General features: G+C 39.6%; 2 protein-coding genes and 1 long non-coding RNA gene across 3 annotated transcripts in view; 1 reads left to right on the forward strand and 2 right to left on the reverse strand.

The window, feature by feature from the left end:
* Window positions 1-14,496: 14,496 nt before the first annotated feature.
* ESM1 (endothelial cell specific molecule 1) lies at window positions 14,497-22,587 on the reverse strand. The gene is made up of 3 exons (XM_054487936.2): window positions 21,825-22,587; window positions 18,612-18,761; window positions 14,497-16,056 (listed from the first exon to the last, which is right to left on the reverse strand). Exons 1-3 carry the CDS (start codon window positions 22,420-22,422, stop codon window positions 15,953-15,955), a joined length of 852 nt encoding a protein of 283 aa, XP_054343911.2. The 5' UTR covers window positions 22,423-22,587; the 3' UTR covers window positions 14,497-15,952.
* Window positions 22,588-59,867: 37,280 nt separating this feature from the next.
* LOC129036587 (uncharacterized) lies at window positions 59,868-62,757 on the reverse strand. The gene is made up of 3 exons (XR_008502604.1): window positions 62,517-62,757; window positions 61,199-61,287; window positions 59,868-60,091 (listed from the first exon to the last, which is right to left on the reverse strand). It is a non-coding gene; the product is annotated as an uncharacterized LOC129036587 (long non-coding RNA).
* A 54-nt stretch (window positions 62,758-62,811) lies between these two features.
* GZMK (granzyme K) overlaps window positions 62,812-72,089 on the forward strand; it is a 10,284-nt gene continuing 1,006 nt past the window's right edge. The window contains exons 1-4 of the mRNA XM_054487938.1: window positions 62,812-62,974; window positions 63,267-63,414; window positions 68,989-69,139; window positions 69,918-70,187. Of these exons, the coding sequence (XP_054343913.1) occupies window positions 62,911-62,974; window positions 63,267-63,414; window positions 68,989-69,139; window positions 69,918-70,187 (633 nt within the window). The 5' untranslated portion in view covers window positions 62,812-62,910. The remainder of the gene's footprint in view (window positions 62,975-63,266; window positions 63,415-68,988; window positions 69,140-69,917; window positions 70,188-72,089) is intronic.

Raw genomic sequence — 72,089 nt, forward strand, 5'->3', positions numbered from 1 at the left:
AGTCCAAGAGACCAGGGAACAGTTCCTTTAAAAATGAAGAATTGAACTGAAATTTAAAGAACAGCTAAGAGTGAACTCAGCAATGGATCAGGGTCAGGATAATATAAGCAAAAGAACAAGCTTCACTAAAGCCAGTGAGATCAGAGAGAGCTAGACAAGTGTAGTGGGAAATAACTTGGATCAGTGACTCAAAACCTAAAAATGTATCAATGCTAGGGCTTCAGGCACTGTGATAGACAGAGGGAGAAATTTTAAAGACAGGTGACAATTGTGTTGTCCTCAAATTGTGCTACATGTGAAGCCAACTACACAATATGCTCATGAGTCCACCCCACCTCGCACGTCCTCCCTGGACTCAGCCTTTCAATCAGAATAATGAGATGATCACTGTAGCTCAGAGGAACGAAGTATAATTCAAGACCTACATGATAGAATTATAGAGTTTTGGAACTGAAGGGGTCCTCTGAGGTCAATTAACCACATCCCTCATTTTACAGATAACCAAACTGAGGCCCAAAAAGATTGAGTTACTTGCCCAATGTCACACCCCTAGTTAGTTGTTCAACACAGACCAGATTTGTGCCTCTTGGTAACTATGTATTTCTTCATCCTAAGGTCAGGTGCCACAAGGTACTTCCCAGCACTCGCCTATTTGGATACATCCATGCCAGCTGTAATAGGCATGTTTTCACACATTTGCCCCACCCATACCCCCTTATCGTCGACTTTTCCTTCTGGCTATAGCCCTTCGTGTCCTAAATTTATTTGGTACCGTGTGAACTGTGCGCTACCTCATACCTGGGTACAGCTGATTGTGTCACAGTGGGAGCTCTGGAATTAACAGATATTGTCTCTGCCATGCTTCATTCTATCACTCTTTCCATGTTTCTTTGGAACCTAAACCCTTCTTTCCCATGGACAATTCTTCATCCCCACTCCCAGTCCTGGCCTAGTCACTCAGACTATCCCACCAGAGCAATTTCTAGGACTTTTCTGCTGTAGCTATTGAGAAAGTTCTACAGTCACCAGAGTAGACCCACTTTCTCCTGAGAGATGGGGAATCAGACAAGGTAAGTGAAGCCTGTGGATTCAGCCAAAGCTGAAGCCAGCTGTACCTATTTTAGTAATGTGAGCCAATACATTCCTTTTTTAAAACTTAAGTGGTGTATTAATTCATTCTCACACCGCTATAAAGAACTGCCCGAGACTGGGTAATTTATAAAGAATGGAGGTTTAATTGACTCATAGTTCCGCATGGCTGGGAAGGTCTCAGGAAACTTAAAATCACACCGGAAGGCACCTCTTCACGGGGTGGCAGGAAATAGAAGAAGCAATCAAGACAAGAACTACCAAACACTTATAAAACCATCAGCTCTCGTGGGAACTCACTCACTATCATGAGAAAAGCATGGGGGGAACTACCCCATGATCTAGTGGCCTCCCACCAGGTCTCTCCCTCAACACCTGGGAATTACAATTCAAGATGAGATTTTGGTGGGGACAGAGAACCTAACCATATCAAATGGTTTTTATACTGGGTTTCTGTCACCATAGCACCAAAAAATAGTTGGAACACACAGTGAAAGACCTGCAATAGACGAATTTTTTTGAGAGATGAATTAGTTGACCTGCTACCAAGTAGAATTTTTCTCTCAAAAATTTATAGTGATATACTCAGAGGTCACCCTTTAGTCAAACAATGTGTGGGAAGTCTGGAAATATAAAGGTTATATGGAGTTGAGAAAGAAATTACTGCTGAAACAAGACAACACCTGTCCAAGCTAAGATAATGGGAAACCAAAACAGAGCCAAATTGCCTGGTTCTGAGACCCAGCTCTGCCACACACTAACTACATGATCCTGGGTAAGCTTCTCTACCTCCACATGCTTCATTGTACTCACCTGAGAAATGGTTATAAAAATAGTACCTGCCTCATGGGGTTGTTGTGAGGACTAAACACATGAATACATGTGAAGCATTAGAACAGAGCTTGTGCAGATTAAATAGTAAGTGTTAGCTATTATTATAGGTATTATGTGATTACCGTTATTAATATTATGGTTAAGCAGAAAAGGGCAATGGAAAGAAAGGAGAGTGGGCCTGGCACTAAGAAGCTAACAGTCATATGGTCATTGGGCCACAGAGGGAGAGACAGGAGTTGTCACTTCTCCAGTTTCCATAGGACCAGCCATACTTCATAAGCTTTCTATATTCTCAAAAATACCCATCAACCCACTTTTCTTTTTTTAACTTTGGCCCCTCTGAGTGGCTTTCTGTTTCTTGCCATCACACAAGCCTAGACAAAAGCATGGCATTTGCACAGCACGATGAAGGACCAACCAGATGGCACTGCCCTGCTCCACACCATCAACTGTGCCCCAGCTTCTCTCTAATATGTATTCTCTCCATCAAAATCCATCTTAGTTCTGCAAAAACAGCTCAAAAGCAAATGCCTCTCAGCAAAGCCAACATCATCTCAGCCATGTGGAAGGCGTGTTATGCCAACCATAACACAGTGGTTGCCATGGGTTGTAAGAGGACGAGAGGGGATCCTCTACATTTCCACCTTCGAAGGGCAGGTAGATCATTTCCTCTCTAGGGATCAGGCATCCAGGATTGCTATGTGAATCCAAAGTCTTTCTAACACTCTCTTTGCTAAGTTCTATTCATAGAAAACCTTGGCCTGCCTCCAGGTCCATGTCACATTGTTTGTGACAATGAGGAATGAGGATGTACTCAGCTTTTTCAGAAAAACAAGCTCATGTTTTCGAGACATTAAGGGCAAAACTTTTCCCACAGCATAGAGTGAAGTCCTCTTCATCATACCCAAGGTGCATCATTCCAAAACTCACAAACAAAACACCCCCTACAAAGAAATCCCAAAGCCACACACATTCCCACTTCCTGGTCAGTAAACAATGTGTCTGAGAAGATTTACCCCGATGCCGGGCCCGATTCCTCCCCAGGAAATGGACTCCTTCTCGTACCTTTTCTCTCCTTACTTCAAAACACATAAAAGACTAAATGAGGGCAGCTGAGTCCACACTCAAGGACAAGAAAACAGCCTCTGGGAGAAGTGAAAACTCTGACCCAGTTTTTCCGTCTGAATTTTCACCCATCAAGCTGTCAAACTTCATTAAGGCAGGTCTAAACATTCTCACTCATCCTGAGATTCCAGAATTTCAGAATTACAACCTTGACATACCAGGACAGTCTCTGTAACTGCTACCAACCCACAAAGATGGAAACACAAATTCTCCTCTACATATGGTGGGGTTACACCTCAATAAACCTATTGTAAGTTGAAAATATCATAAGTTGAAAATGCATTTGGTGCATCTAACCTGCCGAACATCACAGCTTAGCCTGGCCTACCTTAAATATGCTCACAACACTTACATTAGAGTAAAATCATCTATCCAAAGCCCATTCCATAATAAAGTGTTGAATGTCTTATGCGATTTATTGGATACTGTACTGAAAGCGAGAAACAGAATGGCTGTATGGGTATTCAAAGTATGGTTTCTACTGTATGGGTATTGCTTTCACAAGTTTGTAAAGTCAAAAAATCATAAGTCGAACCATCATCAAAGAACCATCTGTATAGAAATGTAACAGTCTCCCTGTCAACTACAGTATTCCTCTGAAAATGGATTATTAATCTTGCTTTAATAGGAACAAAATAGATAAACATAGCTAATTCCTTCTTTTTACTGCCTGGAAAGTAATTGCACATAAAAGAAGACAACTGTTGACTAGATGTGGTACTTTACAAGTGACAATGATCATAGGGTTAAAAAGAGCCTTGCATCGACCCTGGGAACTCCTCCCCAGCATACCTGACATATTATCTCACTTGGGTATGGACACCTCTAATCATTGCCTTTACTTGCTGCAGGAGTCGGAGCCAGTCTTTTTTTTTTTTTTTTTAAATACTTTAAGTTGTAGGGTACATGTGCACAACATGCAGGTTTGTTACATATGTATACATGTGCCATGTTGGTGTGCTGCACCCATTAACTCGTCATTTAACATTAGATATATCTCCTAATGTTATCCCTCCCCCCCTCCCCACCCCACAACAGGCCCCAGTGTGTGATGTTCCCCTTCCTGTGTCCATTTGTTCTCATTGTTCAATTCCCACCTATGAGTGAGAACATGCAGTGTTTGGTTTTTTGTCCTTGCGATAGTTTGCTGAGAATGATGGTTTCCAGTCTTGACATGGTCCTCCTAGGTGCTGCTTCACTTCCACCTGCAAAAGCAGGTGTTCTGGCACCTTAATGAGGCAGACCTCGGCCTTTCCTGCCGCTTCTGGGTGTCACTGCTCCCACGCAGACTCAGGGATGGGGCATGGCGTATGTAGGGCCTCCTTCAAACTACAGGACATGGAGCAAGGGGGCAGCACCATTCCAAGCATATTTCCTAGGAGTAGCATCTTTTCAAAGTTTTTCACAGGTGTTATATCGACATACTTAATGTAAAGACAAGGAGGAAAAGGAAGCAGCATGGAATGGGTGAACAAAATATCAACAATCATTTTCTAACATTTAGTTTGACTTAATTTCAGAAAGAGAGAAAAACTTCAAAAATAGAAAGGAAAAAATGACCCATATACCGTTTGTACGGATTCTTTAAATCTTAATGTTTTATCACCTTTATTTTATCAATCTCTTTCTCAATATGTATATATTTATATGTTGTCTGTCCTGTTTGAGCATAAGTTGCAGCCATTTAGGTGGGTTTGACAGGAAGAGAGTTTTTAAAAATATACTTCAAGAGAAAGAAGAGAAAATCATAGATATTAAGTAAGTCTTTTAAAAGACAATTTTGTCTTAAGGCAATTGTGAATAACAATATTTTTGTCTTTGACACCAAATAAATCATTTCAGTTTTAAAAAATCACTGGTCAGATGCTGAGACAAGTAAAGGGGCAGCCGAAGGGTGACTGCTTCCCCCAACATCCCCTGATGGCCCAGCCCTTCCCCCGACACTGGTTCCATCTATGCCCCCGCTCCATCCATGGAAGAGCTTCATCCAACTCCAAAGACACTTGAGGAACACACTGGTGCTTCTTCCAAAACTGCCATTAACACAGGTGACTTCAGGCGGGCCCCTATTTCCTAACTCCGCAAAACCACAGGGCAAGTTTCTTGGTCCCCCAAGGCACTCCTTCCTGCCTAAATTCTACTCCTAATTATCATCTTATATATACATGATGGGGTTCAGGGCATGCCACCCCAAAAGATTACTGTAGAAGACCAGAATATATCACCCTAAATATGCCTCTTTGGCACAAGGATTATTTTGAGCTGGTTATTTTGGAAAACAGCCGACACAGGAGTAGCTCTGAAAATTTGCCCTATTTTTACAAGAGAAATTTACATCTACAAGGAAAGTCTGCATTTGTTAGGGTGTCTTTCTGTCTCTGTGCCAGGAAGAGAAATACAGCTAAATCACTAGAGACGCATAATCAACGGAGAAGGCATCAATTTACCTCTGCAAAACAAGCCCTCGTTTTACAGTGCCTTTCCTGGCCATCTCATCTTCACCGGGTCTTTCCCCACACTCTTCTTTCCTTGTTTAGCAAACGATGGTATTTCAGCCTGAAGTCTAAGACACCTCTTTGAGATCTACTCCAAAAATGTACTCACTTTTCTGGGTTATCTCCCATGTATACATGTTATTGAACTGCTGTTTGTTTTTCTGTTATTGATCTGTCTTTTGTCACAGAGAGTCCCAGCCAGGAACTATACAGGGTAGACAGAAAATTATTTTCCTCCCCTACATACATCTCGGTTTTCACCAAAACAGTACTGCCCAAGTTAATGAACATCTCATTGGCCAGACAGGACTCTAAGTGGTTTAGACTACATCCAAAAATGAAATCCATCTGCAAGGAAGAATATTTGTCACAGTTGAGCTATTCACTAAAATGGGCCACCAGGCCTGAGGTTAACCCAAAGAGGAGCTTCAAAGAGCCTTGGAGCAATGGAGCAGCACTGGAACACAAAGAAAGCAACTGTAGTTCTTTATCTCAGCGGCAACAATCTGGCAAAAATATCTATCAGCTCTGCTACCTGCACCTCTCATGCTGCCCTGTACTCACCAAACCAGTTGATTCAATGGGTGGTTTTTTTGTTTGTTTTTGTTTTTGTTTTTGTTACCATTTTGGGAGGCATTCTATACCTACCAATAAATTACATTGTTGTTGAAGTTAGTCAGAGTTTTTTCACTTTTTTGTTTTGTTTTACTTGCATCCAAAGAACCATAAACTACCACACATGATTAAACTATGCACCTTTGCCTTTCAGTATTCCTTGTTTCGTCTCTACAGCTATTCCAGTTTTCTATGTTCCATCTCCACAGCTTCTCTACAGGGCTTCTTAAAGATGGAACCATAACTTTTCATCTTCTTACTCTGCTTCCATTGACATAGTGCAGAATAAATGTTCCTCCACCAAGACTGTCTGACTAAGTGCTAACTGGTAAAAGATTAAATAGCCCTGAACTAGGCTTACTCGACTTTCTCCTAATTTTTAAAACTGGATATTGCTTTTATATCAATCTATTAAAAAGAGTCCATTTTCAAATTCTTCTAGTTTCTATAAGCCATAAAACAATTTCATGAAATGGTATTCAAAATCTACATCTCTCCAGTCTCAGATCTGTCAGCAGCTCTGATGCATTAAATAACTGGAAAGTCAACCACGATCCTGGATTTCCTAGGTTGTTTTCAAACCAAGAACTTTACTGGTGCCAAGACTAGCAGGAGTTCCTGAACTGGCCAACATTCCTTGAATTTCCTTTGAGAGGTGAAAAAAAAATAAAAGGGTAGCTTAAAATGCATTATATAAGAAAGAAAGGTATGAGCAAGTTAAGGCAAAACCACAAAGGAAGCGGGCCAAGTCCCAAAATAAAAGGCAGGAATAGAAGACTAAAAATAACACACAGGGAAGTGTGCCACATCTGTAGGGGTCCCTTGCATTCTCCTAAAGCATTGTGCCTTTTTTTTTTCTCAAGAGCATGCTAATAATTGTGTGGAGATTTAAATAGAACGCTATTATTTGTTCTTTAAAAATAGTCACTTCTTTTGTAGGATTGTGAGAGTTTCAGATGATATTAATTGAATTTCACTCATTGCAATTTTATTTTTATGGATATCTTCAAGTTTGCTAAGAAGTTAGTAGATTTTTTTCAATCCTTTTATCTAGTCTTCTTGAATAGAAAATGTAAAATATTTTAAATATTTCAGTCTTGTGGCAAATTATTGAACACTTAAAATACAAAAAAAATGAGGTTGGCTTTTATAATAACACAAATTATCTGCCATCTATTGGAAAGCTTAGGATATGGCAGACACAGTGTTAGAATTCACTGGCATACCTAGAACATGTGCAAAGATTCTTACAACTTTGCACATGAGCCATTACCCACACTTCACACACAACACACTGAGAGGCATCGTGGTTGAGTAACCCATCTGAGGCCAATAGCTACTGAGTAGTGTAGTGGGTGAATCCTGCCTCCCTCTGACTCAAAAATGCTAGAGTCCTTGTCCTTCCACAGTACTTTAAGATGATCAAAAATATTTTTTAAATAGGCTAATTATGTGTAGTTAGCTCAGAGCCATCAATAGGATATCTGTTGCTCTCTTAGTCGGTTTTGCTTACTTTGGAAAACTTACAATTGGATTTATATTTAAAGTCCACACGTCTCACAACTAACATAGGTACCATTCCTCCTGGGTATAAGGTTCATCTTCCACCACTCAATCAACTATTCGATTATTATGACAATTATTTTTCTCCCTTAGGAGAAATATGTTACGATAGATTTTAAGAAAATGGGAACCTCATATAGTGGGAACTGTCTAGGAGAGGTCATTCACGATGTGTGTTTAATAATTGCTTCCAAGTTGTTAATTCCTGTTTTCTCTAGACACAACAGAAACAGGAAATATTTACCAACTTCGCAGGTGTCAGGAAATACTTTTAAAACCCTGGTAGCCTGGGTCACCCACTGAAGCAGATAGCTTTTCTGCGCATAGGTGCGGAAGGTACATTGTAATTTAAAATGTGTACTTTGGTCCAGAGAATCTAAGGATTCACAGGCATTGCTTCTGTTGAACCAAGGATATTTTCCAGAAGAGAGTTGCAATGTATGCACATGTTCTTTGTAGCCTTTCTAGCATTTACTAGAAAACTAGAATTCTCTACATTTACTTAATTTGAAATTCTATTTCCATATCTAACAATGTGCCAAGATGAAAAAATACATCTCAAAACTACTGAAATATAGGCTTATGTTCTTAAGTCACGTTTTGTGTAGTAAGCCACTGGCTTGTTTTCACGTTGCAATCTACATTTTCAAAAACTGGACAGAGCTCCATTTTTTCCTAATTATAAAAGTAACTGCAAAAATTTCAGAAAACAGCTAAAAATATAAAGAATAAAATAAGTGTCACTGATAACACCTGGATTTATATCCATTTAAATATTTTTTCACAAAAATAAGACAATTCATATGGCATTGTAACTTACCTTTTTTTGTTTAATATACAGTAGAAGTGCTTTTAGGCAAACCTCACTTAATCATCTCACTGAAATCACCAACCGTGTCCATTCTCTCCCCGCAAAACACAAAAGCATCGACATGGAGTACACTGATGGACCAGGCTGGCACCACCCCCCAACCCCGCCCCACCCAGGATGTACCTGTTACTTGCACTACCACTGTTGAATTAAAAACATACCAAGAGATTAACTTTTTTTTAGCTCCCACATATGAATGAGAACATGTGATATTTGTCCTTCTGTTCCTGACTTATTTCACTTAACATAGTGCCCTCCAGTTCCATCCATGTCGATGTTAATGACAGAATTCATTCTTTGTATAGCTGAGTGGTATTCCATTATATATACACATTATATATATGTATATAATATACGCATATATATTATATATTACATATATCATGATATATATCATTATATACCATGATATATATCATTATATATACTACATATACACATTATATATCACATTTTATTTATCCATTCATTCGTTGATGGACACTTAGGTTAATTCCGTATCTTTGCTATTGTGAACAGTGCTGTAACAAACATTGGGATGCAGGTATCGCTTTGATATATTTTCCTTTGATTTCCTTTCCTTTGGATAAATAAATACCCAGTAGTGGAATTGCTGGATCATATGGTAGTTCTATTTTCAGTTTTTTGAGAAATGTCCATGCTGTTTTCTGTAATGGCCATACAAATTTATATTCTTACCAACAGCTTATAAATTATATTAAGTGAAATAAACCAGGCACATAAAGACAAATATTGCATGTTCTGACTCATAAGTGGGAGCAAAAAAAAAAAAGTTGATCTCATGGAAATAGAGAGTAGAATGAGAGGCTAGGAATGGTTGGGAGCAAGTGGTAGGGACAAAGAGTGAGGTCAGTTAATGGGTACAAACATAGAGTTAGACAGAAGAAATAAGCCCTAATGTTGGATAGCAGAGTAGGGTGACTGCAGTTAACAATCATGTATTGTATATTTCAAAATAGCTAGAAGAGAGGATTTGAAATGTTCCCAACATATAAGTATGATAAACACTCGGGATGATGAATACCCTAAATACTCTGACTCGGTCATTACACTTTCTACGCATGTAGCAAAATATCACATGCACCCAACACTCAAGATGATGAATACCCTAAATTCCCTGACTTGATTATTGCACTTCCTACTCATGTAGCAAAATATCACAAGCACCCCATAAAAATATACAAATACTATGTATCCATTAAAAAAATTTTAAAAGCATACTGTCTGCTGCATTTGTTCTCAAACCTGTTTGTGCCGTTATCACTGTTATATAACTTAATTAAATATTACATACATCAGTAAGCTAGCAATGCAAGAGAATTGTTATTTCCATGAATATTAAGGTGAACGTTTTAGGGAAATCTGATAAAAGCATTACTTTAAAAAAACAGCTGCTCTCAAATTAGGGAGAGGGGAGTCATGAAAATCTAGGAGTCCACACTCTGATTGTGGTGTAGTCAAGAAAGATGATGTGCACTCCTTCTGGCAGCCACACTACCTGACCAATGACCAGAATCCAGTATATGGTCTCTCTCTGCTTTGGAATTAACACATTGTACATCATCAATCATGATATATGTACCTCATCATTTTCAATATCTAAATTGTATTCAATTATTAGCTATACTGTCTTTTTTTTAACCAATGCTCTACCAATGACCTTCTCAGATTATTTGCCAATAGCAATTTTTCAATACTATAAAAATGTTGTAACTTTTATTGTATATACATTTATGCACACTTTAACAAAGTATTTCCTTAGAATAAAATCATGGAAGTGGAATTTCTACACAAAAGAATGTACACTTTTTGGGCTGAGTGTAGTGGCTCATGCCTGTAATCCCAGCCCTTTGAAAAACCGAGACGGGCAGATCACTGGAGGTCAGGAGTTCAAGACCAGCCTGACCAACATGGCAAAACCCCATCTCTACAAAAACACAAAAATTAGCCAGACATGGTGGCACGTTCCTGTATTCCCAGCTACTTGGGAGGCTGAGGCACGAGAATCGCTTGAACCCAGGAGACGGAGGTTGCAGTGAGCCAAGATCGTGCCACTGCACTCCAGCCTGGGTGATGGAGTGTGACTCTGTCTCAAAAAAAAAAAAAAAATAGAATGTATACTTTTTAAAGCCTACATATATATGTATATTTTAAGGTATAGAATACATAAACTAAAAATTTTTAATATTTTCATTTTTAAAAATTAAATGGCTAAATGTGGGACAATGTTAATTAGTAGAGTTTTCACCACCATGCACAAGAATTTATCACTGAATTTATTTGGATCTAGATGTTTCATCTGTAAAATAAAAGGTTTAGACTAGACTTCCTTGGGGCCTCCTTCTGGAGTCCAATAAGACATTGCCATGCATGCCTATATTCTCTCAGGGGCTGGGAAGTGTATAAATGCATCTATTTTGTGAGTGTTATGTCTCAAAAGTCGATATAAGTGGAATTTTATAAACCAATTCAAGTAAGCAAATCAAACTATATCATCACTTACAGAAAGTCTCTATCTTCATTTCTGACTGATGGTCCTGACCTTAGAATGGTGTCTCTCTAACCATGGGGGTGGGGCTTTGGGGTGAACAGAAAGAAACTCCCTTTGTAACTCCATTTTCTCTCTAATTGCAAACTAAACCTTTGTCCTTCCCAGACAACCTTCTGAAAAAGTGCTCACCTCCCATGCAGCATTCACACCCTTGTCTGGCTTTCACCCAATCTCCCCATGGACACTGCTCCACTGTGGTCACAAGGGACTACCTAAGGGCTCTGGTTCTGCCTTTTCTCTCCATGACACATGACACCATTCACTTTTCTTGAATGTCTTTTTTTCTACGAGACTATATTACTTCATTACTTCCCAAGTCTCTGGTTCTTCTACTTCCATCCCTCTTTTGTGTTCTTCCTCTATTTGTCCCCACAAAGTTCCCACAGTTTAGCTTAAAGTTTCTCTGACTTCTCAGCAGCTTAAACAGTTAAGAATCTTCAAACAGGCCAGACATAGTGGTTCATGCCTGCAATCCCAGTGATTTGGGAGATCGAGGCAAGAGGATCATTTGAAGCCAAGCATTCAAGACTAGCCTGGGCAACATAATAAGACCCCGTCTCTACAAAAAAAATTTTTTTTAATCAGCTAGATGTGGTGGTGTGTGCCTGTAGTCCGAGCTACTCAGGAGGCTGATGGCGAAGGATCACTTGAACTCAGGAGTTTGAAGTTAGCATGAGCTATTATTGTGCCACTGCACTCCAGCCTGGGCAACAGGGCAAGACCCTGCCTCCTCCTCTAAAATAAGAGTTTTCAAAAAAGTTAAGTATACCAGCTAGTTATGATATATTGCAATGCATTCTTTCATAAGGCCAACAATGATTAGTTTTGATCACCCCTTGGTTTATCTCCTTTCTAGACAAATCTAGATTTTCTCATATCTCAAAACATAAATCCCTAGATTAGCAGCATCTGCACCACCTGCACTTGTTAAAATGGGAAATCTTCGACCCCACCTCAAACCTACTGAATCAGCAATATGTATTTCAGCAGGGCTTTCAGGTGATTCTGATGCATGCTAAAGTTTGAGAACCACTACCCTATGTCAGGCACCCTTTTAATGCTAGCTCTCAGTTTAATGAGTAGGATAACTGATGGGAAATCAGAAATAATCACTTCTCCCTCTAAATTTCTGTATGGTGTTGAATGACATCTATAGATTCGTTAATCCTAGGGAGACCAGGATGAAAGAGGGAATAAAATGCAGGATGCAAAGGCAGTCCTCCCAAACTGCCTTTCACAGGAAATGACAACCTGGTCTGACTATGAGAATTACCTTACCCTTTTTGCTACCACTGGTGATATCCCCAATGGCTAAGGGAGAAGCACTTCCTGTCTTTGTTGCTTTGAACAGCCCTATTTGTCAGATTCACTAACTGTGTAGGCCCCCAACATTTTCAATCGCCTCACAACCCAACAGGAAGGATAAGTAGCTGGGCAGACGGGGATCTGACAGGTGAAAGAGAAGGAAAGGCTGTCTTCTTGAGCAGCTGCTGCTGTGGTGAAGACACAGGGCCTGTTACATGCTTTATTTATTAATTCCTTCACCCATCCATCCTTTTATTCATTCACTCACCCATCCATCCCTTTATTAGTTCATTCATCCATCCTTCCACCAACCATCCCTTCAGTCATCCATTCATCCAATAGCCATCCATCCCTCTTCCCGTCCATCTTTCCTACCTTCATCTATCTACCTATCCACCCATTCATTCATCCAATCATCCATTCATTCCAGAAATATTTATTATGCCTCAGCTTAGTTTCTCTCCAATATCAAATGAGATTGGACCCATTGATCTATGGAATTTTCTTGTTTCCCAAATGTTTTCTGGAATGGTCCATTGAAGTGTGGGAAGAAAATTTCAAAACTTCTATTTATATCTCTTATCTCTTCATTTTAAAAATGTCTAGTTTGAGTGTATGTTTTATAATGAACACAATATATTAATATGATAGTGTGTATATAGTTTGAAATTACATGCTCAAAAAAATTTTGCACTAGCAAAGTATGCAGTCAGGGGTGTACAGATCCAAGATTTTAGAGACCACTGCTATGAAGATTAGTTGTAAGACTACAGAGCAATTTGGGATAGACAGGTACTAGCTTTTGGGGTGAAAACCATGAAGAGCCCCCAGTACCAAAAAGCTAGGCAGCTAGAAAACATGCCTGCCACTCAGAGCAAATGGGCCCACTTTCATCTGATTTTATGGCCCGTGGTTGCACAGGTGGTTACTGCAGAGCCAGAAACAGAGGCCAGTCCTGCTCCAGTCTAGCTCTTTTTCCACACTTCCTCAAAGAAGCATTTGGACTGTGGCCCAGGCTTCAAACCAAGAGGGCAGATCTTTAAATAACCTCACTCCCTGCCAGAGTAGCCTCAAACTATTGCCCATAGATGAAAGTAGAGATTTTCAGTTAATAAAAATGTAAATATCTGACATTCATGTAACTTTGTATCTCATTCACACCAAATTTCTACCATCTTACAAAATATATTAATTCAAGCAAACAGGATTTTTTCTTATATAGACTTTTTTTAAGCATTTTTATCAATTCACCTAAAATGTTTCCATAATTTGCCCACAAGGCTGAATGAACATAGACTGTTCTTGAATACGATACTCAAGCTTCAAAGTTGTAAAATACTCTCTTCTTTCATAGGTCCTGAAAGGTTTGTCTTTGGCTATGTTTTCTAAAAAGCAACCACCTTCAAAAATATTTAAAAATATATGAAAATAAAATGCTAGTATTAATTATGAATGAGAAACCTAAACTGATAAAAGTAAAAATTGTTCCACATTTTTAGAGCTGTAATCTTCAGTAAAACAGCTAACAACTGATTGAGATTTAATTATAAGGGGTTTCCTCACAGAACATGGAAGAGTGCAAAGGAGCACTCAGTAGCTGTTTAACGGCAAAGTTTCTACCATTGAAAATGTCAAAATCCAGGAAGAGAACACAAAGAAGAAAAAATGCTCTAAGTCTAGGACCTCAAGAGCCATCCAGGTAGCAAAATAGAAATGGTTATTTCAAGCCTTAGCTCTGCATCTAACTAATGATGCCAACAGAAGTGTTTACCTTTTGTTGTTGTTTTGCAGAATGAGTTAATATATTGGGACCTACTTTTAGGAAGCTCTAAAAAATGAGTAGACCAAAAATGTGAGGCAGAGAGGCAAATATCCTGACCCCCTGTTTTGATAGAAGAGGCTTATCCAGAGCAGAAAATTCTGTTGAAGAGCTTGTCCTTTAACATGCATGAGAGTTCTTATTTATTGAATGAACTGTTAAAATAACATTTAGCAATTTAACAAAATCACAAATCAACACAGAGAAGCTGTATCTTGTTCTTTTTTATTGAACAATAATAAATTTGTCCTTTTAAAACAAAACCTAACAGCTTATGCAGCTTTACATTCAAAGGCCTTCCCACACACATTCACAACTCCGTTGGCCAACTTCAAGAATAAAATACAGGTAAATACTGAAATAATTCTTAAATAAGTTCTTCACTTCAAATAAAATACTTCTGAGATATTTCCTAACAACATCTAGTACAACAGTCCTGTTTGTGCTAAGATTCTTTCAAATATACTCCTAATTCCACTTACCAACCAAGTTTAAAAGAAAAAAATATGAAAATAAACTATATTTTAAAGTTGACATGTTTTCTGCTGAAAATTGACTCTTCTTTTCCAAACCTCCTAAAAACTGATTTTCTACTTTAAATTGAAAATTCACCTAAGTCACAGCACTTATGTTTAAATAAGGACCCTCTGTTGCTCATTTTTTGACATTTTTGAAATCCAGAGTGACTCTATTTTTCTTATGCTTATTAAGGTTATTATTACTCTAATTACTGATAATAAATTTATCATGCCTCAGATGTTTGAAAACCTTATAGAGTCATAGCTTTATTCTAACCATTTTAAACAAATAATACTAGACTTCTTTCCTCAAGAGGATGATAAATATGGGTAGGGAGGATGACTTGCACTAACACATTTATTTATAAAAATATATAAATATTTACCTTCATACACACACAAACCACCAGTGGGTAAAATACTTCTTAGATTTATCTCTGAGGTGGCATACGTTAAAGCCATTTATGGAAGTGTATGTGTTTCCTCTGCCCCAGAACCGTCCTTCAGATACAGGTAACCTGGGAAATACATCAGCAGCCTTTTGAAATTGCCCTCAGTTCAAAGTTGTTTGTTACTCAAATTTCCGTAAGCTTGAAACATCTTACTTCCTTCAGGGGTTTTCTGGTTATTCTATTTTGACTTTTCCCAAAGCCAAAAAAAAAAATGCACAATTAAATTCTAGAGAAGCTACCTACCAAGGAAGGGCTAAATATTATATTTCCCAACCCCCTCCCCATCTTCTCCTGCTCTTAACTCTTCATTCCATATCCCAACATTAATGTACATCAAAGTCAAAGAACTAATGGGCTCACTGTGGTCTTCAGCTTTGCCCAGCTCCCTCTTTGGTTGACCTGTCTCCATGTAAGATTACCTAAACTGCATTTTTAGTTCTTCAGTGTTACTATACACACACAATTAACAAATCTATATGCATTCAAATATTTAACAAATACATACAAGTGTTCAGTCATATGGATGTCATGGATTGTAAGTAGCCTACTTTTTGTTGTCTGGATCCACCATGCATCACATTTGGTCTTCGAAAATTACATGTCCTTATGCTATAATCGAGAAAGTTCCTAAAATTTTGGCTGTGTGTTGAACAATCACGAAAATAGAGCCTTCTCTCAGAAATCGCAGCCGGGATCAGCGTGGATTTAACCATTTCCTCATTACGGGAGACCCAGCAGCATTCTCTTTCACGACTTCTTCTCTCACAACATTGCCATCTCCAGATGCCATGTCATGCTCTGAAAGTAGATGCAATACAAATCATGTCCAAACATCTATAGCTCAAAGACAACATAGTTTTGCTTTATTTTTGTTTTACATGGAATTTACAATGAAATCTTTAATCAATTTAAGATTCCATGCTAACTGTATTCACTGCTCTATATCAGTGAGCACCTCTATATACAATAGCACCCCTTGAATTACTTATCTTTGTATACCTATCATCACCTGACATTATCTTCTACATGCATTTGTCTTTTTTTCCTGTGTATTATTTCACTCCACCACTAGAATTCCAGCTTCACAAAGGTAGGGACTTTATTTTGCTCATTGCTATATCTCCACCACTTAGGACAGTGCTTGCCACATAGTAGGCACTTAATAAATACTTATGGAATAGGCAAATGTTGTACAAACAGGTCTCAAGTTAGATTCTTACACTAACTGGTATGAAAGACAGATTAACTTTTGCTGCATCCAGAAGGCAAAAGGCAGACCAATGGGTAGAACGTTCATAAAGACACTTCTCACTCTACATATGAGAAAAGTTTGTAACATTTGAAATTTGCTAAAATGAAATTTTCTGCTTCAAGGAGTAGTGAGGTGTGCTTGCTTTGGCAGTGCACATTCTGATATGGAATGCTTTAAGAAGATTAGCGTGGCCCAGCAGACGAATGTGTGTAAGTCCATGAAACATTCCAGATCTTACTCCCCCAAGACCCTCCTACACAAAAACTTACTTGTGAATTCCCAACTTGGGAAGCTCACTGCCAAAAAAAAGAACAAGTGGAACACTGGGGACAGGAAGCACATTTGACAAGAGTGCTGTAGCCAGCAGGTGGAAAGGTGGAGAAGACAAGCTCGTGCTCTGGGGGTCCTAGTGCTGGTGAAGCTTGCAGCCATTTAGCCTGTTCTCAAAGGCTGGGCCCAAACAGGTTTGTGCAGAGGTGATGTGAAGCCTGTGTCAGGAGTGAAGCCCAAGCCTTCTCCTGTAAACTCCAGCGCATGAACCTGGAAGTCTCATGTAGTCTCAAAGACACATGTAGACTACAAAGGCCCCTAGGCAGCCTCTCCAAGAGGTCTTTAGGGTATCCTGCTCTCCATCCTGAACCTGACTAAGGTTTACCAAGATCACACTAAAAATCATCTTTTGCTGGTTGCATCTTTAGCTAATGAAAGGAAATACCCTAGGTCAGAAAAGAAAGAAACTGGCTGCTTTTTTCAAATATTTCTGATAAGAATCTCAATGCCTAACTTTGATGTGGAAATATTTTTGTGTAACCTATAATATAAGTATTGTTATGGGCATCACCATACTTAAAACTAATAATTCACTTAAAAGCATAATATTTCCGCTTCATTCTAATGTGTTTAGTTGACCCATATGTAAGAAGGAGGTAAAATTAGAAAACAAGAACTTTTGCCAAATAGTTTATATTTTATTAACTTGAAATGCAAAAGACCAAAAACAAAAACTAAATAAAATGGACTTGAATTGTTATTTATAGTTGTGGTGGGAAAAAAGCATATAGTTTGTTGATACTAGCCATCTCTGTGACTACATGTTGGGCTTATAATTTATTTATTTATTATAATTTTAAATATAGTTTTTAATTGATAAATAATAATTGTATATATTTAGGGTACAATATGATACTTTGATATATATCTCCACTGTGGAATGATGAAATCAAACTAAGTAGCATATCCATCACCTCACATACTTATTTTTTGTGATGGGAACATTTAAAATTTATTATTTTACCAATTTTGAAATATATAATAATTATTAATTACAGTCGCCATTCTGCGCAATGGAGGCCTAAGCTTTAGTGATGCATGTTGCTTTAAATGAGCTACTTTCAGTTTAATGGAACTCTCCTGTACTGGCCATCTATTCAACAAAATAAACAAATATGTACATAGCACCATTTCATAGGTTGTGTATTCCTCACATTCTAACACCTGCATAAGAAATACACACGGACTAACAAACAGCACGTATTACTACAGTTTCATTCATTTCCAAAATTTCAATCACAGATACTATTTCTTATCCTCTCCAAAATCCATAAAAACACACACTTGGAATTATTCCATTTAAATGCTTTCATTTGGTTAAAAAAAAGAAACGTTCTATATTTTCTATCTTGACTCTTAAAGCTTATCCAATAAATTCCTCACAGTACTTTTTCCATGTGAAGTTGGGAGATAAATAGTTTTGTCTAGTACATATATAAAACAGATCACTGAATAATTTAAAGAACTTTGTATATCTCAGTTGGTTATTTTTTATTACAGATTTTTGGTAATCAATCATATTTATCCTTCTATAAATCATATTTAAACCAGGTAAACTTTATGAGAAATTGTGTGTAAACCTCAAAATTGTTGATGGGCTCTTTTTAGAAAACAGCAACCAAACTCAGCTACCACCCACCGTTCCCCTGAGTAAAGCAAAGGAAATAAAATCATTCCAATCCACATCTTATTCTACTCACAGATATTTTCTAAGTTATTCACACTGAAATAAGACTGTTCTTCCAATGCTTATACCAGAATCAGTGCTTACCTGTGAGAGAGACAAATCTGTTGGAAGACTTGGTTACTGAATATTGGAAGAAGGGGAATTTCAGGCATTTTCCCGTCCCCCTGTCACAGATGCCCGACTGGCAGTTGCAGGTCTCTCTGCAATCCATCCCGAAGGTGCCGTAGGGACAGTCTGGGGACAAAGGAAAGGTTGGAGAGGAGGCTGCTTGTTGTAAATACGTCTCCATCCTAACAGCCCTGGGTGCATAGCCTTGCGATTTGAACCAACCTCATGAATCTTGACTGTAAAATAAAATCCAATTCTCCAAACCCAGGATTTGAAAGTTGAAACTTTGAGTCATAAATATGAAATCACACATTAAGAACAGATAATGGATGCCTCGGGCTTAGTGTCGTGATGTAAAGTTAAGTTGAAGACAGCTACACACAGCCAGTCTCCTTGGACCAGTCTTCATTCTGGTGATGTTCTGCTTAGATACCAATAAATTCTCACAAATGACCTCTGTAACAGCTCAGCAAAGGTGGGAAATTGAACAGACATATATGCATCAGCTCTTCAAAGAGTTTTTAAAATGTGATGCTATCTTTGAATCTCCTGTATTCACAGATAATTTACTATTTTAAGTGTATAGGAAAGGGCTTCAAACTAACCAGGGAGAGAGCTATCATCCTAGCTCACCATGAAGCAATCAATCTTCCATCTGCTCCAACACTTACCAAGTTCCTTATTTGTCGAAACGGCATGTCATACAACTTGCCTGACTCCCTCAGTAGTTAAGAGGGCTCCCTAGTAAAATCCTCTGCAAGGCTAACATGCAAGATGCTAAATGAGCAAGAAAGCTCAGGGCTTATACACCCTGAGGGTCTGTACACCTACCAAGAATTAGAAGCTTTTAGAGCTCCAGTGCTTACACTTATGCCAAAACATCCTACATTGAAATAAAGAGGACAAAGTCATTTATTTGAAATGCATAAAATTATTTAAAATGCTGTTTTTAGGATAAACAGCATCTCAGTAGACTAACCAACCTTTAAAGGCCAGCAGAATAGATACAGCATATTCTCTTGTTGTGAAAATACCTTGTAAATGTACAATCACAGGTGGGTAAAGAACAAATTGTGAGCCATCTGAGTCTCTAGCAGTCTAATACTCCACTGACTGACCAAGTAGATCATCAATGAGATATCTTTTTTTAAAGAGATCTATGAGTGCTCTTTTCAATATGGTTCAGATCACAGAGGAACCTGGTTTTGAACACTGTTCTTTTTGCTGGGAAGAAGAGATCTTAAAAAGGGATCCTGAAAAGGCCTCTTCCAGAAAAGCACACGGGATTAGGATTTGACTGTGCCTGCAGTGATATTGAAAACTAAAACTTTAGCCAAATTCCCAGAGATACTTCTAGTGTATCCCCTGATGTACTGAACAGTGCTGGGCAGATAGTAAGTGTTCATTAAATATGTGTTGGCTGCTGATTGTTAATCTGGGCAAGATGTTCACAGACATCTGAATATTTAGAAAACATTTGGATACGCAGCTGAAGTTTACAGTTTTCATGTGGATGTTCTTTTAAAAAGCTGAAGAAGGGAGATGATTGCAAAATGTATTATCTCTATATTGAGTTGCTAAGGCTCACAAAGTCTCCTATTTCCAGAGAGAAAAATGCTTAAAACTAGATTCATCAGCAACCTGAAGAAAGCCAAAAAGAGCAATCTTAAATATCTTTTTAGTATCTTGATCATTCAATAGAATACTACAGTGCTAAAGACTCCAGATGCCACACAGCTTGTTTCTTTGCCCATATGTAATGTACACTTACAATCACATGTACAAAGGCATATTATGCCAAGAGAAAAAGCAATCCACTGCATATACATGCTATATCATAAGTATGATTGTGTTAACCACTTCCTCCCTAATTTCCTTATGTGAAGTACTGTTTTCTTGGTCAATAAGCCCCATAATTTACAAAATATACAGATCCTATTCAGTTGAAAGAAACATGCATATGTGTTCACCAAACAAAATATTTTCTCAATATTCTATTTCTTATTGTATATAAACAAAAATAAACTAAGCAAAAAATAAAACTCTCCTAATACTTTAAGAATTTGTTTTTTTAATTTTGTATGTCTTGCAAATTAAAAGATGATTAATTTATACATTATATGTCTAAGAAGTAGGAGAATTAATGAGATTAGCACAATACTGGATAAACATCATTCATAAAAAATGTATTAAATACATAAAACAAATATTATTTAGAAATTTCTCAGTCCTTTTTATAATTTTGAAAGCTTCCTTGTATTATACAACTGATGGATGGGGTTATAGCATGTGTTGCTTCTTAATAATAGCTCTTCATAATAAGATCATGAGATATCTATACGTCGAGTATTTTTAAATCATCATTCTTTTTATTCTAAACATTTTTAAAATGTTAAATGTTTTAAACTAGTTGCTATGTTTAAAAATAAATTCTACAAATACTTAACTATATTATTTAGCTAAAATTTCAACCTGACGAAGTTTTTCTTTAAATGTGCAAGTGGTCAACCTCATTCTTTACAGACTTCCAGTTTATATTTTTCTCTGTTATTTTTCCTGTCTTAACACCATCTGCTATTTTTCCAGATGACCAAAACCTTTATAAAGTCAGATGAGGTTTGTTTTATGCTTCAGGGGTCCCTCTTTGAAGAATGAGTTATTTTGTTAGATGACTTAAGCTCACTCTATTCCATAAAGTGCATTTGTGTTTATCAGAAATATTTGATCTTGAGAGTGGCCCTCCATCCTCTGGACACTTTCAAGATCAAAGAATCACTAAATCAGGGGGCTAGAAACCATTCCAAGAGGTTATCTAGTGCAGACCTTTGTAATCGCTGCCTCGCAGAGGAGAGAGCACCTAAGCCATCCTTAACAGATTACCTGTCAAGTTTCTAAAGTTTTCCAGAAAAGGAGCCAACACAATCTTCCATTGTAACTTTCTTTTTGCGATCTCCTAAGGCAACGAGTAAAATGCCACACTTCTTTCTGTGCCTTCCTGCACACTGGTTTCAGTTGCTACTTGCAGCTATCCTTCTGTCTCTACATATGACAATACCTGTGTGGTGACTTGTCAAGAATCCACCTGCCTTTTCCCTCTTACTCTTGAGGAGCAAAGCCACCTCACCTCCCAAGCTGGCTAAAAGCTCTCAGCATGCCCCGGGAGGGGAGAGGTAAGGGGTCACTCTTTACCTTTGCAGATACCAAACTCTTCACCAAAAGGATCCTCCCCATTAGAAGGCTGACACCTCAGCCCCGGGCCACACTTCATGCCATCCATGCCTGAGACTGTGCGGTAGCAAGTTTCTCCCCGCCCTGCAGCGCACACCCGGCAGCAGCCACAGTCGTCGAGCACTGTCCTCTTGCAGCGCGGGCTGCTTTTGCACTCACTGCTGTCACACTGTTGAGGGCAATCCACCGCATAATTGTTGCTCCAGGCGGCCACCAGGTGTGCAGGCACGAGGAGCGTGGTCAGCAGCAAGACGCTCTTCATGTTTCCCAGCTGCCTCCGGCTCGGCTCCCCAGTCGTGGTCTTTGCTGGTGGGAAGCAGCCGTCCAAACTGGTAGCTGAGCCTCTGCCTACACGTTTATGAGTTTTATACACTGGGTTGCCCGCATGCTTTCCCGTCATCAATTTCCTCAACCCAGCAGCAGCGCTGTCCTCCTGCCAGGCTCTCTTGTTTTGGTTTATGAAATCCAGGATGAAGGCTGGATTAACACACTGCTGCCATCCAGGAATTGAAAAGCCCAAGCTGATGTCATCTGTTATGTTTAGATGGTTGTTTTGCATGAGGACTGAAAAACTCACTCACATCCGTCTCAAGGGCTCAAGGACGTCTGTGAAGGAGGGATAAAGAAGGTCGCACACCCTCCTTCAGGACGGGAATTGTTCTGACCCTGGCATATCACTTGAGGTGTAGCTTTGTCTCAGAGCCTCTGTAGTCAGGAGGAAAATGATATCAACATGAATCATCAGGACCGAAGAAGCTCCTTCAAAAAAAATAATAAACATTTGGTATTTCCCCTCAACAAATAGCTATGAGATCATTTGAAAGAAGAAAGGGTTATATTGTGTCTTTTCAATACTTAGAAGAAAGAAAATATTTTGATAGGGATATTTTTTAAGACCCTCTCTTCCTTCCTCTCACCCCGCTCCTCAAATGTTATTTCTAAAGCAATTCATGTCACATATATCTAAATCTATTGTGGATATAGCTGTGCTTCCAGTACAATGTGGAACTGCCTCTGAGAATTTCTTTTAAAATCAATACAAAAAGCAACAAGAGAGGTAAGATCCTTTCGGCACTGCTTCTGGGTTACTCAATTCTGGAAAAACTTATCAGTTGGACTTCTGATCCAAAACTTCCTCAGGGGAAGGCTCCTCCATCACTAAGTCTGCTTGTCCAATGATGGAGTCCACCCAGAGCCCTTCCCCTCACCTCCTGGCATCTATCAGAGCCCTCACTAAAATCTGCCAAGCACGGCAGCCAGCCCAAGGCAACAAGTGGCTCAGCAGGAAAATCAGAACACAGCCCCCAAGGGACAAGTCACAGGGAAGGGAAACATTACCCCTCAGGAAACAAGGTCTGCATGCTACAGAGGGTCACCGTCCCTAGCTCCCTCTGGGAAAACAGAGTAGCCCTCTTAAAATATCAACTGTGCCAGGGTCTTATTAAGTAAGGTTAAAGAGGAGAGAGGGGAGTTCTTACACCAACCACATGCCGAATTCCATGCCCCCACCTCACTTGTCAAAAGAGATATAGACTCACTGTCACTTAGTAAATAACCCAGTAAAGTGGGTAATTCTTGGTCTGTCAAAAATGAGCTGTGAGAAATTCACAGGACTTCTCTTGGCCTCAGCTTCCTCTTTTGAGAATTGATAGTGTTAGGCTACCTGACCTCTAAAATTCTTGTTTCCCATAGAAGATGAGGCAGAGCGGGCATTGGATGTAACTTGAAGATCGGCTTTTGCAAATGCAATTTTAGGGGGATACAGGGAGCAAATTCAGAATACAGAGAATTGAGGCAGTAGGAAATGAAAGCAAGAGTTTTAGCTTTCAAATTTTCCAAATTTTTCATGACAATCCAATTTGAAATACTCTAACTTTATCTCGCCAGAAGCACTTACTTAGCAGGTGGCACACTCTGATGTTTTCAGTAATGGGTAATATTTGTTGAGTTAATAGCTTAAACACTTTACATGCATTAACTCATTTTCTCCTCATCACAATATTATGAAGTGGCTGCTATTATCATGCTTATTTTTTAAAAGAAGAAACTGAGTCAGAAAGAGGTTAATTTGCCCAAGGTCCCTATATAGAAGGGATGTTAGTCTAATGTCAGAGCCACATATTCTATTGCTTATTACAATACACTGTTGTGCTTTCGTGGCCAATAGTTCCAATGGCCTAGGTTGCAATTTAGGCTGACCCTAGAAAATGTTCCTTGTTACTGAACACCACTTTCTGAGGAGTAGTTAAGTGGAATAGTGGTTAATAATAATATCTAACCTTTACAGAGATCTGACTGTGTGTCAGATGCCATGCTAAGCAGTTTATGTAGATTACCACATTTAACTTTCAAAACAACCTCAAGAGCTAGGTGCTATTCTTATCCTCATCTTAGATATGAGAAAACTGAGGCCTAGAGAGGGTAAGTAACTTGTCCATCATCACACAGGTAGCAAATGGTGAAGCCAGGACTCCAGCCCTGAGACCAACAAGCTCTGGAGACTGGATTAAGGATTGTAAAATCAAATACATACAGGTGCAAAACAGGTGCCCAAGGTGGGTGACATGGTTAGCTATACTAGATGTAATACAGAAGGAAAGGAGTGGATTTTGTCCTCCTGAATAGCACATAAAGACATGAAACTCTTCCACTCTGGAAGATAAAGAGAAACCAAATTGATAATACCTTCGGTAAATGACAACTAAATGAATGTAAGTTGAGAGTACCAAATCCAAATAGTAAACCAAACTACAATGCACAGGAAAGTGCAGAAAATATGCCCAATAGAGTTCACCAATGATGGAACTATCTCAATACACAGTGCCTAACAACTCATTTTAGGTGAACCTTCAATCCCTCCAAGACCCAACAAAAACCATTTGTCCCAGCACAATCCCTGTAAGATTTTTATCTAGTGATTTCTGTCTTCCCCAGCCTTGAGCCCAGATCAATGAATTCCATCAGGAAAGTTAGCAATGACCACAAAGGGTTAGGAAATGGGAGCATGAGCAACCAAGGAGCCAACTCTAAGCTGCATTAAAAAGCAATAAAATGATGGCAGAGCTGTTGATAGTGAGTGCATGAGGCCCACCCATTTCACTTGCTTTGTGCTAGGGACTGGAACATCTCTCATCTTGCTTTGCCTGTATATCAGTTGTCAAGTCAAAGAGTGAGAAAAGGCAAGAGGAATCGCACAAGATTTTCACAACTCCTAAAATGTAAGTTCAAACTAAGGTGGGTCAAACCATACTGTCTGTGGATCCAAATGTTACAGCATATGGTGTTTTGCAATGGGGGCAGAGAAATGATAAAACCAAATATCTATTTAACCCAGTATGCCCTGTATACTTAAAATGCCACTTTGATTTTTTTTTCTTAAAGCTGGTACTGTGTTAGGAAAATAAGCTTTGGTAAGGTGCATTAATATTTTGTGTTTATTTTATACATTATGATTGCTTCTAACCAAATAACAAGGATTTTTTTCTGGATAGGTAAAAGTAGTCCAATGGAAAGGCCCTGGGCAGGTCCCAGACTCTCAGAAGGTGGTTTATGGTAAAGTGAATTATACCGTACTTACTGTGCCTTCCTAACAAACCAGCTCTACCAGAGAAGTCTGGTTTAAATTGAATTACAAAGGCAGACTTGAGGGCATAAAGTTTGGAGGAGCAAGTGGAGACATTTACATGTAGATTTTAGGTGACTTGGTTTTTAGGTTAGTTTTGGTTGTGGTTTTTGATACCATCTGAAAGTCTTCCTGCTTTGACACTAGCTGATAGCAATTTTGCATGTGCCTACTGCAAGGTCTAGCCCACAGTAGGAGCTTAATACTTAATAAACACATAAAAGGAACCAACTGTTTCCCAGAATCATCTTCAGATGGTAGTAAGTTAAATGGGCATCAATGTGTTCCCTTTCTTTCTCTTTCCACCAGGAGAAGCAAAGTGAGGCCCAGATTCTAGGGCAGGCTGGGTTAAGCTGCAGAATGTGTTTACTTGTGGGAATGAGGTAGAGGTGCCCAGAAACAGCAGAAGACATTGAGGACTGGATGGAGCCTGAGCAAAGACTGTAGTCCCATTGTGGCAGTTCCTTCACAGCTAACCAACTTTGTCCTGTTGACCTTGGGCTTGGCAATATCACATCCACCCTGGGAAGTTCATGGGAGCCCCTCATAACCAGTTGAACTTGATGAAATACTTCTGCCAAACTGGCTGGGATTCACAGCAGTCACAGGTCAGCTGTCAAAGCCCAGGGCCTGAGGAATCTTCCCAGAGCCTCCAGCCCTGAGTACAGTTTGCCTAGAAACACTTTACCACTGCCAAGGTATGTGATCTTAGGCAAGTCACATGCCACATATCTTAGGCCTCTCTTTTCTCCTCAGTACCTCAATAATAAGAGGGCCAAACAGTGCAACAGATATGAAACCATCATGACTATTATTATCAAGAGTCTGATTTCTGAAGATTGGCTTCATTCTTTAAATGTGATCTTATGTCTTGGAGCAAATATTTTCCCAAAAGAAATCTCTCTAATTCTTTAAGTTTCTATTTTTAATAAAGACAATTTTAATAGCAAAGTGGAATTCAATATACCAATATATGATTTACAGGCAATTTTCAAAAACTACACGTGCTTAGAAGAGCAAAGTGAAATGCATCTGCTTTAATTAGGCTTCTTGCCTATATTGGGGCTCTCTGATTTGTCTTGATGAGCAGGTCAACCTCGTAGGCAGCTGGGGTGCCATCACACACAGCTCTGCAGGAGCCCTGAGTGTGAGGGTGTGTGAGTGACTGCAAGAAGATAAGGACAGGACACCCGCAGTGTCTGCTACAAACCCAGAATGTCTGGGCACCCCTCAGAGAACTTGGCACTATATCCAGATTTTTCACTCCAATGGAGCCTCTGAAGAAGCAGCCACAGAGTTGGGTTGTTTTTTAACCCTGTTCAAATCTAGAAACTTCAACTTTGGGTTCACGCTGCTAGGAAGTTTTTTAGAGCCAGGAAGTCTGGCTTGGAAACATGAGGAACTCTTACTCACTGAGGTGCCTTCTTCTCCTCTTTGCCCCCAGTTCTGGCAGGTTCTAATGTGGGGCATCAAGGCAAGCTTTTCTTTCTAACAGCTAGCTCCTTCTCAAATCAGGTTCTAAATCTCGGGCTCCATCAGCAAGAGATTCCTGTTTCACACAGCGTCCCTCTAGCTGCAAATATGAACCGACATCCAGAAGCACCATGTGCCACCCTGACATGAGAAGCAATGTGAGTAGCAAAAGTAGCTCTGAACTCAGGACCAGAAGACGTAGGTTGGTGTCCCAGTTTCATAATCAGCCATGGGTAAGGCACCAACCAGCCTCCTCATTAACATTAAGTCATTTTCTTTTAATAAAATATAAGGGAGAGAAATGCCTTCCCTTTCTCAAAGAGATGCTGAGATCAGAGGAGAATATGGATTAAAAACATGGTGCCAGCTAAATTACTGTACAGGTGTAAAACATTATTACTTACTCTATAAGACAAATTAAACCATGAGAGAAAATAAGCCAGTGGCTCTCTCAGGTCTCACCCATTCCTCCATCCTCTCACATTCTGCAAGATGGTCTAGTTTTTCATTCACTTAATTCACAGCAAACCATGATGACTGAGTTTCAACATTCTTCCTTAGGAAAGCTACACCACCCCTCCTAGCAGCCTGCCTCGCCCCATCCAAGCATGGGATGACTAAACAGCTCACTAAACTCTGCTAAAAGAGTTTTTAAAAGTGTCACCAGTTTCCTACATGACTAAAGAATTACTGTAGGCATTGGAAGTCATTTAGACACTAGAACTAGAGAACATAGATTTTTAAAGTCATGTTAGAAGTTATTGCTAAGATATTTGGAATTTCCACTAGGAATTTTAGAAAGATAGAATTTCTGATTAACACAAGAATCATAGGAAATGATTCTGCTACTTTGCTTCTCTAATAACATGAAATTTCCTTTGCCTAACCTTAAACTGACCCCTTTTATAATGTAATAAAATGTTAATCAGGACCACCCTCACCAAACTCATCAGTTTGTCCGGTGATAAATGGCCTTAGCCTTTTATATGACCTGTGAGTTGAATAAATGATTGAATGTTCAGAAAAAAGTTAACCACTAGATGAAGAGAAATAAGAAACATAACTTCCAAGCCCCTTATTTAGGACATTTTGAGGATTTGGCAGTTTCAGACTCACTCTAATTTGGCGTCAAAATATTCTGGCTTCTTTCTTCCCAGGCAGTTCCTGATGAAGCCTTTTTTTTTTTTTTTTTTTTGGCTGCCATGGACTTTATGAAGTCTCCAAGCCTGTGATCTGAGAGCTTAGTGCAGCACAGCTGAGGGTGCCTGTGATGGGTCTCAGCAAGTGTGTCTCAAAACAATTCTCCACACCACCTGCATGAGAGTGTCCTGGGAAGTTTGTCAGAAATGCCACAGCCAGGGATTCCAATCTGATGGGTTGGGGTAGGCCTGGGAGTTAACATCCTTAACAAATAAGCCAGTTGATTCTGACAAACTCAAAAATTTGAGGAACCTCTAAACTAACGGTTTTTCCCAGTCACATCTCTTCAGGTTAGTGAATTAGTACTTAATGTTACTCTGAAGACTTCTGACAGAAAAAGTCTGTCTCTGAGGGATTGACCTAGGATTTTTATTTATATTACGCTCATGAATTTTTAGCTTATTTCACTAATACACATCTTCACATGTTAACATCAATGAAGATGAGATATAATCATCGTGATGTAATTGTCACTGACTACATGTGCGCATTAAAATTTGCAGGATGGGTGCCAGTCTCTGGGAAGAGAATCTTAAAGCCAATCGTGGAGCTCTCTTTTAAAAAATGTTGTATTATCCATAATTTTGATGACCCAGAAGACAATACTATGTGAAAAAAACATGGATGGCATTTACATGTGATTTAGGAGGATCAGATACGAATGTGGAGACATTTTAGGAATTTTTTTTTTTTTTGAACAGAAACAAACATTTTTTTTATTATTATTATTAATATTATTATTATTGTTATACTTTAGGCTCTATGGTACATGTGCGCAACATGCAGGTAAGTTACATATGTATACATGTGCCATGCTGGTGCACTGCACCCACCAACTCGTCATCTAGCATTAGGTATATCTCCCAATGCTATCCCTCCCCCCTCCCCCCACCACACAACAGTCCCCGAAGTGTGATGTTCCCCTTCCTGTGTCCATGTGTTCTCATTGTTCAATTCCCACCTATGAGTGAGAATATGCGGTGTTTGGTTTTTTGTTCTTGCGATAGTTTACTGAGAATGATGATTTCCAATTTCATCCATGTCCCTACAAAGGACATGAACTCATCATTTTTTATGGCTGCATAGTATTCCATGGTGTACATGTGCCACATTTTCTTAATCCAGTCTATCATTGTTGGACATTTGGGTTGGTTCCAAGTCTAACCTGACAAAAACAAGAAATGGGGAAAGGATTCCCTATTTAATAAATGGTGCTGGGAAAACTGGCTAGCCATATGTAGAAAGCTGAAACTGGATCCCTTCCTTACACCTTATACAAAAATCAATTCAAGATGGATTAAAGACTTAAATGTTAGACCTAAAACCATAAAAACCCTAGAAGAAAACCTAGGCATTACCATTCAGGACATAGGCATGGACAAGGACTTCATGTCTAAAACACCAAAAGCAATGGCAACAAAAGCCAAAATTGACAAATGGGATCTAATTAAACTCAAGAGCTTCTGCACAGCAAAGGAAACTACCATCAGAGTGAACAGGCAACCTACAAAATGGGAGAAAATTTTCGCAACCTACTCATCTGACAAAGGGCTAATATCCAGAATCTACAATGCACTCCAACAAATTTACAAGAAAAAAACAAACAACCCTATCAAAAAGTGGGCAAAGGACATGAACAGACACTTCTCAAAAGAAGACATTTATGCAGCCAAAAAACACATGAAAAAATGCTCACCATCACTGGCCATCAGAGAAATGCAAATCAAAACCACAATGAGATAGCATCTCACACCAGTTAGAATGGCAATCATTAAAAAGTCAGGAAACAACAGGTGCTGGAGAGGATGTGGAAAAATAGGAACACTTTTACACTGTTGGTGGGACTGTAAACTAGTTCAACCATTGTGGAAGTCAGTGTGGCGATTCCTCAGGGATCTAGAACTAGAAATTCCATTTGACTCAGCCATCCCATTACTGGGTATATACCCAAAGGACTATAAATCATGCTGCTATAAAGACACATGCACACATATGTTTATTTTAGGAATATTTTAACCAATTTGTTGAGTTTATATTTTTCTTTCTTTTGAAGGTACAAAAGTTCTAAATGACAAAAATCTATGTCCAAATAAGCCCTAAAAGGGTCCTTTCAATAAGTATGAGTAAAAATTCTAGTGCTACATGCATGTTTACAGCTGCACGTTTTGCAATTGCAAAAATATGGAATCAGCCCAAATGCCCATCAATCAATGAGTGGATAAAGAAACTATGGTAGATAGATAGATATAGATAGATAGATAGATAGATAGATAGATAGATAGATAGATAGACAGACGATGGAATACTACTCAGCCATAAAAAGGAATGAATTAACAGTATTTGCAGCAACCTGGATGGGATTGAAGACTATTATTCTAAGTGGAGTAATTCAGGAATGGAAAACCAAATATCGTAGGTTCTCACTCATAAGTGAGAGCTAAGCTATGAGGATGCAAAGTCATAAAAATGATACAATGGACTTTGGGGACTCAGGGGAAAGGATGGGAAGGGGGTGAGGGATAAAAAGCTACAAAGTGGATACAATGTATACTGCTCGGGTGATGGGTGCACCAAAATCTCACAAATCACTGCTAAAGAACTTACTCATGTAACCAAACACCACCTGTTCCCCAAAAACCCATGGAAATAAAAAATTAAAATAAAAAAATTCTAGTGCTACAAAAGCATTATATCAGAGATTAATTGGAAGAATTTTTTTCCTTAATGATACACTCAGAATAATGGTACATATCACACTGATGCCATCTTAGATGCAATGAAATATGATAGTTGCCTAAATAAATAGATGTTTTTATTTTTGTTGACCCATTATCAATTTACCTAGTAGTAGAATGTATTCTGTTTTATCAATCTTTAATCTCCTACTAGGACTTTACATGATGAAATCTAAGACCTTACTCTTAGAAGCTGCCTAACAAACATCATCCTAACTTGATCTGACTAGAGGTATTTTGGGGTAAGATATATGTGCTGTAAAAACCCAAGTTTAATACTACTCTCAGTTTCAAATTGCACAAACACATACCCCCTTCAGCTAACATTTCTAACAGCATATCATGAGTCTGAGCGTACACCACCACTTACAGATAACATGCTGAGCCTGTCTTCCTCTGTAAACATATTTAGGAAGTACTCATTGAATAAAACACCAAACAATGACCTGAAGAATGAAAGGAATCCAAGGTGCTTTGAGCTTTCTCTATTCAAAGTGTTCTCCAGACAGCAAATCAAAATTTCAACCTTCATATGGCCTAGTCTAGAAAGCTGGTCTATGAGAGATCAATAGTTATTACAAATGGATAATTTGATGACCCAGGCTATTTTTTAAAGTATTAATATCTTCATTTTACTAATTTAAAATAACAAAACTTTAAATGAGGCCATAAACTTTCAAGTATCCCATATTTGGACAAGAACCTATGCTAAAAACAAGAAAATGCAGGGCATCTGATCCTACCAGGGAATATTGAAGGACACTTTGAAGGGGCCTGAGAAAAAAAATCACTGAGTAATGCTATTTGGAAGAGGAGGTAACATGTGTGGCATGCTTCCCATGGTAACCTCTTCCTAATTGCTTGAAATACATACATATACATACACACACACACACACACACACATGAACACACACCCATAGAAACAACAGCAGCAACAACAACAACAATAACAGAACTTTGAGGGATTCGCTTGATCAAATAATCCTATATGGAGAGCCTTCAAAACCATTCACTTGCAATTTGAAAGCCACACAAGCCTGCTGAAGGAGAGCGCCTTTCCCCTTTGAGGGACAGGATATATACCAGAGCATTTCACATTCAATTAGGAGAGTTCAAGACTTCAAAACACAAAATAATGCTTCCTTCCACATACAGTCCCACTGCTAGAACAATTATAACATGCAGCTGATCAGAAACCTTCAATACCTGAAAAGAAGAGGTAGAAAGGAGAAGCAGGCCCAATAAATGTAGCCCCAGAAAACTCCCCAAGCCCTAAATACACCAGAACTCTGAGCTTAGAGCTAGAAAACGTCTAATTTAAGAAGTGGTTCAGGGAGAATTGTTTATTCAACTGCCAAAAAAAAACCAGAGTTTTAAAATATTTGATTACTTAGAACTTTATAATTTATTTTCAAGTAAATATTTTTTAAACTTTTTTGTTCTTTTAAAATCTCTCTACAGTAGTATACTGTATTATATTAACATTAGTATTTACAGTCTAATAACTTGCTAAGGATTTCTTTTTGTAGGAAAGAAAATGGACCAGAATGTAGGCAAATGTATCCATTCCTTGGTCAGTTTGGACAGCTATACTAAAGTACCACAAACTGGCTGGCTTATAAACAACAGAAACTTACGTTTCAGTTTCAGAGGCTCCAAGTGTGAGATAAGGGTGTCAACATGGTCAGGGTCTAGTAAGAAACCTCTTCTGGGCTACAGATTGCCAACTTATCCTTGTATCCTCAACATGGTAGAAAGGGAGCAAGAGAGGTCTCTGGGGCCCCTTTTATAAGGACACTAACTCCATTCATAAGGGTTCCAACTTCATGCCCCGATTACCTCCCAAAGACCCCATCTTGTAATACGATCATTTTGGGGATTACAATTTCAACATATAGATTTGGGAGAGACACAAACATTCCATTCACTGTCATCCATAATTATGATAAATGTGGCCTGGGCCTGGGCCTGCTCCCCTTCATCCACCTGCTTAATCTTCTCCACCCATCAGAACACCTCACCCTTCAAGGGGCAAGGCTGGCATGCCAGTGTCTCTTTGATACCCTCACCAACTTCCTCCAGGCCCATATTAATCCCTTGCCCAACCCAAATTTTGCATTTCTGGAGTCCTTGCACAGTCTTCTCCATGCAGGGGCCCTCTAGTTCTCAACGACAAGAACTGTTTTATGATCATTGTGTGGTTTTCACAATGCCTGGTTTAGGTCTTACACATATTAGATGCTCAATAAATGACATAGTCTCTAGAAAAAATATAAGCAAACTTCAAAGACCAGCCTCACAGAGCCCAGCCCTCCACGGGAAAGCAAATGGGATAGTCCTCACCCCCTTCCTTCAGCTTCCTCCCACCTGCCGAAGGTCTCAAGGAGTGGTGTTTAAGGAGGGCTCTCTCTCTTCAACCATTTTTTTTTTTTTTGAGACAGACTGTCACTATGTCACCCAGGCTGGAGGGCAGTGGCGCAATCTCAGCTCACTGCAACCTCCACCTCCCGGGTTCAAGCGATTCTCCTGCCTCAGCCTCCCTAGTTGCTGGAATTACAGGCGCTCACCACCACAACTGGCTAATTTTTTTGTATTTCTAGTAGAGGCAGGATTTCACCATGTTATCCAGGCTGGTCTTGAACTCCTGGCCTCAGGCAATCTGCCCGCCTTGGCCTCCCAAAATGCTGGGATTACAGGCATGAGCCACCAGGCCTGACCTCTTCAACCTCTTTTAAAATTAAAATGCCAGAGGTCACTGTAACATTGCATCACTAACACATTAGTGGGTGGGAGTTTATCAAGTCACCTTCCTGTCTACCCTTGTCCTCCCTCTCTACCACCCTCTCTTGTACCAAGCGCACCACTCCCTGTGACCCCTGCCTCCTCCATCAGGAATTAAAGGGAGGTGGAAGCAGCAAATTGATTTCACAATATAGAGCATACACTCTGAAGGCAGACCATCCGAGTGTGAATCCTGAGTACACAACTTACTAACAATACAAACTGAGCACAATGTTTAAATCTCTGGGCTTCTATTTCCCAAGAGGCAAAAAGAGACATACGAGAATACTTACTTCAATGCCTGGTAAGTAGTGAGCACTCAAAATATGTTGATGACAACATGGCCTTTGGCAGGGCCTCCAAGAGACATCCCTGCTGCCCCAGCTCCCCATGACCCCGTGATTCCTGGTCTCCTTAGAGCACCCAAGCGGATACACAATGGTCCCCTGGAAGTGACAGAAGTTCAAGCTGTCTTTCCACCCACCAAACCCTTTGATTCAATTTACTTGGGAGCAAGGGAGGGAATGAAGCTTGATTCATTCCATTAAAAAATCAATTTAATACCAAACAAAGTGGTTTGTTTTTAGAGACACAGCCTTACATATTTGGAAAGAGTCCTCAGCATTCGTCCAGGGTTCTAGGGGCTTTGAGGTCTGCAGAATCCAGTTGAGAGGCTGAAGTTCAAGACAGCTAGGAGTGGGCTTTATTTATAACAGTCCAACAGTTTCCAAGGGAGTGAAACAACAAAACCTTGTATGAGATGAGTCACACGGACTTGCAGGATCAGAGAAGTCATGGAGGATCAAAGAACGGATGAGCCTTCCAGCTCACTGCCCCTCTGAAACCAAAAGACGCATTTCACAGAGCCCTCTCTAATCTGTTCCAACTAATTTTCAGGGATTGAGTCTAGAGGAAGATTCAACAGGAGATTTAGTTGCTATAGCCACTTGGATCCCTGACAAAGTGGGCTTCAGTGCAATAGAAAAGCCACATTTTCCCCACAATACCTTCCCCCCCAAACAAAATGAATGGAAGTCAAAGCCTTATTTCCAACGGAGGGATGAAAGACAAAATTGAGCCACTTGCAAAACAGAAATAAATACGGACATCATTGAGCAACTTGCAGTGCACCACAAATAAATATTACTAATTTATTCAAGGGCAATTATGTAACTGTGTTTTTCATGGGCACATCTAATTTGCTTTTCCTTTTTAATTTGTCAGCCCATTGTGAAGTCTGCCCACTGAGCCACAGGTGAGGGATTCATGCCAAACATGCTGGGTCACAACATTCAGTATTCATCCCACTGATCATCTCACTTTGCAAAACATCATAGCTGAGTGGTGTGCAGTCGTCTTGGCTCCATGAGCTGGCATGCAGTTGATTAAAGGAGGTGCTGGCTAGAGGTCTGAGGAACAGGAGAACTGTCCATGTCAGCTGTGGGAGCCCTGCTGCCACCTATGCTATCCTGAGCTTCAGCCCCAGCATCTTGCAAACAAGAGCAAATGGCAAAGTAGTCCACACTCACAAGATCTGACAAAGCAGTTCCCAGGGGAGACAGGATCAGTTTCCCTGTGACCCACGTAGAGCAGTGCACAGGGAGTCAAACAGAACTAGACTTTGGTCTGTACAGCTTTCCAGCTCCTTCCCTGGTGTGATCAGAAATGGGACACAAGATTAACATGACTTGTCAGTACCTAACTCCAGCCCTGTACCATCACTCAGCATGCATGCTTAGGAGAGGCTGCTCTTTCCCGGCACAGTGGGGGCTGAAACTGAGGCTTGTGGCTCCAGGATGTGTAAGCTAGCTGAAGAATACCCCAAGGCAGCATTGATGGTGGGAGAAGCACCAGCCCCTCTCCTGGCTTGATCATAGGCTGACCAGGATTGTTTGTCATAAGCACTGGCGCATCTAGGCTTCCATGGAGAGGCCCATCTTTTCTGGGGAGAACAGCCAATCACATTTAACAAGCGAACCATCACCTCTACCAGATGAGGGCTGCTCCATACGGTCACATACCTACCACCCACATTGCCCACTAGGCCCTGCCTATGGCCAGAGAAGGGATTTGGACTTTTCTATCTGAGCACAAATAACAAATTTCTAAAGTATCATGTGAGTTTTCTCCATTTGTCCCTACCCACCGCAAATCCAATCTCCACTCTTTCTTGCCCTGCCTTATGCCCTCTATGGACTATATCACCCAGGTACCCCTACCCTCAGCATCTGGCTGGGTTTGGCCTTTAGGAGACACACATAGAGGATCAGAGGAGGAGACCAGGGCCATAGTATCTCTTCCCTATGCTCTGGCCTTCGTTTCTGGCCGGGCCTGTATCCCTCAGTGCCTACAGATCCTGCTGAGCAGCCCATCCTCCACAGCTCAGCTCTTGCTGGGCTATCCAGAGCAGCTTCCTGCCTTTGCATGTTGCTGGGTGCCTCAAGTCCCTCAGCCCTGCCCAACCGTCTGTGAGTTGTCCCCTTATTAAATCTCTTATCTGAACCACCTGAGTGAGATTCAGTTTCCTGACAGGGGCCGGGCATGGTGGCGCATGCCTATAATCCCAGCACTTTGGGAGACTGAGGCAGAAAGATCACTTGAGCCCAGGAGTTTGAGACCAGACTGGGCAATATGGCAAAACTCTGTCTCTACCAGAAATACAAAAATTAATGGGGCATGGTGGTACATCCCTGTAGTCTCAGCTGCTCAGAAGGCTGATGTGGGAGGACTGCTTGAGCCCTGAAATTGGAGGTTGCAGTGAGCTGAGATCTCACCACTGTACTCCAGGCAACACAACGAGACCTTGCCTCAAAAAATAATAATAATAATTCTGATAGGATCTGATTGAAAGAGGAATCACAGTGGTTCTAACACTTGTGATCCATGCAGACATGTTTATGTGCTTTGTTAAAACAACATCCTGAAAGAAGTGTTGTAATGGACTTCCATGCTTAGGAAAAGAAGTGCTGTAATTTGCTTCCATACTCAGGTGGGTTTTGTTCTGCCTGGAAAGTCATCTTACATGAGCTATTTCTTTAAATCAAGATGTTAAACAGTAAAAGGACCTGTTAATAATAATTTAATCCATTTATATCAAGTTTGCTAAACAATTACCTTGAAAAACACATATATAAACATACCCATATGTGTATATATACATACTCCAAAATAGTATAATGGTGCAGGTTCAGATATATACTTTGTATTCATTAACGAATTCGAGAAAACAGAATTGATATGGGTTGGCTGTGTCCACATCCAAATCTCATCTTGCATTGTAGCTCCCATAATTCCCACATGTTGTGGGAGGGATTCAGTGGAAGATAACTGAATCATGGGGGCAGTTTCCCCCATACTGTTCTCATGGTAGAGAATAAGTCTCACAATGTCTGATGTTTTTCTAAGGGGTTTCGTCTTTCCCTTGGCTCTCATTCTATCTTGGCTGTCACCATGTAAGACGTGGCTTTCACCTTCCACCATGATTGTGAGGCCTCCCCAGCCACGTGGATCTGTGAGTCCACTACAACTCTTTTTCTTTGTAAATTACCCAGTCTTGTGTATGTCTTTATCAGCAGTATGAAAAAGAACTAATACAAGAATAATCCCTGTTCACTTGAACTCAGCTCTGCACCAAGCAGACCTAACAGACATCTACAGAACTCTCCACCCCAAATCAACAGAATATACATTCTTCTCAGCACCGCATCGCACTTATTCCAAAATTGACCACATAGTTGGAAGTAAAGAACTCCTCAGCAAATGTTAAAGAACAGAAATCACAACAAACTGTCTCTCAGACCACAGTGCAATCAAACTAGAACTCAGGATTAAGAAACTCACTCAAAACCAAACAACTACATGGAAACTGAACAACCTGCTCCTGAATGACTACTGGGTAAATAACAAAATGAAGGCAGAAATAAAGATGTTCTTTCAAACCAATGAGAACAAAGACACAACATATCAGAATCTCTGGGACACATTTAAATCAGTGTGTAGAGGGAAATTTATAGCACTAAATGCCCACAAGAGAAAGCAGGAAAGATCTAAAATTGACACCCTAACATCACAATTAAAAGAACTAGAGAAGCAAGAGCAAACACATTCAAAAGCTAGCAGAAGGCAAGAAATAACTAAGATCAGAGCAGAACTGAAGGAGATAGAGACACAAAAAACCCTTCAAAAAATCAATGAGTCCAGGAGGTGGTTTTTTGAAAAAATCAGCAAAATAGATAGACCACTAGCAAGACTAACAAAGAAGAAAAGGGAGAAGAATCAAATAGATGCAATAAAAAATGATAAAGGGGATATCACCACCGATCCCACAGAAATACAAACTACCATCAGAGAATACTATAAACACCCCTACACAAATAACTAGAAAATCTAGAAGAAATGGATAAATTCCTGGACACATACACCCTCACAAGACTAAACCAAGAAGAAGTTGAATCCCTGAATAGACCAATAACAGGCTCTGAAATTGAGGCAATAATTAATAGCCTACCAACCAAAAAAAGTCCAGGACCAGACAGATTCACAGCCAAATTCTACCGGAGGTACAAGGAGGAGCTGGTACCATTCCTTCTGAAACTATTCCAATCAATAGAAAAAGAGGGAATCCTCCCTAACTCATTTTATGAGGCCAGCATCATCCTGATACCAAAGCCTGGCAGAGACACAACAAAAAAAGAGAATTTTAGACCAATATCCCTGATGAACATCGAAGCAAAAATCCTCAATAAAATACTGGCAAACCGACTCCAGCAGCACATGAAAAAGCTTATCCATCACAATCAAGTTGGCTTCATCCCTGGGATGCAAGTCTGGTCCAACATATGCAAATCAATAATGTAATTCATCACATAAACAAAACCAAAGACAAAAACCACGTGATTATCTCAATAGACACGGAAAAGGCATTTGACAAAATTCAACAGCCCTTCATGCTAAAAACTCTCAATAAACTAGGTATTGATGGGACATATCTCAAAATAATAAGAGCTATTTATGACAAACCTACAGCCAATATCATACTGAATGGACAAAAACTGGAAGCATTCTCTTTGAAAACTGGCACAAGACAGGGATTCCCTCTCTCATCACTCCTATTCAATATAGTGTTAGAGGTTCTGGCCACGGCAATCAGGCAGGAGAAGGAAATAAAGGGTATTCAGTTAGGAAAAGAGGAAGTCAAATTGTCTCTGTTTGCAGATGACAAGATTGTACATTTAGAAAACCCCATTGTCTCAGCCCAAAATCTCCTTAAGCTGATAGGCAACGTCAGCAAAGTCTCAGGATACAAAATCAATATGCAAAAATCACAAGCATTCTTATACACCAATAACAGACAAACAGACAGCCAAATCATGAGTGAACTCCCATTCACAATTGCTTCAAAGAGAATAAAATATCTAGGAATCCAACTTACAAGGGAGGTGAAGGACCTCTTCAAGAAGAATTACAAACCACTGCTCAATGAAATAAAAGAAGACATAAACAAATGGAAGAACATTCCATGCTCATGGATAGGAAGAATCAATATTGTGAAAATGGCCATACTGCCCAAGGTAATTTATATATTCAATGCCATCCCCATCAAGTTACCAATGACTTTCTTCACAGAATTGGAAAAAGCCACTTTAAATTTCATATGGAACAAAAAAAGAGCCTGTATTGTCAAGACAATCCTAAGCAAAAAGAACAAAGCTGGAGGCATCATGCTACCTGGCTTCGAACTATACTACAAGGCTACAGTTACCAAAACAGCATGGTACTAGTACCAAAACAGAGATATAGACTAATGGGACAGAACAGAGGCCTCAGAAATAACACCACACATCTACAACCATCTGATCTTTGATGAATGTGACAAAAACAAGAAACGGGGCAAGGATTCCCTATTTAATAAATGGTGCTGGGAAAACTGGCTAGCCATATGTAGAAAGCTGAAACTGGATCCCTTCCTTATACCTTATACAAAAATTAACTCAAGATGGATTAAAGACTTAAATCTTAGACCTAAAGCCATAAAAACTGTAGAAGAAAACCTAGGCAATACCATTCAGGACATAGGCATGGGCAAGGACTTCACGACTAAAACACCAAAAGCAATGGCAACAAAAGCCAAAATAGATCAATTAATGGGATCTAATTAAACTAAAGAGCTTCTGCACAGCAAAAGAAACTACCATCAGAGTGAACAGGCAACCTACAGAATGAGAGAAAATCTTTGCAATCTACCCATTTGACAAAGGGCTAATAACCAGAATCTACAAAGAACTCAAATAAAGTTACAAGAAAAAATCAAACAACCCCATCAAAAAGTGGGCAAAGGATATGAACAGACACTTCTCAAAAGAAGACATTTATGCAGCCAACAGACACATGGAAAAATGCTCATCATCACTGATCAACAGAGAAATGCAAATCAAAACCACAATGAGATACCATCTCACACCAGTTAGAATGGCGATCATTAGAAAGTCAGGAAACAACAGGTGCTGGAGAGGATGTGGAGAAATAGGAACACTTTTACACTGTTGGTGGGACTGTAAGCTAGTTCAACCATTGTGGAAGACAGTGTGGCGATTCCCCAAGGATCTAGAACTAGAAATACCATTTGACCCAGCCATCCCATTACTAGGTATATACCCAAAGGATTATAAATCATGCTACTATAAATTCACATGCAAACGTATGTTTATTGCAGCACCATTCACAATAGCAAAAACTTGGAACCAACCCAAATGTCATTAATGACAGAATGGATTAAGAAAATGTGGCACATATACACCATGGAATACTATGCAGCCATAAAAAAGGATGAGTTCATGTCCTTTGTAGGAACATGGATGAAGCTGGAAACCATCATTCTGAGCAAACTATCACAAGGACAGAAAACCAAACACCGCATGTTCTCACTCACAGGTGGGAATTGAACAATGAGAACACAAGAACACAGGGTGGGGAACATCACACATCACACATCGGGACCTGTGGTGGGGTGTGGGGAAGGGGGAGGGATAGCATTAAGAGAAATACCTAATGTAAATGATGAGTTAATGGATGCAGCACACCAACATGGCACATGTGTACATATGTAACAAACCTGCATGTTGTGCACATGTACCCTAGAACTCAAAGTATAATAAAAATAAATAATAAAAGAATAATCCCTGTTGTAGATTTATCTGAATTATCTCTTGTCTCTTACTTGCATTGTCCACATTCTGATAATCCTTCTATGTATGTTCCTTGTTGATCTTGTTTTATGTCCGGGACTTACTTGACTCTCTCTGTATAGTATAAATTTCAGCAGGGATTGAGCCTTCATTGCTAAATTGCTATGGAGTCTTGGCTTTGCTCTGATTCACTTGGCAAAATGCTGGCTGCCTGCTTCTTTTATTCCTTGTTTTCCCATCAGAAGAGTAATCTTTATTTAATAAGTTGAAAATATAGTTCAGGATGCCAATTGTTGCCAGTGGTTGTTATTACTACTTTAAAATTTGAAAATGAAGGGATTTCCCCCAGAAAGTTACTTCTAAAATGGAAGATAGGTTTACCATCTGCTAGTTTTTGACCCAGAGATTTCCCATCAGTTTTCTGACCCTTTTCTGCAAGTGTATTGGTCATTTGGATGCACGTAATCTGCCTCATCAGCAGTCTCCCTTCTCTGGATCTCTTCTGACACATTCACAAAACAATATCTGACAATAAAAGCCTTAAGAATAAACAATGGAAGTGTTCTAGATGTCTGGGATGGAAAGCGACTGGTCTGCTAGGAGAGTTTTCCTTCCTCCCTGAATTATGAGTTATTGAAAACTTCCTTGTCTTATAGAACACTTTGAGCACTTTGGTTTGGATTCCACAACAAGCATTCTTGGCTTTGGTTTGGGTTGTTTTTGTTTTGTTTTTTGCATAATACCAGCCAGTACTGTAACCTGCTGGCTTGGGTCCTTGGGTCCTATGGAGTGAGTCACGAAGATATTTTTCTGATTCTGACTCCAGAAGACTTTGTTCTTAAAGCAAGTTAGGAACATAGGGGAAGTGCCACTCTGGGACTAGACCTTCTTCTCTAACATCACGCTATGCCACTGCCCGACTTCCATTAGTCTTACTATTTATTACCCTGGAAATGGCTTGTATACCTGTGTGCACTCATGTGTGCATGTGTATATGTGCACATGAATGCAATCTGTAGACCGGATGCTCTATCCTCTGCCTGGGGCCCTCACTCTTTAGGTTCTTTGCTTCTTCAGAGAGGTGTTTAAAACTCATGTTAGTGAAAATAGTACTTTCTGACTGAAATCCAAACTTCAAAATATTTCTCTAGTCATCTTCCACATAACATACATACACATTGGGCAGAAAATGCATTTGCTTTGTCCTTCTAGTGTGACATTTTTAAATATCCCCAGGCAACAACCACACAAAGGCTTCTGGCTCATCTGTAACCCAACAACATGCAAAAACAAAACATCATGCCTAGAGCCAGATTGTTACATACTCAAAGCAGGTGATGCGCATGTGGTGTGATTTCACAGGAACAAGGAATATTCTCAATCCAAACTATCTCCATCCCTCTCATCACTCTGGGCATCTCATCATTGGAAGTCCTTCCTCTGAATCTTCAATTTTTTTTAATATTTAAAAAACACTAAATAAAATGAGAATACATTGAAAAGTGACAACACTTTAAATTATTCTTGAGCAGTGAGATGTTGGTGGATATTTGCTGACAATTAAACCCTTGCAGAAGAGGACTGCTCAGAGAAACAGAAACACTGAGAGTGGAGATGGCAGGATTCCCCTTGGCCAGTTTCACCTGCTTCCAAATTTGATCTTGAATTGATTTGACCAGTTCTGGTAATTCTGTGTGTTTTGGCAAATTTCAGAAAGCATGGAGGGAACTAAAAGACAGATATTGAAACTTCATTTTGTTTATTAAGAGAGAAATGGGCAGGAGTGGATTTTGAAACATGTTCTTTCCTGTTGACACATGTTCAAAGAATGTCTGGAGGAAATACTAAGTTAAAATACAGACTGATTCAACTATTGGCATCAAATCACTTACAATGAAATATGGTTGCTATCTTGGACATAAGCAAATAGAAAAGAAGCTTCCCAACATTAAAATTTTGTTGAGGAAAACAATGAAAATCTTAATTTAGAATCTATTTTATGTTATTTTGATTTTATCATTGTGAATTCCCTTGGAGACCTTTATTCAAAATGACTCTATTATATCCCTAGTTCCTGATATTACTGGTGTAAAGAATACAGGGAGAAAAGGCTTTAGTATTTAGAATATACAATTAACAACTATAAATGTTCACCTGTGAATATTTCCACTGTAAAGTAAATTTTTAATCTTCCCCATAGAAAGTCAGGAAAGGTAGTTGACAGATGACAAGTTATAAAACCTTGACTAAATGCATTTGGCACAACCGTTTGTTTACTCACTTAGCAAGTCTATAGAATGTGCAGTGTACTCTGTGGGAGCTGAAGAGAAGAATATTAAGGTGTAACATACACCATTCCCAACCTTGCTAATGGAACACTTATTTTGTTCATGTCTGTCTTCCTCACTGATGATGACCCAAATCCCAACTCGGTGGATATGTCTAAGTCAGTCCAATGGAAAATTCTATTCCCTTGCTGGTGACTGGCTTCAGGAAAGCATGTGATCTTGTTCTGTCCAGTGAGATGTGAGAGGGGAGAGGTGCTTCTTGGGAAAATGTGCAATCCTAAAAGGCACCTATAGGAACAGCTGCTCCCTCCTTCCCTTTATCCTTGTTGTGGCCAGATGTGACACCTGGGACACAAGGTTAGTGAGTATGAGGACTGGGAAAGCACATCAGAGTCTTGATAGCAACATTGAGTACTGTATTAATCCATCCTGGTGCCACCTTCCCTCTGAGCTTCTTATTATGTGATAAAAGGAATTTCCTCATTGTTTAAGTCCATTTCTGTTAGATTCTCTGTTATTTGCAGTTCAGAGTATTTCTTGCTGGTACGAAGTGCATAGATGCAGCCCTCAGGAAGTTACTAATCTCAGAGATGAACAGAGGGATAAATAGGGAAAATATGAAAATATAATAATATTGTGCAAGATGTTGACTCTGTCACTTCTATGGGTCCCTCCTGCTTTTAGAAAAAGGAAAAAGCACTTCCATCTGGAATGATCAGAAAACACTGTGGAGAAAGTTGCATTTCCCATAACACGTGAGTAATAGGGTAAGTGCTTGACTGGCATGGAGGCAGTGAGTAGAAAATAATCAATTCTTACTTAACAGTAAGGAAGTAAGAGGAGAGCAGTAGAAGAAAAAGTTGTTGGAGCAATATTATGAAGAGAGGTCAAGGCAGAAAAAAAAAATCCACAATGCAGTTGATGGTTGACATTCTGGGAGTGGGAAAAATCCTCACAGTGTCTTCCACCCTGAGTTCTGTGGAATCTGTGAAAACTATGCTCTATAAAAAGAAATGTTCTGTGCTCCAGAAAGTCCCAGAAACTTAGCATACCACATAACCCCTTTGTTATTAACAGTACACCTTAGTGTTCAAAGGCCCTTAGAAGTCATATACCAGAAATAAAGCTGGGCAAGATGGTATATGCCTGTAGTCTCAGCTACTTGGGAGGCTTAGGTAGAGGATTACTTGAACCCAGGAATTTGAGTTCAGCCTGGACAACATAGTGAGAACCCCCATCTCTTAAAAAAAAAAAGAGGGGGAGTGATCAAGATGGCCGACTAGAAGCAGCTAAGGTTCGTGGCTCTCACGGAGAGGAATGAAAGGGGCAAGTAAACACAGCACCTTCGACTGAAACATCCAGGTACTTGCACTGGGACTAATCAAGGAAGCAATTCGACCCACAGAGAACAGAGAAAGGCAAGGCAAAATGACGGCCCACCCAGGAGCAACATGGAGCCAAGGGAACTTCCTCCTCCCACAGAAGTGGTGAGTAAATGTGCAACCCCAGGAAATCACGTTTCTCCAACAAATCTTTGCAACCCTCAGCTCAGAAGATCCCCTCATGAACCCACTCCACCAGGGCCATCAGTCTGACATACAGAACTACATGGAGTCTCGGCAGATCAGCCTCTCAGGCATGCACAGAGGCCCAGGAGCTTTACATACTCCAGCTCTGGGCTTCCTGGCAAAAGTACCCGGGAAAAGTAACCCAGCAAAGTGGGAGGTTAGTCCTTTGTGCATACTTTTAGGAAAGAGGCTGAATCCAGGGGGCCAAGCAGTGACACTCTGCAGGCCCCACTTCCACAGTGCCTCACAGGATAAGACTCACCGCTTGGAATTCCAGCCAGCCACCTGCATCAGTGTCACAACCACCTGAGATGGATTTCCTGAGGGGAGGGATGGGCCTCCACTTTTCCTGTTTGGGCAACTCAGCCATTCCATCCTGGAGGCTTTGGAGAGTCCAAAACAACCAGGGATGGAAGGGGACCCCCGGCACAGCACAGCTGCTTTACCAATATGTGGCCAGACTACTTCTTTAAGCAAGTCCCCAATCTGTTCCTCCTCACTGAGCAGGACCTTCCAACTGGGCCTCCAGCCATCCCTGCCAATGTTCTTTGGCCTACAGTGGTATGAATTCTCCCTAGGACAAAGTTCCTGGGGGTATGGGCGGGCCACCATCTTTGCTGTTTGGGAGACTTAGATGTTCCAGCCTGTGCAGAAGTGGTACCCCAGCACAGCACAGCTGGTCTACAAAGGCATGGCTAGACTGCTTCTTTAAGCAGGTTCCCAATCCCATTCCTCCTGACTAGGGTGAAACTCCCAGCCAGGATCTCCAGCCACCTCCTACAGTTGCATTTGGACCAGCAACAGGTCCATACCTCCCTGGGACAGAGCTCCCAGAGGAAAGGGCAGGCTGCCATCTTTGCTGTTTCACAGCCTTTGCTTGTGATACTTCCAGGTACTGGAAAATCTGAGGTAACTAGGGACTGGAGCAGACTGCAAGCAAACCACAGCAGCCCAATGGAAAAGTGGCCAGACTGTTAAAATAAAATAAAAATAAAACTATCCAAAGGTCAGCAACCTCAAAGATTGAAGATAGATAATCCCACAATGATGTGAAAAAATCAGCACAAGAATGCTGAAAACTCAAAAAACCAGAGTGCCCTCTTTTGTCCAAATGACTGCAGCCTCTCTCTAGCAAGGGTTCAGAACGAGGCTGAAGCTGAGATGGCTCAAATGACAGAAACAGGCTTCAGAATGTGGATAATAATGAAGTTCACTGAGCTAAATGAGCACATTGTAACCCAATGGGGGGAAACTAAAAATCATGATAAAACATTGCAGGAGCTGGCAGAGAAAATAGTCAGTATAGTGAAGAATGTAACTGACCTGATAGAGCTGAAAAACACACTACAAGGATTTCATAATGCAATCACAAGTATTAGTAACAGAATAGACAAAGCAGAGGAAAGAATCTCAGAGCTTGAAGGCTGTCTTTCTGAAATAAGACAGGCATACAAGAATAGAGAAAAAAGAATAAAAAGGACTGAACAAAACCTCAAAAAACTGGAGAATGGGATTATGTAAAAAGACCAAATTTATGACTGATTCATGTACTTGAAAGAGATGGGGAGAATGGAACCAATTTGGAAAACATATTTCAGGATATCATCCAGTGATTGTATTATGAAATTCTTATAGTGTGTTTTTCAGCTCTGTCAGGTCAGTTACATTCTTCCCCAACCTAGCTAGACAGGCCAACATTCAAATTCAGGAAATGCAGAGAACCTCATTAAGATACTCCACAAGAAGATCATCCCCAAGACATATAATCAGCAGATTCTCCAAGGTCCAAGTGAAAGAAAAAATGTTAAGGGCAGCTAGAGAAGTCCAGGTCACCTACAAAGGGAAGCTCATCAGACTATAATAATGGACCTCTCAACAGAAACTGTATAAGCCAGAACAGACTGGGGGCCAATATTCAACATTCTTAAAGAAAAGAAATTCCAAACCAGAATTTCATACCCCAAAATTAGCTTCATAAGTGAAGGAGAAGTAAGATCCTTTTCAGACAAGCAAATGCTGAGGGAATTCATCACCACCAGAAATTCCTTAAAAGAGCTCCTGAAGGAAGCACTAAATATGAAAAGGAAAGACCACTACCAGCCACTACAAAAACACACTGAAGTACACAAACCAGTGATGTTATAAAGCAACCACATAAACAAGTCTGCAAAATAACCAGCTAATATCATGATGACAGGATCAAATCCAAACATATCAATACTAACCTTAAATGTAAATGGGCTAAATGCCCCAACTAAAAGACACAGAGTGGCAAGCAGATAAAGAACCAAGACCCATTGGTATGCTATCTTCAAAAGACCCATCTCACATGCAGTGACACACATAGGCTTAAAATAAAAGGATGGAGGAAAATCTACCAAGCAAATGGCAAACAGAAAAAAGTAGTGGTTGCAACCCTAGTTTGTGATGAAACAAACTTTAAACCAACAAAGATCAAAAAAGACAAAGAAGGGCATTACATAAAGATAAAGTGTTCAATTGAACAAGAAGATCTAAGTATTCTAAATATATATGCACCCAATACAGGAGCGTTCAGATTCATAAAGTAAGTTCTTAAAGACCTTCAAAGAGACTTAGACTTACACAAAATAATAGTGGGAGACTTTAACATCCCACTGATAATATTAGACAAAGATACTTAGGACCTGAAGTCAGCTCTGGGTCAAGCAGACCTGATATACATCTATAGAACTTTCCACCCAAAAACAACAGCATATACATTCTTCTCATGACCACATGGCACTTACTCTAAAATTGATCACATAATCAGAGGTAAAACACTCCTCAGCAAATGCAAAAGAACTGAAATCATAACAAACAGTATCTCAGACAGCAGTGCAAGCAAATTAGAACTCAAGACTAAGAAATTCACTTAAAACCATACAATTACATAGAAATTGAATAAACTACTCCTGAATGACATTTGGGTAAATAATGAAATTAAGGCAGAAATCAAGTTCTTTGAAACTAATGATAAAAAGGATTCAACATACCAGAATCTTTGAGACAGCTAACACAGTGTTAATAGGGAAATTTATAGCACTAAGTGCCCACATCAAAATGTTAGAAAGATCTCAAGTTAACAACCTAACATCACAACTAAAAGAACTAGAGAACCAAGAGCAAACAAATCTCAAAGCCAGCAGAAGACAAGAAATAACCAAAATCAGAGCTGAACTGAAGGAGATAGAGACATGAAAAAACATTCAAAAGATCAATGAATCAGGAGCTGGTCTTTTGAAAAAATTAATAAAATAGATAGCCCACTAGCTAGACTAATAAAGAAGAAAAGAGAGAAGATTTAAATAAACACAATCAGAAATGAAAAGGGGGATGTTTTACCCCTGACCCCACAGAAATGCAAACAAATATCCAAGAATAATATAAACAGTTCTGGGCACATAAGCCATAAAATCTAGAAGAATTGGATAAATTCCTGGACACATACACCCTCCCAAGACTGAACCAGGAAGAAACTGAATCCCTGAACAGACCAATAATGAGTTCTGAAATTGAGGCAGAAATAAATAGCCTACCAACCGAAAAAAGGCCAGGACAAGATGAATTCACAGCTAAATTCTACCAGATGTACAAAGAAGAAGTGGTACCATTCCTACTGAAACTATTCTTAAAAATTGAACAGGAGGAACCCCTCCCCAACTCATTCTATGAGATCAGCATCATCCTGATACCAAAACTTGACAGAGATGGAAAAAAACAAACAAAAAAACAAAAAAACTACAAGCCAATATCCTTGATGAACATTGATGCAAATCCTCAACAAAATACTGGCAAACTGAATCCAGCAGCACATCAAAAAGCTTATCCACCCAGCAGCACATCAAAAAGCTTATCCACCACAATCAAGAAGGCTTCATCCCTAGGAAGCAAGGTTGGTTCAACATATGCAAATCAATAAATGTGTTTCATCACAGAAACAGAACTAAAGACAAAAACCACATGATTATCTCCACAGATACAGAAAAGGCTTTTAATAAAATTCAACATCCATTCATGTTAAAAACTCTCAATAAACTGAGTATTAAAGGAACATACCTCAAAAATAATAACAGCCATATGTGAGAAACCCACAGCCAACATAATACTGAATGGGCAAACGCTAGAAGCATTCCCCTTGAAAACCAGCACAAGACAAGGGTGCCCTCTCTCACCACTCCTATTCAACATAGTATTGGAAGTTCTGGCCAAGGCAATCAGGCAAGAAAAATAAACAGCATCCAAATAGGAAGAGAGGAAGTCCAACTATCCCTATTTACAGATAACAGGATCCTATATCTAGAAAACCCCATCATCTCAGCCCAAAAGCTTCTTAAGAAGATAAATAACTTTAGCAAAGTCTCAGGATACAAAATTGATGTGCAAAAATCACTATCATTCCTATACACCAACAACAGGCAAGTCAAGAGCCAAATCATGAACAAACTTTCATTCACAATTGCCACAAAAATAATAAAATACCTAGGAATACAGCTAACCAGGGAGGTGAAGATCTCTACAAGAAGAGCTACAAAGTACTGCTCAAATAAATCAGAAATGACAGAAACAAATGGAAAAATATTCCATGCTCATAAACAGGAAGAATCAATATCATTAAGATGGCCACACTGCCATTTATAGATTTAATGTTATAATGCAATTTATAGATTCAATGCTATTCCTGTCAAACTACCAATGACATTCTTCACAGAACTAGAAAAAAACTATTTTAAAATTCATATGGAACCCAAAAAGAGCCTGAATTGCCAAGGCAATCTTAAGCAAAAAGAACAAAGCCGGAGGCATCATGTTATCCAACTTCAAATTACATTACAGGGCTACAGTAACCAAAGCAGCATGGTACTGTTATAAAAACAGAAACATAGAACAGTGAAATAAAATAAAAAGCCCAGAAATAAGGCTACACACCTACAACCATCTGATCTTCAACAAAGCTGACAAAAACAAGCAATGGGGAAAGGATTCCCTTTTCAATAAATGGTGCTGGGATAACCATTCAACCCAACAATTCCATTACTGGGTATATACCCAAAGGAATATAAATCATTCTGTTATAAAGACATATGCACACATGTTTGTTGCAGCACTATTCACAAGAGCAAAGACATGGAGTCAACCTAAATGTCCATCAATGATAGACTGGAAAAATAAAATGTGATATATATACACCATGAAGTACTATGCAGCCATAAAAAAACGAGATCATGTCCTTTGCAAAGACATGGATGGAGCTGGAGGCCATTATTCTTAGCAAACTACAAGAACATAAAACCAAATACCACATGTTCTGATTTATAAGTAGGAGCAAAATGATGAGAACACATGGACACACAGAGGGGAACAGCACACACTGGGGCCTTTCAGAGGGTGGAGGGTGGGAGGATCAGGAAAAACAACCAATGAGTTCTAGGCTTAATACCTGGATGACAGGAAGAATCAATATCATTTACCATTAAAATGGCTATACTGCCCAAAGAAATTTATGGATTCAGTGCTATTCCCATTAAACTGTCATTGACATTCTTCACAGAACTAGTAAAAACTATTTTAAAATTCGTATAGAACCAAGAAAAGAGCCTGAATAGCCAAGGCAATACTAAGCAAAAAGAACAAAGCTGGAGGCATCACACTACCTGACTTCAAACTATACTATAGGCCTACAGTAACCAAAACAGCATTGTACTTGTACAAGAACAGACATAGAGGAATTTAAACAAAGTTCAGTCTTTTTCTGGTCTTTTATTTTTTTTTAACTTTTATTTTAAGTTCAGGGTTACAAGTGCAGATTTGTTACATAGGTAAACTTGTGTCATAGGGGTTTGTTGTACAGATTATTCCATCAACTGACTCGCCAACCAACATTAAAAATTTAGAATATTGGAGGGCAGTTCCAAGATGGCCAAATAGGAACAGCTCCATTCTACAGCTCCCAGTGTGAGCGACGCAGAAGATGGGTGATTTCTGCATTTCCAACTGAGGTACTGGGTTCATCTCACTGGGGCTCATCGGACAATGGGGACAGGACAATGGGTGCAGCCCACCGAGTGTGAGCTGAAGCAGGGTGAGGCACCGCCTCACCCAAGAAGTGCAAGGAGTCAGGGAATTCCCTTTCCTAGCCAAGGGAAGGGGTGACAAACGGCACCTGGAAAATTGGGTCACTCCCATCCTAATATTGTGCTTTTCCAATGGTCTTAGCAAATGGCATACCAGGAGATTATATCCCATACCTGGTTCGGAGGGTCCCACACCCATGGAGCCTCACTCATTGCTAGTACAGCAGTCTGCAATCAAACAGCAAGGCAGCAGTGAGGCTCAGGGAGGGGTTCCCACCATTGCTGAGGCTTGAGTAGGTAAACAAAGAGGCCAGGAAGCTCGAACTGGATGGAGCCCACTGCAGCTCAAGGAGGTCTGCCTGCCTCTGTAGACTCCACCTCTGGGGGCAGGGCATAGCCAAACAAAAGGCAGCAGAAACCTCTGCAGACTTAAATGTCCCTGTCTGACAGCTTTGAAGAGAGTAGTGTTCTCCCAGCACGCAGCTTGAGATCTGAGAACAGACAGACTGCCTCCTCAAGTGGGTCCCTGACCCTTGAGTAGCCTAACTGGGAGGCACCCCCCAGTAGGGGCAGAGTGGCACCTCCCACAGCCAGGTACCCCTCTGAGATGAAGCTTCCAGAGGAACGATCAGGCAGCAACATTTACTGTTCAGCAATATTTGCTGTTCTGCAGCCTACACTGCTGATACCCAGGCAAACAGCGTCTGGAGTGGACCTCCAGCAAACTCCAACAGACCTGCAGCTGAGGATCCTGACTGTAGAAGGAAAACTAACAAACATAAGGGACATCCACACCAAAACCCCATCTGTATGTCACCATCATCAAAGACCAAAGGTAAATAAAACCACAAAGATGGGGAAAAAACAGAGCAGAAAAGCTGAAAATTCTAAAAATCAGAGCACATCTCCCCCTCCAAAGGAACGCAGCTCCTCACCAGCAAAGGAACAAAGCTGGACGGAGAATGATTTTGATGAGTTGAGAGAAGAAGTCTTCAGATGATCAAACTTCTCCGAGCTAAAGGAGGAAGTTCAAACCCAATGCAAAGAAGATAAAAACCTTGAAAAAAGATTAGACAAATAGCTAACTAGAATAACCAGTGTAGAGAAGTCCTTAAATGACCTGATGGAGCTGAAAACCATGGCGTGAGAATTACGTGATGAATGCACAAGCTTCAATAGCTGATTCGATCAACTGGAAGAAAGCATATCAGTGATTGAAGAACAAATGAATGAAATGAAGTGAGAAGAGAAGTTTAGAGAAAAAAGAGTAAAAAGAAATTAATAAAGCCTCCAAGAAATATGGGACTATGTGAAAAGACCAAATCTATGTCTGATTGGTGTACCTAAAAATGACAGGGAGAATGGAACCAAGTTGGAAAACACACTTCAGGAAATTATCCAGGAGAACTTCCCCAACCTAGCAAGGCAGGCCAGCATTCAAATTCAGGAAATACAGAGAACGCCACAAAGATACTCCTCGAGAAGAGCAACTCCAAGACACACAATTGTCAGATTCACCAAAGTTGAAATGGAGGAAAAAATGTTAAGGGCAGCCAGAGAGAAAGGTCAGGTTATCCACAAAGGGAAACCCATCAGACTGACAGCAGATCTCTCGGCAGAAACTCTACAAGCCAGAAGAGAGTGAGGGCCAATATTCAACATCCTTAAAGAGAAGAATTTTCAACCCAGTATTTCATATGCAGCCAAACTAAGCTTCACAAGTGAAGGAGAAATAAAATCCTTTCAGACAAGCAAATGCTGAGAGATTTTGTCACCACCAGGCCTGCCCTACAAGAGCTCCTGAAGGAAGCACTAAACATGGAAAGGAACAACCAGTACCAGCCACTGCAAAAACATGACAAATTGTAAAGACCATCAATGCTAGGAAGAAACTGCATCAACTAACGAGCAAAATAACCAGCTAACATCATAATGACAGGATCAAATTCACACATAACAATATTAACCTTAAATGTAAATAGGCTAAATGACGAGTTAATGGGTGCAGCACGCCAGCATGGCACATGTATACATATGTAACTAACCTGCACATTGTGCACATGTACCCTAAAACTTAAAGTATAATAATAATAAAATAAAATAAAATAAATGTAAAGAGGCTAAATGCTCCAATTAAAAGACACAGACTGGCAAGTTGGATAAAGAGTCAAGACCCATCAGTGTGCTGTATTCAGGAGACCCATCTCACGTGCAGAGACACACACAGACTCAAAATAAAGGGATGGAGAAAGATCTACCAAGCAAATGGAAAACGAAAAAAGGCAGGGGTTGCAATCCTAGTCTCTGATAAAACAGACTTTAAACAAACAAAGATCAAAAGAGACAAAGAAGGTCATTACATAATGGTGAAGGGATCAATTCAACAAGAAGAGCTAACTATCTTAAACATATATGCACTCAATAAAGGAGCACCCAGATTCATAAAGCAAGTCCTTAGAGATCTACAAAGAGACTTAGACTCCCTCACAATAATAATGAGAGACTTTAACACCCCATTGTCAACATCAGACAGATCAACGGGACAGAAGGTTAACAAGGATACCCAGGAATTGAACTCAGCTCTGCACCAAGCAGACCTAACAGACGTCTACAGAACTCTCCACCCCAAATCAACAGAATATGCATTCTTCTCAGCACCGCATCGCACTTATTCCAAAATTGACCACATAGTTGGAAGTAAAGCACTCCTCAACAAATGTAAAAGAACAGAAATTATAACAAATTGTCTCTCAGACCACAGTGCAATCAAACTAGACCTCAGGATTAAGAAACTCACTCAAAACCAAACAACTACATGGAAACTGAACAACCTGCTCCTGAATGACTACTGGGTAAATAACGAAATTAAGGCAGAAATAAAGATGTTCTTTCAAACCAATGAGAACAAAGACACAACATATCAGAATCTCTGGGACACATTTAAATCAGTGTGTAGAGGGAAAATTATGGCACTAAATGCCCACAAGAGAAAGCAGGAAAGATCTAAAATTGACACCCTAACATCACAATTAAAAGAACTAGAGAAGCAAGAGCAAACACATTCAGAAGCTAGCAGAAGGCAAGAAATAACTAAGATCAGAGAAGAACTGAAGGAGATAGAGACACAAGAAACCCTTCAAAAAATCAATGAATCCAGGAGCTGGTTTTTTGAAAAGATCAACAAAATTGATAGACCACTAGCAAGAATTATAAAGAAGAAAAGAGAGAAGAATCAAGGAGATGCAATAAAAAATGATAAAGGGGATATTACCACCAATCCTAGAGAAATACAAACTTCCATCAGAGACTATTATAAACACCTCTATGCAAATAAACTAGAAAATCTAGAAGAAATTGATAAATTCCTGGACACATACACCCTCACAAGACTAAACCAGGAAGAAGTTGAATCCCTGAATAGACCAATAACAAGTTCTGAAATTGAAGCAATAATTAATAGCCTACCAATCAAAAAAAGGCCAGGACCAGATGTATTCACAGCCAAATTCTACCAGAGGTACAAGGAGGAGCTGGTACCATTCCTTCTGAAACTATTCCAATCAATAGAAAAGAGGGAATCCTCCCTAACTCATTTGATGTGGCCAGCATCATCCTGATACCAAAGCCTGGCAGAGACACAACAAAAAAAGAATTTTAGACCAATATCCCTGATGAACATCGATGCAAAAATCCTCAATAGAATACTGACAAACCGACCCCAGCAGCACATCAAAAAGCTTACTCAGCATGATTAAGTGGGCTTCATCCCTGGGATGCAAGGCTGATTCAACATACGCAAATCAATAAACACAATCCAGCATATAAACAGAACAAAGACAAAAACCACATGATTATCTCAATAGATGCAGAAAAGGCCTTTGACAAAATTCAACAGCCCTTCATGCTAAAGACTCTCAATAAACTAGGTATTGATGGGACATATCTCAAAATAATAAGAGCTATTTATGACAAACCCACAGCCAATATCATACTGAATGGACAAAAACTGGAAGCATTCCCTTTGAAAACGGGCACAAGACAGGGATGCCCTCTCTCACCACTCCTATTCAACATAGTGTTGGAAGTTCTGGCCAGGGCAATCAGATAGGAGAAAGAAATAAAGGGTATTCAATTAGGAAAAGAGGAAGTCAAATTGTCTCTGTTTGCAGATGACAAGATTGTATATTTAGAAAACCCCATCATCTCAGCCCAAAATCTCCTTAAGCTGATGAGCAATGTCAGCAAAGTCTCAGGATACAAAATCAATGTGCAAAAATCACAAGCATTCCTATACACCAATAACAGACAAACAGAGAGCCAAATCATGAGTGAACTCCCATTCACAATTGCTTCAAAGAGAATAAAATACCTAGGGATCCAACTTACAACGGATGGGAAGGACCTCTTCAACAAGAACTACAAACCACTGCTCAATGAAATAAAAGAGGATACAAACAAATGGAAGAACATTCCATGCTCATGGGTAGGAAGAATCAATATTGTGAAAATGGCCTTACTGCCCAAGGTAATTTATATATTCAATGCCATCCCCATCAAGCTACCAATGACTTTCTTCACAGAATTGGAAAATCTACTTTAAAGTTCATATGGAACCAAAAAAGAGCCTGCATTGCCAAGACAGTCCTAAGCCAAAAAACAAAGCTGGAGGCATCACGTTACCTGACTTCAAACTATACTACAAGGCTACAGTAACCAAAACAGCATGGTACTGGTACCAAAACAGAAATCTAGACCAATGGAACAGGACAGAGGCCTCAGAAATAATACCACACATCTACAACCATCTGATCTTTGACAAACATGACAAAAACAAGAAATGGGGAAAGGATTCCCTATTTAATAAATGGTGCTGGGAAAACTGGCTAGCCATATGTAGAAAGCTGAAACTGGATCCCTTCCTTACATCTTATACAAAAATTAATTCAAGATGGATTAAAGACTTACATGTTAGACCTAAAACCATGAAAACTCTAGAAGAAAACCTAGGCAATACCATTCACGACATAGGCATGGGCAAGGACTTCATGTCTAAAACACCAAAAGCAATGGCAACAAAAGCCAAAATTGACAAATGGGATTTAATTAAACTAAAGAGCTTCTGCACAGCAAAAGAAACTATCATCAGAGTGAACAGGCAACCTACAGAATGGGAGAAAATTTTTACAACCTACTCATCTGACAAAGGGCTAATATCCAGAATCTACAATGAACTCCAACAAATTTACAAGAAAAAAACAACCCCATCAAAAAGTGGGCAAAGGATATGAACAGACACTTCTCAAAAGAAGACATTTATGCAGCCAACAGATACATGAAAAAATGCTCATCATCACTGGCCATCAGGGAAAAGCAAATCAAAACCACTATGAGATACCATCTCAAACCAGTTAGAATGGCGATCATTAAAAAGTCAGGAAACAACAGGTGCTGGAGAGGATGTGGAGAAATAGGAACACTTTTGCACTGTTGGTGGGACTGTAAACTAGTTCAACCATTGTGGAAGACAGTGTGGCAATTCCCCAAGGATCTAGAATTAGAAATACCATTTGACCCAGCCATCCCATTACTGTGTATATACCCAAAGGATTATAAATCATGCTGCTATAAAGGCACATGCACATGTATGTTTATTGTGGCACCATTCACAATAGCAAAGACTTGGAACAAACCCAAATGTCCATCAATGATAGACTGGATTAAGAAAATGTGGCACATATACCCCATGGAATACTATGCAGCCATAAAAAAGGATGAGTTCATGTCCTTTGTAGGGACATGGATGGAGCTGGAAACCATCATTCTGAGCAAACTATCACAAGGACAGAAAGCCAAACATCGCATGTTCTCACTCATAGGTAGGAATTGAACAATGAGAACACTTGGACACAGGAAGGGGAACATCACACACCGGGGCCTGTTTTGAGGTGGGGGGAGTGCGGAGGGAAAGCATTAGGAGATACACGTAATATAAATGACGAGTTAATGGGTGCAGCACACCAACATGGCACATGTATACATATGTAACAAACCTGCACGTTGTGCACATGTACCCTAGAACTTTAAGTATAATAAAAAAAAAAATTTTTTTTAATAGTTTGGGATTATCTAGTGTAACTAGCAATTCAAATGTATGATTGTATTTTCTTTAATATTTACATCAAAGCCTTAATTTTAAACTTATTTGCACATATTTCTGTAACATAACTAATGCACTGAATATTCCCATTCATATTGTCCTTATGTTGGTATTATGGCTAACAACTTAAGTCTTTCATACTTCCTACTGGAGTATATATAGTCTGTGAAGGATCTATGCATCTGGAATTTTTGTAATTCTCAATGTGATTTGCTTATACTTAGTAGAATAAGTTGAATGTGGTATAAATTTATAAACTAATTAATTAATTAAAAATAATAAATAAGATACTTGGTAACTTCTCAAAAAAAAAATTAGAAGATTATGCTTTTGTTGATAATCTCTTCTCAGCCTGCAGCCTTTTTATCAAATACTTGCTGTAGCAGTTGTGTCCTTAGCATATCAAACCTTATATTTATTAAGCCTTGCAAAACTGTAAAATGTGCTTCATTATTTATCCTGTAATAGTCATCAAAATTATTTCTAAATATTATTTATATACCAGGTCCCTAGTGAGGTAGTTTAACTAAAATACTGTTTTATTTGTATTTATATTGATTTGCTCACATTGAGCCCACTTATTGTTACTTTTATTTATAAGGACCCTTCACATATTAAAGATATTGTCTTTGGGGGGAAATGTTTTCAATGTAAGTGACGAGCATTTTGTCATAGGTCTTTGGATATTGCCTATGGTATTTTCTACCTTACAGAAGTCTTCTATGCTCTAACTTATTGATAGTTTCCTTTATGCCTTCCCCTCTTAAACATTATTTTTAATTTACCATCTCATTTAGTGTTTATAATGATTTCATTTCCTCATAGAAAAAAGGGTGGGAGGGGAAGGTTGTGTGTGTGTGTGTGTGTGTGTGTGTGTGTGTGTTGTTTGGTCACTTTTTGGAAAAAGTATTTATATCATATCTAGATTTCTACTTGAACTGATTCTCAATGGAAAATTAGTGAATACTGAATCAATCGATAACACTTGCTGTGTTCCAGCTTGACCATAGCAATTACTGTGTTTCCCTCATTAATGAATGTGGTTGTTCATTTTGAAATTCCTACTACTTTGCCTGCTGTACTTCGTTTATTTTGTAAAATCATCTTCACTAGTTTAAACAATTTAATTGCTTTCAGCATGATGAGATTATTTCTTGTATTTGTTTCTATTGTAAAACAATGACAACATATTTGGCTTTGGGGCACAGTACTGTATCACAGTACTGTATCTGAGATGTTCAAATATAAATGGAAGTGTTCCATTTTAAGGCCTCCCATCCTCAATTGATCATTTCTCCTTCTTTATTCAACAGTATTTCTTTATTTCCTTCCTTCCCTTCCTGCCTCCACCTTTCCTCTGGTCTTTATTACCTGGTCCTTCTCTGGTATTTTTCCCTTAACTTGGCCTACATATTTACCCCAGTTTTCTCCCTATAATACTGGTAGGCTCATATAGTCCTCACCTTCCTCTGTGCAAGGCCAGGGTACCCACGAGCCTGGAGCTGAAAACTTTCCTTTGGCAGTCATTACTGTTGAAAGGATTTCCACATGTGCAAATCTTTCAGGACAAGTATTGCAGACAATGTGAGTGATCTGTCTTGAGTCCAGCGACATCACAGGGACCACCCCATGTGGCACTTTCCTCATCCCACCCATAACATTTGAACTTAGTTAAAATGAACATCAAAGGCTGCTCTCAAGAAGAAAAAAAAAAAGAAGAGGAGTCATAAAAGGGCAGTGTAAGGCCTGGAGACAAAGTTGAGATAGGGACAGTGTATGACCAGGCAGCCAGCACCAGCAGTGCTGGGACATCCCTATTTGCCAAGTCCTCAAGGTATTTTCCTATGATTACTCCATATGTGAGGATCCTGCCCTTAAGGCAATTCTCATCCATTCCAGTCATTTCATAGCTGACTTGGAGAGAAGTAAAGGACAAGGAAGTTGAAGCACTATTGTGTGACTTAACTCAATAATGATGGTTTAGAAAACGTATCTTCATATTTATGAAAGGAAGATTTAACATGCAAAATATATTCTGATTTAAAGCTGAGGTAGAGGAAGACAAAACAAATTACCCTCCATCTCACCTTTGCCACTACCATCATTCCACCAAGAAGAGGCCCTAGAGCAGCCCTCTGAAGTATTTACATTTAAGTTGCTTAGGAAAAGGCAGTGTTCCATGTGCCCCAACCCATGTTATAGCCCCAGCTCTGAGTTGAGGGGTACTTTGCTTTCCTTGCCAACTGCCCTTAAGCTCATTCATTTTAAGGACCTAGTGGGAGGAATGGCTGTAATCTGAGGTGAGATTTACATTTTCTTGAGAACTTTGGACTTAATATCATTATATAGCACCCCAATATCCTTCCCAAGCCCAATTTTCAAAGCTGCCATAATTTCTCTATGGGTGTTAGCAGATACATTTACCAAATTAGCTAAGCCATTACTGGACAGAAGTCAAGGCCTGGAGGATGGTGGGCTACAAGGGAGAGGTCCGGTGAAATTCTGCCAAATCCTGATGTCAAGTACCAAGGGCTGGGGATGGTTGGATAGCTTGGGAAAACTTGATATTGAGAACATTTTTCAAAGGAATGTAAAAGGGAATGAACGGGAAGGGCTTGAAACAAATCTGCTTTGCACTTATATCTACAGAGCAGTGTTTCTCAGACTACCTGTGGGAAAGATCAGCGTGTTTGGAGTTTTAGTTTGTTAATTTGTTTGTTTTTAGTTTCAGCCCATTGTGAACGGATACGTTTATATAACACAAATAAATAGAAAAAAGTAATTAAATAAAAAACAAAGGCATACAAAATACACACCCAATTTTTACTAGATTGGACAAATTATATTTCATTAATAAAATAAATTAATACAGTGCCATGTTAAGTAGCTGTTACAGTTTCTAAACTCTGGCTCTCAATTTCTGTCCCCATCTTGCTCCAAATCGGTAACAAACAGGTTCGGAGACTGGCACAGGTCTGCGGGCCATGCTTTGATTGGCATGGCTCTAGGGGGTGTGGCTTATAAATCTGATGGAGCAGGTGTCTGGGCTGTTGAAGAAAGGCAGTCCAAAGGATAGAACCACACGAGGCCTTTGAACCAGTGGAACAACTGTTCTATAAGGGTCTCCTGAAACACAGGAGAGGCAGAAACAACATATCTAAGAGCAGCAAGAAAGACAGCTAAACACAGCAAGGAAGAGCCACAAGGCTATGATGTGTGAAGCCAGCCCTGCTCTGAGCACAGCCTTGCACTTGCTCAGTCCGGTACAGCTGCTGTAAAGCCATCCAAAGCAAACACAGCCCTCCCTGCAGCAGACTCAACAGAACAAAAACCAACACCCAGAAATAAATTAGATCGCCGAGCTCATCATGTTACACAGCCCACTGTTCTCAAATCCAGAATCCTGAATATAATAACAAATGATACTATTAACTGGCAAATCTGTCTAAAGCCAAAACCAAATAACTCATTACTATTAACCAACATGATTCTCAGAATTTTCTAGGTCAGCTACAAGAAAGAGTTATGAGACTCTTCCCAACTGAACTAAATCTCACCCATGTCTAATTGCACGCAGTGTTTATGGCTAAATCCTTTTTCTCTTCTGCACAGCCATCTTGTCTTTTGGAGCACCTAAACCCCCAGGGACTTCTCAAAGGAGGCAGGCATGTAGTCAGGTTGAAAGGAACATAGAGCCGGGAGCCAGCACATAGGAGCTTAAGGGCCACCTGCTAGCTCGGTAATCTCAAGCAAGTCCCTGAATTTCAGTTTATTTATCCATAAAACAAGACTAATGACAACTACTTTCCTGGAAATACAGCTAAAAACGTTCAGCAATTTGTACAACGCTATGTGGACATTAATCCCTACTACTCAGAAATAAGCAGCTGAGAGATGTTTGTAACCATTCCCATTTCCCCCGCCACACACACACACATACACACACACACACAAAGCTTTGTCCTTTACAATTTACTTCTTCCTTAGAGTCTGGATCACTTCTACCTGTCACACATCATCTTCCTTATGATCCCAGCATCACTGGGATGTAGCAGGCAACTGACGCCATCCTGTCTGCCTTCCAATGTGTAACAATGGCACACAGTAGAGCATCCAAGGCACATCAACAGTGACAAAGATGACTTGAAAATTCACAGGGACATTTGAGTGGGAGTAATAAGTTTGGTTTATTAAGCTTGTGGCTTTTCTTAATCTGGCTCCTCCTTATCTCACCTTCTGCTCTCTCTGGCAGGAAGTTACTGCTCTGTGTTGGTTTTGTTCATTCTGTTTAACACGTAGAAAGCTTTACTGTTGCCACACCCCTGTACAAGGAAAGCAGGCTTTTTATAAAATTCTGTGTTCTGGGAGGGTACTCATTCACATACAACTTAACATACAGGGAGGTCAGGCAGGTGATTTGGTCTAGGTCATAAGCTGTGTTGCCTTGGGCAAATTACTTAGCCTCTTGGAACTTATTTCTTCCATTGTAACATAAATATAGTAGTTGTCCTGCTTTCCTCAAAGACATAGACATGAAACCATAAATGATCATATAAAAAGAATTTTGGAAATAACTTAAGGTATTTTACTTATATATTATTAAGTTATAATGTATAATACATAATTATAGGATTATTTATTATTATTCCTACTCTTTGCGCTAGAAAACAATTTGAAAGGAGTCTCTTGCAATCTGCCAAGCATAATAGCTCTGGATTTTAATTCTCCTTTCTAAAATGAATGGAAGATAAAATGCATACATCTTAAAAGAAAGATCTGTTGATTTAATGCAAATTTTGATCAGTGTTTCTAGGAAGTGATTGGCATTCTGATGCGTGATCTATTTGTATTCATTTTATATTTGCACTGCTAATCAGTGTCTGGCGCAAACAGAATCTTGTAGAATCTTGAGTCTAATACCTTTTGTACTGAAGGCCTGGCAATGCATTATCATCTGTTCCTGGGGAGAATTACAAAATGCAGTCCTTTATTTTTAAAAGACATTATTATTAAGTCCCTGGAAAAACACATGGCCATTTTCAATTAAAAATAAGTAAAAGAGAGACTCTGAATCAATAACAGTTGCCAATATTCACCTTTAATAACATTATGAAATCTCACAAAAATGTAACTAAAATTTAACCAAATTTGGGCAAACTTAGAGAAACGACATGAGTAGGGATGTTTGCTGCAAAACATATGGTTTTCTCTGGATGGTGCTCAGGCTTTAGCTAAGCCATATTGTGAAGTAACCACAATCTGTGCAAGGTCCATGTCTCTCTTCATCATAAATCTATGTCCAAATGAAAAAGAGAGAAGAATGAAATATGATAGGCACCATTTTGTGCCAGGAAAAATAGTAAGTATTGCTTGAGAGCAATGGACATCTTTGAACTCTGTCTGCAACTTCATTACATTCTTATGGCATGGATATTTTTCATTTATAAATATTATATACACATACAGTATAAATTTTATTTATAGCATAAGTACTCTGATACAGGTATTAGAGATGGTATCTCCAGATATGAGTTCTTTATAGCACACATACCTCTCCCAAAAAAGTGCTAAAAGCAATTAGCCAGACGTGGTGGCAGGCGCCTGTAGTCCCAGCTACTCAGGAGGCTGAGACAGGAGAATGGCGTGAACCCGGGAGGCAGAGCTTGCAGTGAGCGGACATCACGCCACTGCACTCCAGCCTGGGCGACAGAGGGAGACTGTGTCTCAAAACAAAACAAAACAAAAAAGTGCTAAAAGCACAGAACTGAAAGTCCCCAAACTGATACATAACGTTTACACATAGGTGTGAAAAAAAATCTTACCCCTAGAGCACCTGTGGTGAGAAAGTCAAAACTTACAAGAACAAAACTTAGTCTTCAGAATCTTCTTCCTTCATCACAGGATCAACGCATTTCATCTGGGCTTCTTAAATCTAAGTCTTTAAAATGACTAAGTTTTGTTCCTTTTCTCTGTTTTTCCTAATAGTTGGGGCTTATATGACTCCTGTGTGTAAGTATCTCGTATATCTACGTGTAAACATTAAATGAATTTCTACTGACTATATTGTTATATTATAGATGAAAATTATATTATAGATGAAAATTATTTTCACAATCATTCCTATCTTTCTGAACTGAAATGTATTATACAAATTTTTCATCAATAAAATTATTGTAGCTTTTAGCTAGGGTTATTGTTGTTTTTTAAGCTTTGAAAATAATATAGTGACTGTCATTGGAAGAATTACATGAAACAGTATGTTTAGATCTTTTGTGTGAAATCTTTTGGTCTACTTTTGTAGGTTTCAATATGGAAATTATTGGAGGGAAAGAAGTGTCACCTCATTCCAGGCCATTTATGGCCTCCATCCAGTATGGCGGACATCACGTTTGTGGAGGTGTTCTGATTGATCCACAGTGGGTGCTGACAGCAGCGCACTGCCAATATCGGTGAGTCCTCCACACTTTTCCAGGCATGTGTTTTTTCTGCAAGTTATTATAGCTACAAGAGAAGCTTACCTCTCCTGAATGAGAATTTGATCTACTGTTAGCTTCTGTGGTTACTGACCAACTGGTGGCGTTTATTTACCTTCTTCCACATCCACGCTTTCTGTCCTGGGTTTTGCTTTTCAGAGAGAACTGAGCTGCTTTTCCCAGGCAAGACATTAGAGAAATTCAAGCCCTCTGTATAATGCAGGGAACACAGCAACAGTAATACTTGAAGCAGCAGTACTCTTGACCTTGTTAGATCACACTGCTGAAGAGGAAATCAGACAACCTGAGCTTGCTCTGTGCTCTGAGCTTCCCCATTTTACAAAGGGGTAATAATCATATCATACCTGCTTTGTGGGGTTTGAGAATTAAATATTATCTGTTTAAGTATTTTAGCATGCTTGGCACATTTAGTAAGCACAAAAAAAATTGCAGCTATTATCATTAGTATTATACGCATGAGAAGCCTACTTTGCCACTCCTAACAGTAGCTACTCACCACTTAAAACTTTCCTAGGTGGAAAAAAACAAGTTATTGATGACTTCTAGAAAGAGAAAGATAATGAGAGAGTTATTTTCTAGGATACTTAGAATGAAAGCTTTTCTGAAGACAGAGTAAAACCTTCCAAAGTCCGTTTCAGACTAGGATTCTCTTACTTCAGCTAATAAAGCACAAAACCCCTCTTGGGATGCTGCAACCATCACAAAAGGAAATGCCAGTAGAAAACTAATTTGGTATTTGTTGTTTTGTTTGTTTGCTTGGGTTTTTTGGTTTTGTTTTTTGTTTGTATATATGTTTCCTTATGTTTCTTGCCTAATAAGCTGAGATGGAGCCTTCTCCTTTTCTTTCACTTAAAGATCTCTCTTAGCTGTAACAGTTTGCTCTCCAGGCATTGTCTATATCTAAACAGAACAACTGAATTGATTTGCTTTTCTATGCTTTGGGGGGTTTGTCTGATTGCCCCATTTAAATGGAACTGTTTGATCACAAATTGGAAGTTTTGAAGCCTGCAGACTGGGAGATCTTCTGCTATCTCTAAATAGCAAGCCACTGATTTCCAATTTAATATGGTTACTTCATTTACATGGGGTTCTTGCCCTCATAGAAATCACACTGTCATCCCCATCACTTCTCTCTTCTCCAGGGCATTTGCCCCCTTGAGATCAGAGAGACAGAGTGGGGAACTATCAGTAAATGTTCATTTGATGCAAAATATGCACATCTTCAAATATGCTCGTAATACACATTCAAATGGTCTATCATCTCCCCAGACACAGAGCTTGACTTCTAAATGTTCAACAAATGTTGGATGGAAAGAAAGAAATACGCTGACAGATCTTTCTTTCTTTCTTTTTTTGGCTAGGCCTGAAACATGGTGTATGAAAAAGTGCTTCACTAGCCATAAAGTGTTATAGGAAGTTAAATAATATCATTAAGTTGAATTTTACATTTTGTCAAGTGGATTTAACTCACGAGAAGTGGATTCCCAAATTGGGGAAAGAGATTATAAAAAAAAGACTGGAGAGAGGTCTTGGAGTTTTTTTTGTTTTTTTTTTTTTTTTTTTCTTAAAACAAACTATTGCTAAATATCATTTTAAATGGCTGGGATATGAAGAACTCCAAAATATGTAGATCAGATTTCCTCTACAGGACACTTGGGTGTAAAAAGTAGGCAGATCGGTGGTTGGAAAAATATTAAGCTTTATGAAATTCAAAATATTTACAAAATAGCTCAGTGGTGGCTTCCCACAAATGTACTCCCCAGTATCCTGTGGGAATAGTTTGCCCCAAGCCTCTCTCTCAGCAAAATTGTGAAGAGGGCCAAACCTGGGAGTGCTCCCTTCTCACCAGCCATCCACTGTCTCCTCCCTCAATATTCTGGCCCCTTTATTAGTTGCCATGTCAAATATAAAAGGAAATGGATAAAAAATGTCCTGTACGAACTTATTTTCAGCATTTTAACTTACCAGAAGGAAAACTCACCAGCTGTTGTACCCTGTTCTCCTGATTCTCTCCCAGGCCCCCCTCACGGAGCACTTCCCCCTGCCCCAACCTGCCTAGCAAGTTGTTAGATGGAACCTTCCACAGCCCCTTCCACACGGCCTCACTCCATCTCAAATGCTCAAGGCTCCTAGAACAAAATGGTTCAATGTTCAGGCTCTAGATTCAAGCCAACTGAGCTTTAATCCTGCCCGAATTTGCCTCCTGGAGGCAAAGGTCCTCAAGTTTATTTATTTACCTGAACCTCAATTTCTTCGTCTATAAAATGGGGATTGTCAAAATACTTATCTCACCACGCTGTTGTGAGGTTTAAATGAGGGAAGCTTTGTAAAATGCTTAGCACAGAACACAAAGAACTTAATAGATGCTATCGAGTATTGTTATACAATTATCTGTGCCTTCCATGGTAATAACCAAGGAACTAATCTGACGTTGACGAGATAAGACTGGGAAGACCTCCCTCTCTGACAGCCAAGTTCTTCTCCCTCTCTCTTAGGCAAGAGAAATCTCCAAGACATAGGGACCCTGCCTTTGCTACCAGACCTCAAGGGGTGGGTCTAAGCAGAAGCACTGCTGAGCGAGCGTCCAGGCGGGCTGGCAGAGAAAATAAGAGGCTTGAAGGGGGTTGGCACGGGGTTCAAAGAGGGACTGAGGAAACAGCACTGGACTGGGAGTCACCAAAAGCCAAATTTGGGTCCTGATTCCCCTATTTATGAGGTGTGTCACCTCGGACCAGTCAGAGAACAATCTTTTACTGGTAAGGAATACACAGCCCGTCAGCTTTACCAACCTTGAGAAAGGTTGTTGTTAGGCTCAATTGAGACAATGTTTACAGATGTCTTCAGCAGACCTACTATAAGCCGCACTGTAGTTCTGCTCCATATATGATTCTCTTCCAGGAAAGCTCAGGGTGGGACTCAGGAAACCACATTTTAAACCAACACCTCCAGGTGATTCTGAAGCAAGTCTGAAGACTGCACTTGGGGAAATCCTGTGCTGTGCAACTGAAAAACACTGGCATTATTACTTCCTCTTTGTGTGAATTCAGACTTCAGTTTAGCTAAGGGGGTGGGATCCCAGAAATCAAGTAATTCCAGGTATCCCGTGGGCAGAAAATTTGACCTGAGTAGCACAGATTACAGTTGAAGGATATCTAGAAATTGAAAGTTCAGAAGGAATAATGGTCTGCTTGGGTTGTTTTTGGTCTTAACATGTCCCAGTGGAGACAAAAATAACCAAAACATTTCAAAGGCAATAACTAGTCGAGGAAATTAGTAAAAGATGAAAGAAACCCAGATATTTTTTCAGCATCCCTCCCTTAGTGAGAATCCACCCTCCACACCTCTCATTTGTACCTCACAGCTTTCTTTGTGTGAGTCATTTAGGCACGTGCCCACCTTTCTGTTAGAGCATTCATCCTGAAGATTTTTATGTCATCCTTCTCCTACAAAGTTTTGGGTTTAGTGGGTATGTTGAATTTGAATTCAAATCAATCCTAGGAAATCCAATCCACATCCTACGAGAAATTTCCACCCCATCCTGATTTTGCAATAGGCAAACTTTTCAACAATTAGAGCTGGAATTCCCAAAATAAATAAAAATAAACTCTTTTGGTAGAAACCAAAAAGTGGTCATTCCAGGCAGTCACAGCTCTGCCATAAGCAAACCCACTCTACCACAGGCATTTGCTCATTTTCAAATCTGAAACAATCATGTCTTCCTTTTTCTGTATGTTTCTGTTCTCTTTGTAACTTTTATTAATCTTTATTAATCTATATGCATGAGTATGTGTGTTTTTACTGCAATCTACTTTGGTAGCTTTTCCAAGTAGCAAAGAAATAGTTACACGTAAACAAACAAACACAATTAAAAGATCTGAGGTGGACTTCATAAAGATAGACACGGTAATGGAATATATCTGTAGTATACAAATGGCTCTACGGTACTGCCAAAATCTCCAAAAAATTATTTCTACTTTATCGCTGCTGTAAATGTAATTTTATCCAACAAAGAGTAAATCAGATCAATCATGGCACTGTTGAAACACTGGTACTAGAACTGTGTATGACCAGAGATTTAAAAAACAAACCTGGCCGGGCACGGACACTCACGCCTGTAATCCCAGCACTTTGGGAGGCTGAGGCCAGTAGATCACCTGAGGTCAGGAGATCGAGACCACCCTGGCCAACATGGTGAAATTCCGTCTTTACTAAAAATACAAAAATTAGCCAGGTGTGGTAGCACAAGCCTGTAGTCCCAGCCTCTCGGGAGGCTGAGGCAGTAGAATCGCTTGATCCTGGGAGGCAGAGGTTGCTGTGAGCCAAGATGGCACCACTGAACTCCAGCCTGGGCAACAGAGCAAGAGTCCGTCTCAAAAAAAAAAACGTTAAAAAAAAAAGCGAAAAAACAAATCTGTTTCTTCACCTGACTCACCAGTTCATATCCTCTAAATCTCCCCGATGGAATGGCTACTAACCTTAAAGTATCTTCATTTTAAATTAGCACTGTTTTCTTACCTTGAGGAAAGTTTTCCTTTCTTATCCAAATCTTTGTTCTAATTGAGGGGACAGGACATATGGACATATCTGACTGTCATGTAATAGGCCTTACTTCCCCACATTGACCTGAGATGAAGTCTAGGCATGTGGGTGAGCAAGTGTAAGGTGGGGATCTTCTTCATGGTTTTTGTTTGTTTGTTTGTTTGTTTTTAAGAGATGGGGCCTTGTTCTGTCACCCAGGCTGTGACACTTCAGCCTCCAGCTCCGGGGCTCAAGCAATCGTTCCTGCTTCAGCCTCTCAAACAGCTGGGACTATAGGCATGCACCACCATGCCCAGCATGCACCACTGTGCCCCTTAATGTTTTTTTAGAGATGGGGGTCTCACTATATTGCCCAGGCTTCTCTCAAACTCCTGGCCTCAAATGATCCTCCCACCTCAGTCTCCCAAGTGGCTGAGCCACCGTACCCGGCTACCTTAATTATTAAAACACTTAATGTTGGGAAGATAAAAAAAAGTTCTGGGGCTCTGGAGATGATAGTGGTGGATGAACAACAATATACATGTCCTTCATACCACCAAACTGTACATTTAAGAATGGTTAAAATGGTAAATTTTGTTATGTATACTTTACCACAATAAAAAAATTTTAATGGTAATTGGTGTAAATTTCAAACTACAAACTCAAGAAATATAATTTGCTTTATTTTTACATAAATGAACACAATTTTGTTTTAAACTTGATCTAAGTCAATTAGGATTTCACTCCTTTTTCTTCCCCCAGTTGGATACAAGTTCTGATATTCTTTTGCAATGCCAGGGAATTGGTTTAGGGTGGGATTAAGGGCAAGTCATTTGGCCCTTAATATCAATTCATGCTAGGGTCCACTAAGACCTTTGTCACTCCACCTAATCTTAAGCAGGTTACCTTGGAGATAGCCCTTGTTTCTCTATGTATACAACCCTCTCCACCATCACCACTCCCCACTGGGGGATTTGGAAATCATTCTGCTGCTTTCTTTGCTTTTTTTAGGTTTACCAAAGGCCAGTCTCCCACTGTGGTTTTAGGCGCACACTCTCTCTCAAAGAATGAGGCCTCCAAACAAACATTGGCGATCAAAAAATTTATACCATTCTCAAGAGTTACATCAGATCCTCAATCAAATGATATCATGCTGGTTAAGGTAGGTAGTAGCATTGTCTTTCTTCTATTTTGTCAACATTTTTATACAGGATGGCTCAATTAGTTAAATCACCTACAAAATGCATTTTACTAGCACCCTCCCCATGTTTGAGGTGATTATGATATATTTTATAAGGGCCCATGTTATTCCATATACTGCCTTGAAAGAAACAAGAATTTATCACAAATGCACCAGGGCTGTGTTTATACAAGGAAAAGCAACTCTGATACTCACATATGTAGGAGGGGAACATCTTAACAGGCCCAAGGATCCACACTGAAAGCTTTTCTCCCAAATGCTTTTCTCATTAGCAAGTAAAAAATACAACAGTTGTTTATACAACAGAGCCAACCAAGTGACTTCAGGGGCTCAGCAGTGAGTTACAACTTAGTCTAGACCACACTTAGTTTAGTCCAAACTTGGTCTAGACCATACTCAAGGGTCCTATCCGGCAGGAAGCAGCCCAGCCCTCAAAGTCATGACCCATGGATGTTATTCCACACAAAACCATCCAATGCAGGGCAAAGGCCAGTTTGCTCGAGACTGGACAAAATTCCTGCTCTCTATAAGCTCCCTCCCCAAGCCTCAGTGAGCTCCTCGGGGAGTAGAGAGCATGGTCAGAAAAGCAACAACCACAAATGCAGCTGCAGGCCACCACCAAAGTAGATCCCAGAACAGGGACGCCCGCCTAAGACAGAGGGACCACACATACAACGCACAGGCTAGCATCAGAATACTACTGGGAAAGAAATAATTCAATCTTTTTTCAATCTGTCAGCTTCAAACAGCCGCAAAACTCAATAAACATGTCAAGCTGCTCCACATAAGATCCAAAACCTCTCTTAGATCTGGAACCAAATGCGAGGTTACTGGCTGGGGAGCCACCAACCCAGATTTATTAAGACTTTCTGATACCCTGCGAGAAGTCACTGTTACTGTCCTAAGTCGAAAACTTTGCAACAGCCAAAGTTACTACAACGGCGACCCTTTTATCACCAAAGACATGGTCTGTGCAGGAGATGCCAAAGGCCAGAAGGATTCCTGTAAGGTAAGAATCTCTTTCAAACAGGCATCTCGGAGCGCTGTACAGTAGCCAAGCCTCTATTGCTCACTGACACTGAGGAGGAGGGAGGGGCATGGAGAATACAAAACCACAATTCTAAACACTTTCTCTTCATTCCTGCACAGCATTCTCTATTCTTTTTCATCTACCAATGTGGATGGATTGTAAAAACTTCCCCAATGCTTTATAAGCACCCACTAAATGTTTGTTAATCAGGATAATAGACCATATCTGACAACTTTTACAGGCTTCCTATGAGAGGTGTTATCCTCCTTACAAAGTCTACCAACCCTGAAGTCACTAGTGGTGATTAGAAGATAATTTATTTAAAGAACCACCTTGCAGATTAATCAATAAGGAGGTCTTATAAGACTCAAATGCAAAAAGCTCAAATATACAGTATGTGTTTCATAAGTAATGTTGACTGACTGTCTTCGCCTGTTTGGGCTGCTACCACAACATACCATAAACTCGGTGGCTTATAAATAACAGAACTTTATTCTGTTCAAGATCAAGATCAAGGCACCAGCACATTTGGTGTCTGGGGAGGGCCTACTTTCTGGTTCATAAACAGCTTCTTTTCATTCTAACCTCACATGGTAGATGGGGTGAGGGGTCTCTCTTAGGCCTCTTTAATAAGGGAACTAATCTCATTCATGAAGCCTTCACCTCCATGACCTAATCACTTCCCAAAGTCCCCACCTCCTAATACCCTCACCTTGGGAGTGAGGATTGCAACATATGAATTTGGAGGAATCAAACATTCAGACCATACCACTGACTAACAAAAAGGAACAAAAGGCCGGGCATGGTGCCTCACACCTGTAATCCCAGCACTTTGGGAGGCCAAGGTGGATGGATCTGTTGAACTCAGGAGTTCAAGAACAGCCTGGGCAATACGGTGAAAACCCATCTCTACAAAAAATACAAAAATTAGCCGGGTGTGGTGGCACATGCCTCTAGTCCCACCTACTCAGGAGGCTGAGGGGAGAGAATCACCTGAGCCCAGGAGGTTGAGGCTGAAGTGAGCCAAGATCTTGCCACTGCATTCCAGTCTGGGTGACAAAATGAGACCCTGTCTTAAAAGAAAAAAAGGAACAAGAGTCATTATATTTTTCAAAATCTTTTGTTTATTGAGATGGTAAGGAAAAAATAGGTGTTCATGTTTATATGAACTATACTAATATATAGCACAAATGAATTACTAATTTTTTAAAAATTAGAATACAGTATTCATCTCATACTATATTAAGTATAATTGGGGGAGAGGATATGATGACTTCAAATGTCTTGTGCATCTGCAGTACCCAAGACCATCACCCTCCTAAACATCTGTTATCATGGTTGACCAAAGTATAAGGCACTGCAGTTTGCAATGTGAACATTAGCAAAGAGAAAGGCAGGTCTTCAAATGTAGAAGCCAGCTCTTCATCAAAAGGCCATGCCATCCCCTCTATAGCTCTTTCCCTTCACTTGATAGAATTTAGTTACATGTTTTGCTGTTAGAGTGAGTCTTCAAAAATCATTCCATTCACTAAGTATTTACTAAGTATGGTACATATACATAGCACTATGTCCAACCATGTGAGGGTGCAAAAAATAAATAAATAACAGAGAACATATAATTCCTGCCATGAAGACATTTACTACAATACACTCCTTTTTTCTGCTAGCCTCAATAACAAATTGATTTTAGGTCTGTGAGCATCAAAATGAAATATGCAATTTTAAAAGATTATTTTATTTCAGTGGATTATTTAAAACTTTATCCATTCTTTAATAAATAGCCAATAGTCATTGATTCCCAGAGGAATGTAGACATACGTAGGGACAAAACAGAGATATAGACATGGACACTGAGACAGAGGCAGAGGCATAGTCATAGTC

This window comes from Pongo pygmaeus, chromosome 4 (assembly GCF_028885625.2).
Source record: "Pongo pygmaeus isolate AG05252 chromosome 4, NHGRI_mPonPyg2-v2.0_pri, whole genome shotgun sequence".
Taxonomy (NCBI): Eukaryota; Metazoa; Chordata; class Mammalia; order Primates; family Hominidae; genus Pongo; species Pongo pygmaeus.

Excerpts from the sequence above, each read along its gene's own strand:
- ESM1 (XM_054487936.2), bottom strand. The coding sequence starts at position 22,422 with ATGCAAAACAACCATCTAAACATAACAGATGACATCAGCTTGGGCTTT. Across the intron at positions 18,762-21,824 it reads AGAGTTTGGTATCTGCAAAG|ACTGTCCCTACGGCACCTTC; the intron begins GTAAAGAGTGAC and ends CTTTGTCCCCAG. Across the intron at positions 16,057-18,611 it reads CAGATTTGTCTCTCTCACAG|AGCATGACATGGCATCTGGA; the intron begins GTAAGCACTGAT and ends ATCTACTTTCAG.